The sequence below is a fragment of the Erithacus rubecula genome (assembly GCF_903797595.1).
Source record: "Erithacus rubecula genome assembly, chromosome: 3".
Taxonomy (NCBI): domain Eukaryota; kingdom Metazoa; phylum Chordata; class Aves; order Passeriformes; family Muscicapidae; genus Erithacus; species Erithacus rubecula.
Window position 1 is genome coordinate 119,643,562 of NC_136689.1, and position 72,089 is coordinate 119,715,650.

General features: G+C 38.1%; 2 protein-coding genes across 2 annotated transcripts; one reads left to right on the forward strand and one right to left on the reverse strand.

The window, feature by feature from the left end:
* Nucleotides 1-5,639: 5,639 nt before the first annotated feature.
* Nucleotides 5,640-40,633, forward strand: ZC2HC1A (zinc finger C2HC-type containing 1A). Its single transcript, XM_079302455.1, has 9 exons — nucleotides 5,640-5,854; nucleotides 17,212-17,285; nucleotides 18,004-18,120; nucleotides 18,330-18,465; nucleotides 21,439-21,587; nucleotides 22,457-22,556; nucleotides 23,255-23,363; nucleotides 34,130-34,237; nucleotides 34,876-40,633. The coding sequence occupies exons 1-9, from the start codon at nucleotides 5,839-5,841 to the stop codon at nucleotides 35,060-35,062; spliced, it is 996 nt and encodes a 331-aa protein (XP_079158581.1). The 5' UTR covers nucleotides 5,640-5,838; the 3' UTR covers nucleotides 35,063-40,633.
* A 2,103-nt stretch (nucleotides 40,634-42,736) lies between these two features.
* IL7 (interleukin 7) lies at nucleotides 42,737-52,490 on the reverse strand. The gene is made up of 5 exons (XM_079302456.1): nucleotides 52,032-52,490; nucleotides 48,437-48,579; nucleotides 46,019-46,102; nucleotides 45,097-45,246; nucleotides 42,737-43,864 (listed from the first exon to the last, which is right to left on the reverse strand). Exons 1-5 carry the CDS (start codon nucleotides 52,039-52,041, stop codon nucleotides 43,718-43,720), a joined length of 534 nt encoding a protein of 177 aa, XP_079158582.1. The 5' UTR covers nucleotides 52,042-52,490; the 3' UTR covers nucleotides 42,737-43,717.
* Nucleotides 52,491-72,089: the final 19,599 nt, after the last annotated feature.

Below are 72,089 nucleotides of genomic sequence, written 5' to 3' on the forward strand. Positions count from 1 at the left end.
ATGAAACTTTAGTGTTTTCTTTCTTTGCATAACTATTAGGTAAAAATTATTTAAGAAAGACTTTTACTGGCACATTCATAGCTGTGTGTGCTCAAAGAATTGCAAATGTGCAAATTTAGTCTCATCTCACAATGTGATAATGGGTGATATGCACTGCATAATCTGTCCAGGTTTGTGTTGAAGAATTGATGGTTCACAAGATCATATTCTGGGAAAGAAGCTGCATATCTTAGGTGATAAATAAAAAAGGAAACTTCTCCATCTATTGCTTCAGAACATTTTATTCTGAAACAAAATCTAAGTTGAGCCAGAATTTCTAGTCTTACCATGGTCTAATATACCTATTTCTCTGCATAGTGAAGAAATACACTACCATATTACAATATAAATAAAGATTAATTTATAATGCAATTTTATTTTATTAATTTAAAAATTTGCCTTAAAGGGTGAAATCATCTCATCTCATTGATTGAATCATGGTGCATATGTATAAATAGAATTTAATTTACCATGCAAGGTGTTTGGAGGGTTCCACAAAAGCAGAATATTTCACTAGCTGTCTGGTCAATTTGTTTATACAATACATAGATGCACATGTCTACCTAGCCAAGTCTATCTTCTAAGAGAGCATTTAGGAAAGACAAACACATAAAGTGCTTTGTGAAACTCTCTGGCTTTGCAAAATCAACTTTGCAGCATTGTTTTATTTCTCAGTAATCTCTTACTTTTGGCTTGTGCTGTGCCTTATAAAGTGGATTGTGTCCTAAACCAGCAAACTGAAGCACGGAAGTGTGTTGGAAATTAAGTGCAAACGGTGCAGGGATTTACCAAAAGTCAATTTGTTTGGCTTACATATTCTGCACTCTGAATTGCCCTCATTTTTTTAAGAACTAGCCTGCTAGTAGAACTGTAAAAAATAGCAGTATAAACATATAAAGACTGTCATGCAAATTGCAAAAGCCAATATATGGAAATAAGGAAACAGCAGAGGTATTATGTTCAGTGATGAAGTCACAGTCCCTGGTCTCCTTCTATTGCTGGCTACTCAGCTTGAGAAAATCTACCAAACAGCTGGCAACTCAGAATTTAAACTCATATACTCATATTTTCTTTGTCTTTTGGGTGTTATTATAACTCCTTTATTCTTTATTTTTTTATCAATTTAGACTCAACTTTAAATATTAAGCAATTCATGTTCTGAGGTAGCAAAAACTGTTTACTTCAGTACTGCTTACTAAGTTATATTGTGGTCTCTGGTCTCATTCTTTCTAATCTGGAACAATCACAGCAAACAAAACCATAAAACTGTATGGAAGAAAGAAATGGGTTGCTAAAAAGATTGATAGCAAAATCACAATACTCCATTCCAGAATATAAATTGTGACTATAACCCACAAAAGAACAAAAGGCATTCTTGCAGAAATTCAGCTGAGGAATTATTTTAGTAGGAGAGTAATCATTCTTGTCTGTAGTCCTCAATTAAAGTTAACTGTAAGAAAAAGATTATTAGGAATATTTAAATTTTAAAGTCCCCTGTGCAAGCATATCTGAATTCCCAGAAGCTGGTTATAGTGCAAAGTGTATTAATTAAAATACCGCTTTGGGAGATCCTTCTTTATCCAGTGTTCATTATTAACATGAAAGATAGTGGAAAGGTTTTGATTTTTTATAAAGATTTTAGTCATTGTGACAGGGATTCAAATGGTGCAAAAGAGCATTTGAAATGTTAATGAAATTCTGATCATTTTACAGGACTTGGTAGTTTTTTGACACTTCTGCCCCAAACAAATGATTTGCACTGCTTCACAAAAACCAAGGGCAAGGTATTGTCAAAACTCTGGATCCTGGAGTTTTTTTCTAAAGTGACTAAATATTTGGAATAGTAGAGTGTAGGGATTTTTCTATATTGACATATACAGGAAGCCACATTTATTCCACAGCTCCTCTTGTCCTATCTAAACTGCTTACAAAATTCATAGCCCATTTCCCAGAGCAACCCCTCTTTATCTGGAGTGATGGTTGGACCTATGATTATTTACAAATGTCAGAACTTTTCTGCATTGCATTTTACCAAATACATCTTTTACCTTTCCAGGTATCCCTCAAATGTGTGGCTACATGGCAAACAGGGCTTACACACAGGAAATGAGCTGAGTTTACTGTTGCCAGTCAGGCTGTATCAGCCATAAATATCTGCTGGTCACAAGCAAGAAAAGAGACAACTTTATATAAACCTGGGAGCTGTGAGGACAGTCTTCCAGTTCTTCTGCAAGAGGCCTGAGCAGATTCTGGCAGAAAGATCTGGTGCAATTGTTTCCCTAAGTTTTGAAAGGACACTTTCAAATCTTAGACCACAATTCCATGTCTCTAAGCACTTTTGAAAAGGCTGACTTATGCAACCAACAATCTTGACTAACCTGTAACTTTTATCTATGCCCACAAACCATCGGGAAAATGAGTTTGTATAATTTATCACAAACTCATAATTTATCTCTTTCAACTTATCCCTGTGGGCCAACTCTTTTTTATTTTTTCACCAACAAAAAGTTAAAAGCTGTCCCTTTACTAGCCAGCAGAAGGAGATCTGAGTCTTTCTGGAAACTATGCCAATGTTAGTTGGTCTCTCTACACACCTGCTTAATGTCTGAGCATACATCAGATTGACTTTTACTTATCTTCTTTGGAATTCCTTCTGGAATTTGGGCATGAGTAGGCAGGGCTGTGTTTGTATTTCAATTCTTTGAAACAAGTTTGAGTAAGGAAGACACAGCTTTTGCATTTAGGGTTGTGTTTTCCTGGTTGTTCTCAAAGACACTCAAGGACTCTGAACACTCAGGACAGTAGGTGTTCAGACTGCATTACTTTTTAGAGGTAAAAATTTCTATCATCATTGCTGACTCTGCAAAACAACTGGTGTGGAAGAGGAGCTAAATATATACTGGTGCCTAGAGGCTTAGCATAGCATAGCAAATGTTTACCTAAGATGTATTGGTTGAAATATTCCCAGCAGAGGCAAAGAATCTCAGTGGTGGTGTAAGATCACCTCTCTGGGACAGTTTAAGATTCTGGTCACACATGAAATATGAACTGACATGGAAAAGGCCCAATAAAGGGTACCATGGTGGCTATGGAAATGGAAAGCACAGCTTCTGAAGACAGTTCAGAAGAGCTCTGCTTTGTTTAGGCTAACAAGCCAAATACTGAAATAGAATGGATGCTAATTCCCTATAAATGCATCAAGGGATCAAACAATAAAATACATAAGCCAGAAATAAATGTTGGCACAAGCATGCATGATGCTAACTAGCAATGAATAAATTTAGCATATGGTTTGGAAAAAAAAAAAATCCTGAATGTTATAGGAATTTCATTGCATCAAAGACTTGAGTTTGGCACAGTAGGTCTACAGAAGGGAAACACAGGCTTGGGTTTTTTTTCAGTATGAAGGTAAATTTGTGAAGGCATCCCTGTAGCAGAGTGGCTATGATCACAGAGTAGTCCCCTGTTCCCCACACAGACACCACAGCTAAAAGAAAGCTGCTTTTCAGCATCACTGGTCTTTTAGAATACACTGTCCACAGTTATAATTGCACAACCCATGTTCACACACCAGCCACAAGAGGCAAAAGGACCTTTCAGTTTTGCAGCAGAATCCTACTCTGAGCAGGTACTGACTATTCACTTGTCTCTTACCCTGGAACAGATGATAAATTTGGCCAAGAAGATCCCATAGACCACATCAACCACAGAGACAAATCTCTATAGACTGTGCTGGGAAGTGGACAGTTACCTCAGATGTGAACACCACACTGTAGACATTTAAAGGTGGGTGACGTGGAGTCATTATTTCTGGTAATATTTTTAACAAAAATAACTTAAAATTTCAATGAGAAACAATAAATTAAACTAAACAAAATGTACCTCTAATATGAAACACTTCACAAAACTGAGAACATCTCCTCTGGTTTTGAATGTGCAATCCACACATGGAAATATCATGAAAGGAAGTGCACTTCTGGTACACTATCTTAATGGTTAGTTTATCAGAAAATGCTTGCTATCTATAGGTTTATTTAAGTCTTGTGTCAAAGATTTAAAAGATCATTTGTAAAGTTTAGAACTTTGCAGTTTCGTGGCAAATTAGTTACTTCTGGCATGGCCTGTAATTTTATAAGCATAAACTCTAGAGACCAAAGGCAACTCTAAAATATACTTTTACTAAATTTAATAGAAAAAAAAAATGTAGCTGGAATCACTATATATACCCAAGCCTTTGGTCTCAAATGATGATTTTAACCATATATTAGTCATGATTTACATGCTGGCTGTTTGGCATGAAGCATCTGGATCCATTTATTCTGTGCTAAGGAGATGCAGAGATGACAACATGACCATAATCTCCAATTTAATGTAGTTTTTATGTATGTTCCTGTTGCATTCACAGATGTGCTGTGATAAGGACAGTAACTGTGATTCTATGGACAAGTGAATCTGTGTCAACCAGCTTGTCTAGCATAGGAAGAGAAATTATTTGCATGTGTCTGTAAAGACAGCAAAGGATGCTTGTAAAGATTGTATGTAAATTGTTAAGGTAAAGATTTGCAAGGAATGCAAATTTCTATAAGATTTATTGTGCTTAAGAAAAACTTTATTAGTTGCTCATGGCATAATGCCACAAGAAAGACATATCTTAAGAAGTAATTCTAAAATAATGGCTTGAAGAAAGAAATATTGAAATACTTTGGTTGCTAAAAATGTGGAGACCTTTTGTAAAAAGGAAGAGAAGAATTTCCATATGTATCAAGCATTATTTCCATTCATTAGCCAACGGCAACTTAGTAGCACTATTTTTCAAAAACATCCATACTTAAAAGTTATTCTGCAGCAGCAGATTCCATCAAGATGCTAATCTTATATTAGCATCTCTTTCAATTACAAAAATAACAGCGGGGGGGGGATAGGGTGGGAGAATCCATTGTCTTTCAGGACATGAACCTGCAAACATTTTTTTTTTTTTTTTTTTTCGTTTTTCCTGTGGTTGTTTTAGTTTTCCCACAAGCAAGGGGACACGCTATAAGGCCACACATCAGCACCCGTCCGTTCAGCTACTGGGCGCTGAGGGTGCAGGGTCCCGGCACCATCCCAGCTGCTGCCGGAACCCATCCAGAGATGCTGGATGCTCTGTCCACTGCACGGTCATTTCTCCTTATGTGCTTCGGTCTTCATCTCCAGTGGAGTCTCCCTCTCTGGAAATATTCAAAATCCACCTGGACTCGCTCCTGTCACCTGCTCTAGGGGATCCTTCCTGCCTTGGCAGCGGTTTGGACTGGATGGTCCCCAGAGATCGCTTCCAACCCTCACAATTCTGTGATCCCGCGTTTCATGTACAAGCGCTGCTCTTGGAAGGAGACTCTGATCACAGCACAACCTCCATGTATGGGCTTCAGGACCCGCCAGATCGCACCTGGGGCAGAACACGCTTGGATTTTGCAGGGAGATGCCCAGCCCAGGTGCCTGCGGGGTGTCACCGCCCGGGCCCGGCGAGGCGGAGCGCGGTGCGGTGACGGCCGCGGGGGCGGGAGCGGGAGCCGGGGCGGGGGACAGGGCAGAGGCGGGGGCCGGGGCGGGGGCCGGGGCGGGGGCCGGTGCAGGGGCCGCTGACGGGCGGAGCGCGGGCCGGGGCAGAGGCCGCTCGCCGCTCGCCGCCCGCCCGGGGCTGTGGCCGCCCCGCCCGGCCAATGGGAGCGGCGCTTGTTGGCGGGCCGGGAGGTGGCGGCGTTGCCACGGCAGCGGCGGTCGGAAACCGAGCCCAGCCCGAGCCGGCGGTCGGGGCGCGCCATGGAGGGGCTGGAAGGTGAGCGGCGGCGCCGGGGCCGGGGAAGCCGGCGGGAGCCCGGGCGAGGCGGGTCCTTTGTGTCGCGGCTGGGGCGCGCTCGGGCGGTGGGAGCGGGGCCCGGACACCGCCTTCCCCTGGCGGAGCCCCGCGGCCGGGAGTGCCGGGGGCGGCGGGGCTGAGGCAGCGGAGCCCGCGGCCCGGGCGGCGGCACCGGGCTCCCCTCGCTTTGTGCCGGGCGCTGCTCGGCCCCGCCGCCCCTCCCTGCGGCTCCAGCCCGCTGGCCGGGCCCCTGCGGGCGGGGTGCGCCGCGGCGTGCGGCCTCTCGCCAGCAGCCCTTTCATTTTTGCTAACAGATGGCTAAGGTGGGTGTTCAGATCCGCTTATCGTGCTAGGGAAATGTTCAGTGCTGTGAAGAAAACTAGGTATGAATTTGCTGACAGGGTATTTTCAACTTTATCCTGTGCCGGTTGAACTGATGAAAACGTTCTTGCTCTCCGATATGATAGCATCGTTATCATCGATTATGTTATCCGTCATAACATAGATGCCAGCTTGGAATTCGTGAAGTTACAGCTTGCAATCTGAGCATTTTTGTAGGCCTGTCATTATTGCGTTTTGCAGCTGCTTTAACCATACTACTTTAAAAAATACAGACCTGTTCTGAGAAACTCTAGAACACAGTCATTAAGTCTTCCATGCTCTACTTCTCTAGAGGTAACTGAGTGCTGAAACTGGAGTAAGCACAAACTAGCCTTTGTTCTTTATCCCTTCTACAACAGCTGGAGAACTCAAGTAATTTTCAATGTTCTGTTTCTAGTAGATTTTACAGTGATCAGACCCTGTTCTTGAGCCTGGTGACTTCATCAAGACTAAATTTGGACACAACTTGGCATTAAAATCCCAAGAGAATTCTTTGATGCACTCAGCATTCTTTGCTATTAATGCCTTTGATATTTGAAGGATGGTGTCCAGTGTTTATCAAATAATGCCTTATCAGGCATTCCAGCTCTCAGGGCAATGGTATGTTACCTCTCCAGAGGGGAAGAGCTTGCCTTCATTTTGAATAAGCTGTGCATTTGACTGCATTTGAGACTGCACGTCATCTGCAGCATCTATCAATTTATTTGGCTGTTGGCTTATTTACCAAGGACATCTGTGCTTGGTGTGTTGTATAAACTCTAGCACCTTAATTTCAGGGAGTAGGAGAAAAGTACATATGCAGATAACAACAGAGTACTGAAAAAAACTTGTGATTTTCTTCGTAAAATTTGTCCAGTTTCTGACTTTGTTGGAAATTGTTTATATTTTGTTTGTATTTCAGAAGGTATTGGGAGTGGAGGGGACTGCTGAATCATAGGTGAAATCTCGTGTTCTACTGAATATTTTCATGAAAGTACTTTCAAAAGCTAGAGCATTTTTTCCATCATGTGGAATGATACTTCTGAATGCTCAAGATAAATTTCAGAATAGCACAGGGAATAAGTAACGTCTAAAACTCCAGTTTCCCTTGCCTTGTGAACACTCATATCTCCAGCACCCTTGAATGCAGAAGTTTTTAAAACTGAAGAACAATTTGCTGCATTTTTATGGGTCATTTTGTGCCATGCTTTTCTTTTTTTATTTTTTTTTTTTAAGCTGCCACAAAATGAAATACTTCCCTTTCTGCTTCAAAAGATTTGAAGCAAGTGGGTTTGCTTTTTTTACAGTTTTTCAGTTTAGGTTGTCTCTCTTCATGCATATTAGTTTAGGCTTAGATTAAGGTTTTGTAGGATGGTTGCCCTACGACAGAAAAAAATGTAGGCAAAGCCAATAATATTAATAATAATAAATTATTTCATTGGGTATTATGCTTTTATTCAGTCATTGCTCTATTGGCAATTCAGAAGAGCATTGCTGGTTGCCATCTTTGATTAAATTTATGTTTGGATGTGCAATTGCACAGTCATACCCATCTGACTTAGAAGTATGGGCAGTTCTGAAATGTGGCTCAGCCTGCTGCCTCATTGTATTAATGCTCAGTAAAATCATTTCCCAGAGCTGGCTGGTGCAGTAGGTGCTTGGCAGCTGTGTGTGCGAGGGTCGTGGGTATGGGCAAGGGCAGGACTTTATCTGTTGACAGCAAACTCTTGGCATGTCTGTGACAGTGGAAGTCCCCCTCAGGCTCAGAATGCTTGTCCTGGACTTGCCAGCCTCAGAAGCTGCTGCTTTTGCTTTGCTGAAAATCAGCATTATAGATGAAAAAATCTATTTTACTTCAGTTTATATAAGCATGCTATTAATAAGGAAGAACTCTGCCCAGTTTTTAATGATCTTTTCCAAAAAGTTGAGAGATGAATGTGTAATAGTTGGCATGTGGAACTGCATTAATGACATTTAAAAACCTAAATAATATTTTCAGTGTCGCAACTGCGTTTTCTTACTATGTGCAAGTTTAAATGTTCTGTGAAATGGCAAAGGAGGTTTCTATGTCACTTAAAAGTTTCTTCTAAAATTTACTAATGTTGCTCCTTCAAGGCTGTTGCTCTTTTATTTTTACCAGTATTGTTATATTACTACATTGTGTCAAATTTGTACCTTTAAAGTTTTGTAAAAGTAATGAGTGCATACTTGTGCACTTAGAGGTGACAAATCTGATAGTAAGTGTAAAGTTGCTAGCTCAGCATTTGTGACTTTGCAGCTTGTGTGCTGTTTAGCTCTTTTTCAATTTTCATTTAATTTACTGATGAAAACAGAGCAATAGACTGGCTCTGTCTGACAATGTAGTGATCCCTAAGGCAAGCTTAAAAATCCATTCATGAGTAGTTCTCCATGTGCTGAATCTCGGGACTGTTTTTGATGGATAAACATGTTCTTGTTGCTTTCACTGCTGGATGTCAAGAAAAAAGCTGTCACACTGGCATGTTTGTTGTGCTCTGTTTTGCCTGAGCAAGATGGAGCCAAGCACTGAATTCCTGACTTCATTTAAGCCAGAGCAGCCCAATGGTGGTGTTTGACCGGCTTCTCTCCAGCCTGTTGTTTTTTCTGGGAGGATGCCGACAACAGCTGCTTGATCCAACTGAATGCTGCCTCCCACACTTGTTCACAGCCCATCCCAGCCTGAGGAAAAAGGGCAGAGGGGCAGCTGTGTCCAAGGGCAAAAGTCCAGCTCTCTGTGCTGGTGATGGCAGCACTGGCCCAGCCCCACGCTCGAGCAGCCAGGGAAGGCTGGTTCTGGTTGGAAGGGATGGGTGGCTGCTGGCTCAGGAAATTGCCTGCAGAGTCAAACCCAGAGCTTTGCCTTGCAGATCTGTAGGGTCTGGGCTCTGAGCAGTGTGGGTGTGTCCTCGAGGTCTCTGTACAGCATCTTCTGCCGAGAGCTGGGGTCTGTGCTGGTGTAGTGTTTGTCCCTGGACCCTTTCCTGGCGTGGGGAATGTCTGAGATGCCCTGCTCCACCTCTAACAGCACAAGATCTCTCCTTTGGGTTTATGTTTGTAATGTGATGCTTGGGAACAAGTGCTTATTCTTATTTTGACAGAATTTCAGAATCCTACTTTTTTCCTCTAGTAGTGATTTGGTTATAGAACAAAAATGATATTAATGTGAGTGTTCTTTTCCTTTTAGAGTTGATCTTTGTCTTGCCTCATTGGATCCATTCAGCAGCTTCCTTACTTTGGCAGCCATTTTCTTTAGCTTCTTTTGACTTCAGCTTTTATTTTTTTTAATAGGTGTATCTTTTGTCCAACAGAAGAAAGATTTCATTTTATTGTACACTGTTCTTAAGTCAACTACTTGGAAACTATTAAAGATTGAAATGTAAAACTAATATTAATGTATATAATTTTTAATAAATTGTCTCTGGTAGCCGTTAAAACACAATGATAAATGTCTTTGCTCTGAACTGATGCTTCACTGGGCATACTTGCACCTCTGTTAAGTGATCTGAATTTAACATTTAAGACTCTATAATTGGTCAATGTATTTACATTATTACAATGTATTTTAAGCCATCTTTTTTTTTTTTTTTTTTTTTTTTAAATTAATGGCTATTTTATTTATGGAAAAATGGTGAAAGCTGAGTTTAGGCTGATATGATATGGGGAAGTGCACTACCAGAATATGCTTCACCTTTAAAGGAGAGGAAGTAGACAGGAATGTGTGTAGACAGGAATTTGAATGTTTCAGATTAGTTTCTTCAGTTTCTTCTAATAGATTTTATACCCTTTTCTCTAGTCTTTTTAGATTTATTGCATTTTTAACTTAAATTGCAGAAGCTAGATTAATCTACTAATTGACTTCACTTGTTGAATGTAGAGGAAAGATGAACATGTTTTACCTGCACACAACACGGTGTAGTTGTCATCAAAAGCAGGTGTTGCATTTCAGTGAAACCTGATCTCAGGAACATGGTAAGTACTTGACTGGAACAGCTGAGGAGTGGGCTTACTTTCTGAAGAAATCCTGAGGGAGGGGCAAACTAGGAATCAATACATTATAAATTAAGTTCATTATCAAGTTTTTTTAACACATTATTTTTTTGCCAATTAAGATTGTGATAAGCAAGCAGACTTAGGTAAGGATTGTTCTGTCCAATTAGACTTGTGTTGCAGAGTGCATAAGCCCAGGTTTGGGCTTTGGGGATACTATTATAAAACAGTCTTGGTTTAAGGCTGATGTGAGAAGGGAAGGCTTTGCCTGACTGCCCTCACAACCATCATGGTGCCTGTAGCCTAATAAAGGAGAACAGTGTACGTGTGATGCCAAAGCAGAGCTGTGTAACCTTTACATCATTTTGCAGGTCACATGGTTTCTAGTGCTTCTTGTTGATCTTAAAGCTTGTTAATAGAAGGCCAGATGATGGATCTGGAATTCAGATCAATCAAATAGTGCTGCTTGTTTGCCTTTGGTTTAGTTGCATTTCCATAAGCTTTGCAGGGGAAAGTTTCATAGATTTTTCTGGATGACCGTCATGACTGAGTGACTCTCTAGGATGCCTGTACATTAACACTCAGTAGGGGAGCAAATAGGAGGAATTGGAGGTCTGCACTCTGTTGCAGGGCTAGGATCTAGTTGGGATAATGTGTGGGTGGTAGGACAGCTCACAGGACTGCAGTGCTGTGGTGGATGAGTACAGGCTCTTCAGGAAGAACCAGCTGCACGGCAAGGGGGGAAGTTGCCCTTCATGTGGGAGAGCAGTGAGAATGCAACGGAGCTTTGCTGTAGAACCACCTGAGGGTGTATGAATCAGGGTTAGCAGGCAGACCAGTATGGGAAAAGCTCATAATGGTTCTATGTATTCATATGCCTTGGTCCTCATGAGAGGCTAACATCTGAAGAGACTTTAATCTGCTGGAGGGAGAAATCAGCAAGGTGAAATCAGCTAGGAGGCTTCTGGTATGCACTGATGACAAATTCCTGATCCAGGTGATCAAGGAGACGACAAGGGGAGGCAGTCCTGCAGTACTTCACATGGACAGATGTTAGATGTAAAGGCTAGGGGCAGCCTTTCCACCAGTGACTGTAGCATGGTTGAATTCAGGATCCTGAGAGGAAGGAGCTGAGTAAATGGCAGAACCCCAGCCCCAGAGTTCAGGAGAGCAGGCTATCTGACTTAAGGGATCTGCTTGCAAAAGTCCCATCACATATAGCCATAGAGAGAGCTGGTTATTTTTAAGGCTGTGTAATGCGACTGGCACATTTTCACATTAAAAGTTATGCCTCCTATGAGGAAGGAAGCAAAGAAGGACAGACAGACAGTAGTAAAGGGGAGTACACCATATTGTGTGCTGCTTTTACAATCACTCTTGACTGCATGGAATTCATTTCTCAGTCACCAAAAAACCTATATAGAATCCTCCTCCAGGCTGTCGCTTTGGGGCAATGGGTCTCGCCTTGATGTGTTATTTTCAAGGAATCCAAATGAAATTCTCCACCATCAGACTCATTCAAGTTCAGTGCAATAACAGGGTTTTTAACAAATATAATGCATTTTTATTGTCAGACTGAAAAGCTGGTATACAAACGTACAGAGGTACTATGAGTGTCTTTTCAGCTTGATGGAATGGATGCTACAATGCTTTGTGTTATCTTTTGGAAGCAGAAGTGACAGGTTTACACAAGATTGTCAATACAGGAGAATTCGCTAGGCTTTCCTATAAAATTGGAAATAGATAAAAATAGATTAATCTGCTGTTTGTTAGACAGTTGTGAAAACTTAGCTGATTAAAAATTCCAAAGTATGTGAATGGTTGAATACTAAGAGGCAGAGCTTACTATGATTTCCTCTTCCTTTGTCTCTTTCCTGCAAGCTGCAGAATAGCACAGGTGAGAAGTGTTGTGCTAGGTGGGATAAAATGTGCACGTCATCATTTTTCAAGTAGACTTGACTGAAGTATGGCAAGTATGGCCTGTTGAGAATTACAGTCAGTGTATTCACCTTACTTGCATTTTCATTTCAGAATTCCTTTTGGCAAAATAGTGCAAATTTGCAAAACTTCAATCGTTATTGGAATACTTTTTTCCTACTTTGGTACATTCATATTTTCATAGTGTTATTTAATTATCTTCAAAACTGCTTTTAAAAATTAGTGCTCTAAATTAGAAAGTTAATGTTCTAAAGAAATGTTCAAAGGCTCTGCAGTCTGGTCTAGTTGAAGGTGTTCCTACCCACAGGAGGGCAGGTTGGAACCTGCCTGATGATCTTCAAGGTCCCCTTCCAACCCAAACCATTCTATGATTCTGTGAAATGTCCCCTACCTGTGTTGCTGCATTGGTATAATTTTTAGGTGGCTCTTGTAGTATTGGCTGTTGGCTAGGGTATGGTTAGTTAGTGTGTTGGGTAGTTAGTTAATTAGTGTATAGTGTCAAAAAAGGTAATCCGGTTATTATTGATTATTGGATATATGTTAGGACTGGGTAGTCCTAACAGAACCAGATGCTGTGGCTTTAATGATACAGATTCTAACTAATGTGGGGAACAAACAGCATTTTTATATTGTTCCATAAATATGTGGAACTCTTAAGTGACAAATGCCTTGCTTTTGGAGATGACAATGAAGTTATGCTAAAAGCAATAAATACAGTTTTGTGGAAGAATTTGGCTAGTGCTCTTCAAGTCTTAACTTTCAACACTTGCAGATTACTTGCTGGCTTCAAATAGGTACCTAAGGCAGGGAATTGTACCAGGTGTTTCTGCATGTTTAAATTCAGAGAGGCTTGATGATTCTGATTATCGCAGTTGTCTGGCCTAAACAGTTTAGTACTATATATAGTACTATAGTTTAGTCACTGCTGTAGATAAATAAAAGGTTTTGAAGTCAGTCAGATTTTACAACATGATGAAATACTGTTACAACATGCAGTCTTGTTTCTGCAATTTGTATCTAAATGCACCCGCATAATTGGGCATAGAGAGCCCTCCAAAAGAGAAAAGTCAAACAAGACTTCAGTTATTCAGCAGTACTGGAGGCTTCTGCTCCTTCTAGGTGTAAAAGTTTATTTACACAACTGCTTTATCTGTAAACATGACAGCAAGAATAAATCCTATGGCTGTGACTCTGTCAGATCAAGCTTATCTGTATTGATGGGTTCACACATTGTACTGAGAAAGATGAACAGAGAACTGGCAGTATTCCCTTTCTGCTGTAAATCAGTTGTGGTATCTAAACATGAGGGGAAAGAAAGAAAGAAGTTGTTTCCTTGAAATCTAGGTTTCAAGGAAGTCTAAACTTATGTATAATATTGAAAGCACCATGATACGTCTGGAGCCTGTACAGCTGTACTGTATTTAGTGGTCCACCCAGACTCTACAGCTAACTCTTAACTTTGACATCAGGAAATGTAGGCAACTAGTCTCTAACCATACTCAGAAGGAATGTGTGCAATAACTTGAGCAGATACAGACCCAGTGATTTGTAAGTAGCAAGAGGAGGAGGAGCCCTGAAGGGGGCCATTTACAGATATGAATGATGAGATTATTGTAGTACTGCTAATAAGCTTCCAGTCTGGTTAAGTCAGATACCCAGCATCATACTAGGTTGTGCATTGTGTTTTTAATCTGAGACTTGGTCTCAGGGAGGCAGTAGAATAAAGGATATAAATCTCTGTATCATAGTTTTGGCATCACTTGTACCAAAATACCACTTCTGTGGTATTCACATAACAATTTTGATCGTATTTATCTTTTCTCCAGATGTGTTTTGATTAGACAAGCTGTAATAATTATTTCATTCCAATTTAACTATATTCATTCATGTTTAATACAAACATCTAAACTGCTGGTGATTAGTGATATTAAAGTTGGTAAAAAGGAAAAGAAGTGTAGCTGCTGGATCTTGGGTTTTCTGTGGCTATATACCAAAAATGATTTTAAAAAGAAATCATGCATTGTGCTAAATTTACAGACTGAAGAAAATTGCCATAACACTATTTTACTACCAATTTCTATTCTCAGACCATTTTGTCAAGTATATCCTCATTCTGTTTCCTGATTTGAGTGTTCCTTTTTTTTTTTTTAACCTCCTCCCCACAGTGCATCCCAAATTAAAAACCATTTTTGTTAACCTTTTTTACAGGAAAATATTGCAATAGATATCACACATGAATGTCTTATTAAAAAATAAACACAACAAAGCCAAAATGAACTCAGTTGCAGCTTTCATGATTTTATTTCTGTGTCTTATGTTACCAGATTTCATGTGGATAACATTGCTAACCCTTCTGTAAGGGAAAACTCCTGAACTCCTAGAAAGAATTGTTACAGTTTTGTGGTTTTGGTTTGTTTGATTTTGGTTTTTTGTTTTCTTTTTTAACTTCAAAAGTAAGGAACATCACAGAGGAATTAAGAAGCTGAAAGGGCAAGTGTGCAAATATAAAGGTCACTTGGCTTCCCATTTGCAACAAAACTTCAGGAACTTTCATTTTTTTTTAAATAACTTCCTTATGTGCTTTGGGTCAGTGATTTCAGTCACCCAGGAGCTGTTGGCAGTAGAAATAGCTCTAGGCAGATGTGATTCCCTGCCAGCACCAGGGGAGGGTGGGAATTCTGTAAGGAAGTGCAGCTCTGTAACTGTAGCTGCACTAAGTGAAAATTGGCATTCCTTGTGCTTTGGTACGACCTATGTAAATACTGCTCATTCAGGTGAGCAGCTGTTGAGTCTGCTTCTTTTAATGTGGAATTTAAACATCAGCTCAAATTCTAGAGTTCAGGCAACACAGAAGAAAACTGTGGGACATGTGGCTTCTTTTACTATGGCAGGTATTTGAAAGAATTCTCAGCCAAATTCCTCATCATATATTGTATACCTTATTCCAAGATCATTAATTCTGATTTATTTCAGCTAATTTATTGGAGACACAAACAGTGTCGCTTCATGTTTTTGGGAAATGCCTCTCTCACTTGTTCCTGCAAAGCTGAGGGTTATATCAGAATGACATCATAAAAAGAAGTTGAACTCTTTTGCAGAAGTGATTTTGCAGAGATGTAGGTTATCATTGTTAAGAGTGCTGGGGACTCTGAAGAATGAAGTCATGAAGTAATCAAACAAATCTGTGCATGTCTTGTATTTTTGAGTGGAGTAATTGAGAAAGGGTTACAACCATTGCTGCTTACCCTTCAGATCAGTGCTGAGGGCAGGTTCCCAGCCATGTCATCTTTATGCCAGTGTTCATGTGCTCAGGCTTGTGGACTTAATAAAACAGTCTGATGGAAAATTTTTTGGTCATGATTTTTAAAAAAAGTTTGAAAAAAATTAAAAACAATTAAAAAACAAATTCCTAGTTAATATTTGTAGCATACAAGTATAATTCAAATGCAAGAATGGAAGAAAACCAAGATTCATGTGAATGTTTTGCATTTTTCCTACTTCTCCTATGTGTATTCATCTAAATGCACAGATATTTAGATGTCACAAAAGGAAGTTTGAATATGACTTTTATTTGTAAAATTTGGTTGCTGTCAGTGCAGTCCTGCTGTGCTGTGGTAAGGACAGGCTTATTCATATATACTTAGAAAAGGTATATAAATTAATTAAAGGTATGAACTCAGTGTTTTAAACTGCATTTTTTTGTGGGATTTATTAGTCTTAAAATGCACTGTGTTCCATAGTATGTTCATACAACTCATACATTGTATGCAGTTACATACTGGGGGTGAATTTGCTTTAAGTAATTGAAAAAATCAGAAATAGGCAATAACTGCTTTTATTGATAATTGATAATAGAGATCTTGCTCAGTTTTAATCTCTACCTTTGGGAAAAAAATGTTTTCAGTGGGAACCATGGCTCCCTGAATCTATGTTTGTTCACTGTGAAGTATTTAAATAAATTATTCATTTTTTTAGGTCTGGTCATACACAATTAGCAAGTGCATATGTTTAGACAGAAAAAACAATTTTCCATTGGGAGACTGGAAACAAAAGCTGATCAAATCATTGACCATCACTATGTTGATAACTTTGTTAGTTTAAGGTGCTGCTTCGCCTAAAATACAATTCAGTTTGAAGTGGTTTTATTTTAATGTGGTGTAAATAGAGGCATTGTATTGTCTACAACAGTCAAGATTGAGTACAGAGAAAGCTACTAGTAAGTCTCAAACATAATCCAAATTTACTGCCTCTTACTTGATGTATATGTGATATAAAAATATCCATGTATTCCTCTGGTATAGCACTAGATATAATTAGATGCCTTTTATTGGGAAACCCTGGAGTTCTTCATCTCTGCCATGACTCTGTTGCATAATGCATGCTATATAAATACATTTGCTTGCATAGGCCTTGATACTTCAGCTTGTTGGTCTTTTGTCTGGTTCTGTGGATCTGCTCTATTGCACATATGCTATTTACATTTTTGTTACCAATGCTTGAATAGCAATATTAGAAATAGTTCTGTAAACCATAAGTAATAATCTGAATACAATATATTCAAGGCTGTTTTCTTTACAAGAGAAAGTGGAGTAGTTTAACTTTGTAGAGCAAAATAAATTATGGAATTTGTCTTTTGTGTATTTGGTACTAAATTTGATCTCTTCCAAAGACACAGAAATACTCACTAAATAGCTTTATTTTTGGGGTATATTTCAGCTGTCATTGAGACTTATAGGGGTTTTTTATTTGCATATTCATATGCATCCTTTTAAGGGAGTGGAGTTATGTATTGTAAATAAACAGCATTGCTGGTGCCATGTTGCTGGGCCTGTCAGCTTCCAAAAGTACCTAGGGACTTGGGTATATTTTTTGCCTTTCTCATCTGCTTAGTCTCTGCACAAGTCAAAGGATGTATACTTTTACAGTAATAACTGTTATTATGGCTAAATGTACATGAGGTTAGCATTTTGGAAATAATGCTTTGCCAGTAATTTAATCAAATTTTCTTAAAGAAGTGTTTTGATTTTTTTAAGGTGAGGTTACAGTGCAAACTGGAGATCTGTTGCCATGTAAGATTTGTGGAAGAACTTTCTTTCCAGCAGCTCTGGTAAGTGGTGTGAGCACAGCTGACTTTTAGATTTGATGAGTTGGTATGAAATTTAAGCAGTGCTCACTGTAGCTAAATAAAATATATCTAAGTGCTTTGTTTTGGTAGGGGTTTTGGTGTTGGCGTTTTTTGCTCCCTGAGTAATTACTGATTCCAGTTGTCTTAGGTTTGATACTCCTTAGAAGGGGTTTAATTTTATTTATTATCCCATCATTTTCGAAATACATGCCTGTAAAAGCATCTTTTCTAGGGTTACAGAATTGACCCTTCTTCAGTTTTAGGTATCAGCTAGTAAGTGAAGTGTTTTATTAGCCATCTCCAAAACTCTCTTCTCCATTGTTAATAGAAATTGGTCTGTCCTTAAATGTGAATATGAATTTCAGACACCTTTGATTTATTTTGCCACTCAATGCAGAAGTTGCCTACCTATTACCAATTTTTTATGTTCAAGGAACAAATATAGATACCTTCTACATTTCTTCTTCGTTGTCACCAGTGTTTTTGTAAGTCTGTACACATACCTGTGAATTCCTGTAGTTCTGTTTTAAAGGTAGTGCTGGCACTACCTTTAGATGTTTGAGTGAATACAGTCTGAGCTTATTCATCAAGAGCTTTTTTTGCTAGTTTTTATATCAAGAAAGAGAGAAATAATGTGTTAATAAGTTCTGTTTACAAAATTAAGTTCTGTATTCTAATTTTATTTTGCTTCTGCTTATAGAAAAAGCATGGACCCATTTGCCAAAAAACTTCTTCCAAGAAAAGGAAGACATTTGATTCCAGCCGACAGAGAGCAGAAGGAACTGACATTCCCACAGTAAAACCCCTTAAGCCACGGGTATAATTTATTATAATTTACTCAGAATATGAACATTTTAGGCATAAATATGCATTTTTGTGAGACTTACTTATGCTGGCAGTTTGTGTTAATTAGATCAACTAAGATTTGGGAGAAATCTGACTATGTTGTTATGTACTAAAATAGGGTGCATACTTAGCTTCAAGTAAAAACTTCAAATATTCAAAGCTTTCTTTTTTGCCTCTTAGCCAGAACCACCCAAAAAACCTTCTAACTGGAGACGAAAGCATGAGGAATTCATAGCAACTATACGAGCAGCCAAAGGACTTAATCTTAAAGATGGTGGAAAACTCCCTCCACCACCTCCACCATCATATGACCCTGGTATGTTAAACAGTCAAGTTCCTTTAGAGAATTTTTCTTTTAGTTAATGTGTAGAAATTTGAATTGAAAAGGATTTGTTGGAATATGGCATTCACTAGTTCTTGAAGATGTCTTGTTATCCCTGTGCAGATGCTGTCTGGGTTGTGACTTAAGGTCTGGCTGGCTCACATCCTGTGGAACTTTCAAAGCCTGTAACTTTTAATGTGTGTTTTTAATGTGTGGAAAGATAGCTGAGGCCAATTTGCTGCTTGCTACTGTCCTGTAAATCATAGGCTGGACAAATTGTTTCAATACCTTGTTTGTGCTCACAGTAGTGGAACTGCTCAGAAATAGCAGACTGCCTTTTTGATTAGCTGACACCCACAACATATTTACGTTGTGGGAATGCACTTTTGTGTTCTTCAAATGTAATCTCTCCCATTTCTTGCTGAATTTACTTTTAGTTTCATGTATGCTATGCAGTGTATGCCTTGATGCTTCATGTTGTGGGGGTTCTTGTGTTTTGTGTATGTGAGATGTGTGGAGTTCATGTCAGCAAGGGCATGACAGTCTTTGGATACCTTCAAACTGAGACTAGGTAAGGTGCTCAATCAGTCTGATGTGAATAGAAGGAAACACACTTTTCATTTAACTTCTGGTATATGATAATAGTGTGAAGAATATATCTCTTCCTCTTGTCCTAAGAACTAAACCATTTGATTAGCTGAATGACTATTTTCAGAAAGATTGGGAAAAAAGCATGTGTTTCCTTCTGCCTGTCTGTGGTCTAGTGAGGATGTGAAGTGTTCCCTACCTTGGTTCTTGACAGGAGATGTGTTAGTCCAGTGTTAGGATTGTAATTATGTATTCACTCTCAGAGGCTGTATTATTCAGCATTCTGTACTCACAATCTTGAAAAGCCATCTTAAAGCCAATAGCAGATGCTGTGGATAAGAATCATAAGGCTTGATCATGGAAAGAATAATTAATAATCTGTATGGTATATCTATAATCCATCCAGTTATAGTGGTTTGAGTCTCCTGGCTTCATCCTGCTGCAGCAATGCACAAAATGATCAGTGTATATTATTCTTACAAATAGAACAGGAGCAGCTACTGTTGCTCCTTTCCCACTTCTCACGTAGGAGTGGGAAGATTGTGAACATACCACGAGTGTATCCATCCTCTTCTACTCAGCTCTGTCTTGAGCATACAAGTCTTTTAACTTTTAATGGAAAGAACATTCATATTCATATTTCCTACGTAACTGCTCTGAGCTGGCAATTAACCAGTATTGCTGCTTCTTCCATCTCCTCTTCCACCTTTTCTGAGGAAGTGCAGAATAGCCTCAGGTTAAGAGGGACCTTAAGGCACCCTGAGCATGACTGCATATGTGTACTGCCTCTTGTTTTTGTTTTATAAACGTTACATTGAATCCTAGAAGTTCTTCTGGACAGTATGAGCAGTACTTTCAGATAGCCAAATGTCTGACTTGTATGTGTTTTACAAAAGGGTGAAGATACAATTCCTGATTCTTAAGAGTATACATTCATCCTCTCTAGTCTGACACATCTGTGGCTTTGAAAGTTTTCTGTGGGAACTGAGCTCTGCACCAGCCAGAAATGGCATATTATCTAAGAGTTTTCGCAGCTGCTTTATTTTTTTTTTATTTTTTACTTTATTTGGAATAATTTTGGTTTGACTACATAGCTATTACAATTCTGCTTCTGATTATTTTCTCTTAAGATGTAGTTGATGTTTGAGTGTTCTAACAGTAGCAGAGCATATATAAAATAAATAAATAAATAATTGTTGTTACCCTGTGAGATTCCCATGCTGTCAGTTCTCTGTGTTCTTCTTCTGTCCTTATCTCACTCTTCTTGGGTCACAGTTCTTGGTTTTGTGGCCATTACATCATTTAACTTACTCAAAAATGTTTATAAATATTTAAAGGGACAAGTATTTAAACCAGATTGCATTTGGACTACTAACATGTAATCCAAAACTTATTTTGCATTTTATAATATCTAATTGTAATATTGGAGGCAGTGACTGTTGAATTTAGTCTCATTTTCTTCAATAGATATCTAAAATGACCTAGAAATACACTAATTTAACCTGCTTTGCTGATGTCAAGCGTTTTTTGAGTTGATGCTTGCATGGTTTTGAATGCTGTGATCTGGGTCATACAGCATTAATATCTCTGGACACCCAGTTATCTGAAACTGCAATCCAAACATATCATTTTCCAAGGGCACTGTATTTTAAGGTGTGTATTTCCAGCATAGAGATGATGTCTCTATTAATATTTTAAGCATTTATGTAGCCCTTTCTGTTTATTTTTTTTTACCCAGTAAGAGTAATATTTCCCATATGTAATACTGTTTGCAATGTGACTAAATTAATCTTGCAGCAGTAATATGGCCACCAGTTATTTTCTTTTGCATGTCTTTAGAGAAGGCTCCCAATTTTGACTGATATTCTTCTGATCATTTTTATTTCTTAAATTTCACTTCTTTTTTTTTTTTTTAACGATGATCACTTCCAGTATTGCAGTTAGTATTTATCAGTTCTCTCAAAATTTCCAGAGAAAATAGATTTGTTGTCTTTTGCTACTTGTGGGGGAAAGGCTTTAATGTATTCCCATATCTTGAACAAACTGAACTGTTGGTGATTTTTTTAGAAATTGATTGTTTGTTTGTTTGCTTCTTCTCCACTTACTTCCAGCTGATCTCTCTGCCACGTCCTTGTACTTCTTTGGCTACTTTCTCTGCAGAAGAACATCTCTTAAAGTCTTTCTGATTTTTCTTCTGATTATTTCTAATCCTCAGCTACTCTTATTCATCAAATGAGAATGTACTTTTACCTAGCAATCTGTATTTCATTTTCAGATTCAAGAACCCTTAATTTCCTCTGGAGAAAAGGCCAGTCTTTAAAAGACTAAAACATGCATTTTTAAAACAGATTAATAATATTAGATTTTTATGTTTTTAAGATTACATTCAGTGTCCATACTGTCAGAGAAGATTTAATGAAAATGCAGCTGACAGGCACATCAATTTCTGTAAGGAGCAAGCTGCACGTATTACTAATAAGGGGAAATTGGCAGCTGATACCAAAGGGAAGCTTCCTACTCGAACACAGGTGAGCTGTAGCACTTTTCTTGATTTGTAACTTTCATTCAGCATCAAATCAAGCTTGTTAGATAGTGTGTTGCTTTTAAAAAGAATTAACTTTTATTCTGTAATTTTATTATTTGCACTGACTGAAATATTGACACTAAGCATGGACGAGGCTTTTGCTTTCTTAAACTGCAAAGATCCATACGTCAGATGGCTGTAGTTGCAAAGCCAAAACTAGTCATAAATGTAATTGAGCAATCTGCAAATGACAGGTAAAAATAGCAGATGGAAGTAGAGATGCAGTTTTTGTAAAGGAGGTTGAATTTCTTGTGCTACTTTCTAAATGCACTTAAAGACTTGCTTAAGGAGCAAACAATGGTACCTGACTACAGGACAACTGACAGTAGTATTGTGGCTAATTAGAGGCTTTAGAGGGATTCAGGTGTATTACACAGCATTTTGAATCAGTGCTGGGGTGGTCCAGACCACACAGGTGAAAGTAAGATTTGGATTAGAAAGACAAAAATAATAGTACCTTTGAATAATCTCTTTTAAATTAATTGATAATGAGATGATACTTTTATTCTTAACTTTAGTTTTATTCCAGCTATGGAAAAAGTTGATAAAAGCTGTAGAAAAGGAAAAAAAAAATGCAGAAAGACATGCAATTGAACAACAAAGCCACTAAGTTAGAGAATGTTTCCTGCTAGTATAATCTGTAAGTTATTAGAAAACTGACTATCAGAAACCATTTGCATGTTCCCATACCAGAAACAGGTTACCTAGTAGGAAATCATCATGTTCTCCCACAGTACCTGAAAGAGCTACCTCTTGTGTTATATAGATAGCTTGATTTAATTGCTTAAATTTCTAGGTTGTATTTTGTTACAGTACAAACCTGCTCCAGTTAAGAAGATGCCTTCTGTAGGATCAACACCATCGCCATCATCACGCTTACCACAGCCAAGTGGTGTTAGCAAAGCTGTTGCAGGTATGAAATGAATGTTATTAATTGTTCCATGCCCTTTTAAATAGTAGTTCTCAAACTATGCAGTAAAAATTGATTTTTTTTTTTTTTTTTTTTTTTTTTATTATTTGTAAAATCTCACTGAAAATAAATTTGGAAGGGGCATTGATTGCCATCTATCTAAACAGACTCTTGAGCACTTAGGATTCTGGTTTATATATCAGGTCAGGTTTTTTTGTCTGAATTGAATATGAAAAATCATTTGGTGTAGTGATGCATGATTGCATTGAATACTGATCTCGCACCTGAAATTTATCTAATGCTTAATTCTGTAACTAATTTGTCTGCTGAAAATTTTCTGGTGAAAATACATAGTCAAGGTATATTTATTGTAATTATGCAAATTATGGTCTCATTTGGGTTTCAGATATACCAGATATCAAACATGTTCTGTTTGTACATTGACCTTCCCTTTTTTTCTGAGCAAAGTAATTGAGATATAGTATGTTTTCTTAGAATAACATACTATATCTAGATTACATATTTTGTATACATTTTTAAAACATATTTTCTTTTTCTTTATCTTGATACTGGCTCTTATCTCTGTATTTCTAAAACTCTTGTTTTGAATTTTGCAGTTAATTTTTTAAAATAAATTGTATCATTTCAGCAGCAAAATCTTACCTTTTCTTATATTTCCATGCTTGCTTTTCAACTACAAGGTGCCTCTTCAAGTAAAGCACCGTCTTCTTCTGGATCCAGTGGGAACAAAATTCAGACATTATCACCAGCTCATAAAAACTCGCTGGGAATGGGGAGCCCACAAGCAGGGTGAGTTCCATCTAATGTTGTCAATGTTTTGCTTTATTTAATATTTATGTTGTTCTAGTTCTAGAAGTCTCTGTGGTTTGTTTCACTTTTTATTTTTTTCCTATGAGCTTCGGAAGTACAGTGATTTGCATTTATGCTTTATCTGTAAATACAGCAATGGTTTAAGGAACATTGGAGAAGACAAAGGTTTTATCAAAGGTTGATTTAACAACAAAGGAGGTCAAGAGATAAAAATAAATTATATTAAAAACTGCAGAATAGGCAGAAGTGGTTGGAGTAATGAATTCTTTCTTGGTAAAAGTGAAGGGTCTTAAAAAAGCAGAAAAATGTAGGCATAATTTCCTACACTTCATGGAAATAGAAGAGAGAGGCTTCTGCCTTAGATTACAAGGCAATTGTGACAGGATTTCACTCAGCAGAAAAGGAGGGAGGTTTTCTCTCCTCCCTTTCCTGTCTTAAGAGGCATCAATGAATGAGCACAAATAAGACAAAACCAGTGCACTTACAACAGCAAGGAATGCTACATGAAGATTATTAGAGTTCAGTGGAAGTGCTGGTGTGATCACATCTGTGACTCATGCTTTGGAGGGGTTGTGGAGACATTTCACAGAATCTCATAGAGAAATCTGTGGAAGGGATTGAAGTTGTACAATTCTACAGAAGTTTGAGGAGCACAAAGGAGCACTGAGAACACAAGACAATATAGGAAGTGATTGCAATTATAACATTGGTGATTGAAAAACATTTATTCCTATAAAAATTAGTTTCCTATTGGTGAAGACTGTATAATATGAAAAAACCCAATGTCTTAAGTTCATGAGGCCCAAAAAGGACATTTTGAAAACTCATGGGGTTGGATAGCAGTTGCACAGAAATAGGGATTTTTAGTTTATCACTCTTAAATTTTCAGGTTATGCATGAATTGCAACTTTGTCATGCTTCCCTCCTAATGCCATGTAGCATCACGATTCAATTCTGTCCCTCCTTGCTCTATCTGCTCATGATAACTGTTTCATACACAGATCACATCCAGAGTCCATGAGGCTGACAGATTTTTTTGTTTCCCCACTCTCCTGGTGTCTCACCAGTCTTTGGTAAGCCTCACTACCATTTGTAGGCATCTATACTGTGACTGTCAAAAAATCCCAGTCCCTCATTCACTGATTTTTTTTTATTTCTCAATTTTTAGAAGAAATTAACATCTACTGATGAGTTGCAAACAAACAGGTCTGCAAACCACAGTAAAAAAAAGTCAGCTGAGATAATTTCAAAGCATGTTTCTGAGTCCAGTAGTGTAACCCAGCTGTCTGGGAAAGGTTTTTTCCTGTTGAAAGTTCCTAATTGAACTCTGTATTTGTTTGTGAGGATACAGCAATTTTCCTTGGCAACAAGGAAGTTCTATTTAATTTTACCAGTCAGTTGCCATTGCAATAAGCATATGAAATTTGGTAGAAAATAAACCCCCTTGTGTTCCAGCTATTCCTCAGAGATCAGAGGGGCTGGGTGCAGCTTGGTTTAATTTCTGATTTTAACCAATTAGGCAGTATGGCTGGTTATGTTCAATGAGAACTTTTGCAGTTTCAGATTCACAAATAATGCAGTTTATTGAAGCAGCAGATTGTTGACTCGTGTTAGATTGCTAGTGATAAATGCAGTAGATCTACAGTGCTATGTATAACTGTTCCCAGCTATACTCTTGATGCAGCCAGAGGTGCAAATCTTATTAAAGAGTCATCCCTGCTGTGGGGAGGAGAGAGAGGAACAAGCCCATTTTCTATGAAGTAGGGTCGTTCTCATACTCTAAAAATGGAGAATTTCAAATACCAATTTTAGACTTTTTGGAAAAGTGGAGGTATGACTATAGTCAGATATAATTGATTACCAGTTGCTGTAATCCTAGTTGGTGGAGAAGCAGCTTTTTTCTTATTTTCTTACTGGTGGGTGCATTTTTCAATATATTAATTATCTTTGGATACCTTTAGCTGAATTGGTTGCAACAAAGGCACACAGATCCCTAATAATGTAATATCATCATCCACCCAGGTGAGGGAGCAGTGAAGGCCACCTGACATTACTCCTGTCAGCACGTTACAACCTCACCTCATTATCTTCCCAGAGGAACAGATTTGTAACAGAGGCTGGTTGTGCATGGGTAAGAGGAAATGGGGCTGGTACCAAGGTCTGAGTGCACTCCTGTGCTTCACTGAGACGCCACTGGGCTGTGAGACCCCTGCCCCACCCAGGCATTATTCAGTTGTTAAGCCTTGCTCCAGCCTGGTGCACATAAGCAAGTGGCTTAGGTGCGTTTTTGCTGAAACAGCTTCATGAGTTCTTCACAAACTCACAGCATCTCTGTGTCTTGACATAAGTCTGGCTATTTTCCACGGTTGCTTACTGGACTTTGTATTCAGTAGTATTCCATTTCTCATCTGTTGCTTGTTGAAAGAACTGTGACATGATGTAGCCAAATAGCAGTTGAGGGGGGTGTTTGCCCAGGTTCTCTCTGTTTATGCATTCTTCTAAGCACAACTAGATGGCTTCTAGTTAGCACAGCTCTCAGATAATGATCTCTGCTGAAAGGCAGTAAATGTCAGCTTGGCTTATAACCTCAAATGCCTACACAGTTTCCAGTTTTTAAGAGTATGGGTGTGATGAGTGTGTTTCTGCCTGCAGTCCTTCTCATTGCTCTAAAAAACTTGTTCTCTTCTGTTTTCCAGCTAGCCCTTATGGTATTTACTGCTGATACTAACCAATCTTCCATAGGTGGTTGTTAAATGTTTCTCCTTCCTAAGTGTTGTATCTGTGACCTGGCATTTCTATTTTTAGTTTAATTGCATTGACTTCGGGTGACAAATTTGTCTGAAGTTATACTGAAGCAACAAGGTGTAGGAGCCAGTTGCATAATGGAAAAGTTAGGTTCCTCAGATTGGTCACTGGTGACAATTCTGGCCTTAATCACCTCAACTTCTGCCTTAGTATTAGGGCATGGGAGGAAAATAAGAGTGGGTTCTGTTGAAATATCTGCAAAATGATACCAGAGCAGGGACTGAGACACGAAGAGTCTATGTTCTACATGAGAGTGAAAATAATGCTGTGGTGTCAGGTTTTAATCTTAAAATTTATGCTGTAGATAAATGCAGCTGTAATTACTTTCTAAAACAGAAGAACTTTTGAACATTGCCCTTCAGTAGAATTGAACAATATTTATTTCTTTTACTACACTTAAAATTTAACCAGTAGAATGACAAGCCTCAGTGTGAGATCTGGGATTGTGTTATACTGAAGTCAGACAGAGTTTATGCTGGAAGATAAGATGTTATGCTCTTCTGAGTTGTTAGTGAAACAAATTGCTGAGCAGTGTTGTGTGGAGGTAGTTTTAAGGGCAATCTTTTAAATGGAATGTTGAGCAATCACTTTTTCTTTTCTTCTTGACAAATATTAAAGAGCCTACACACATTATTTTGACCAGGTTAAATTCCAAGTTTTGCTGTAAGGAACAAGTTCCTGCTGTTTGCAGTAAGGGAATCTGTAACTTCAATGTGTAACCTTCCATCATTGCCTAGGTTGTTGTGATTGTAGATTTTGCAGGGATGTAAGAGCCGAGAGGCTCGGTAGTGGCATTGTGCAGTGCAGTATCAAGGGTGGATCCTGTGTTCGGAGCGGTGGGGCTCGAGCGCGCTGCCGCCCGCGCCCGGCAGGTGGCGCTGGCGCAGCGCGGCGCGGCCCCGGGGCGGTCCCGGGGGGAAGGAGCTGGGAATCGCCTCCTCCAAAGCCCGTGTGTGCTCCGAGTGGGCACCCGTGGAGCCCTCCTTCATGAGCTCACTTGCTGAAAGTCATTGCTACTGTGCGCGGTCCTTTTCTTTAAAATGAAATTCCCCTGTTCTGCTCCCCGTAAAGGGCTGCTGAGAGAGCACAGCACAGTATCATCAACATAAGCTACGTTAGTGCCAGTGAGGCTTACTCTGTACCTGCAGACCAGGATGTGTCAGCTGAGTCCTGCTCTGAGATTGCTTTTTCTGCCTGGACAGAGTAAGGACACAGACAGTCCTTCCAGTATGAGTGAAAGTGTTGCATAAGGGCATCATTTCTGGGTCATACACAGCAAGTCAGAAGCAGCATGTGCCTATTGTAGTCAGCAGGAAAATCTTCATTTATTTGGGTGAAAATAGAGGGGTTTTTTTTCTTTTTGATATTGAAGAACTGAGAAAAGGAAAAATAATTCTATATGAGTTGTCACTAGGGTTATAATTTGATATCAGGTTATCAACCAAAGTTTGATACGTATTTTTTAACAGCATACATGTTAGCAGTGTCTTAGATTTCTTGAGGTGTATGGCAATTACAGTAAACTGTCAGAAGTTCAGCAGCTGTTCAGGAGAAAAAATTGAGTAGGTTCTTCCTAACCTAAGGGTAAGCAAATAGTAACTCCACACCAACATAAAAACAGTTTTGTCCAGCAGAACCTGACACCACTGTTTGTGGCCTGACAAGGTTTTGAGTGTACAGATTAATTGTCTGTACATGTTTTATTTGTGAACAGTTATGTTTGTTTGCTTTTTTTCATGGGACTTGGAAATTATATTTTTAATATGGAAAATTAACCTTAGAAATTAATTTTTAATTTATATTTTATTTTGGGGATGAAAAATGCACTTTAATCTTTCCCTCCTGGAAATTATGTCTGCTAGTCACACATCCACTGCTGTCTTACAGCTGAAATACAATATGAACAGCACATCAAATCATTAAATTTTCAATTCCACTTACATATTTCCCATAAAGTATATGCAACCTTTAAAAACACTTATCTTTTTAAAACAGTTTGTTCCTTTTCTGAAGACTGTAACTTACAGGGCTTTATTTAATGAAGTCTGGATATGTAAGTAGCTGTCTTCAAGATCTTTGCATTTCAAAATATTCTCATGATCATGGGGTTTTTTTCCATTAGAATGTGGAAAAAAAGTGTCAGCTTTGGGTTTTTTGTTTTGGTAAGGTGTGAAAGAATACTGTAGTGGTCTATTTTAACAGTGTTATGAGGGTTTCTAGAGTATTTCTTTGGTGTTCTACTCTATATGTACCTGGAATTCACAGATTACACTGAAAATTTGTTAAAGTTTAAAAATAACTAAGAAAATGATGTTAGGTTGGAGTATGTGTCAAAGTGTCAAAGATCTCAGTCTTGCTTCTCAGTTTCTTGGGAGTATGTAAAGAATATTTTGTATTGGGTATTTGTATTGTATTCTATTGGGTCAAACAGGAGTTAATTAGTTTGAACTAGATCTTTGGGAGGCTATTTGTAGGTTTTACTTTATGATGATAAAATGATAAAAATGCAGAACTTGAAGATCAGATTTTTTAATCTAAGTTGTGATTTCAGAAAAGCTACAGTTTTCCTTATGAAGATGTGAGAGAGGGATTTTTTTGTTAATTATTTTGTTCTTGCCTTTTTAAAAATTCTTTTTAAAATTTTGTTTTTGATTTATTATTTTTGGTTTGGAAATGCTACTCATAATACTAAAAACATAAAGTATTAAAGTATTGACTGTGTATTTAGTACTGTCTGTTGTAAATGGGGTTTTTGTTGTTAAAAGAAAGCTGGGTTTCTTTCAGGCTGTCCTCTATTTTGCCTTTACAAATTAAAATTAAAAAAAGAAAAAGGAAAATTTTTTTTTCTTGACAGTTCTAGAGTTGTACATATATATCTATTATTTTCTAATGTTTAAACTTACTCTAACTTGTAATTATGAGCCCCCTTTTCTAGACATGTTGTATGACATCATGAAAGCTGTTCTTAAAAGAGACCAAATGTGAATACATTGTGCAGAGTGTGAGGATAACTGACATTAGTGTTTTGTTTGAAAAAGAATTTAAAAATGTATTGGAAACCTATTCCAGTGTCTATGAAATCCATTCCTCATCAAAGCAAGAAGAAACCCTTTTGTTTGCTGGATAATTAAAGTCTGACTTGTACTTTTTTTTTTTAAATTAATGGGGTTTCTTTGGTAATGTAATTACTGAATTGTGAGTATATTTAATTTCTTTTTTTGCAATACTTGAATAGCAATATAACACTGTCCTTATGAGCATCCCTTTATATATCTTAATAGTAAGATGGACAAGTTAGGCCCAGCACTGCGAACTGGAAGAGATGTGCAAAGGTTTTATGACACTGATACAAAAACAGACAGTACCCTCAAAAGGCCAAATGAGCCTGTACAGAAGTAAGTATAACAAATCAGCGTGGTTTATCTACTTTGCAAAAGTGTTTCCCCTAAGCAGGAAACTGTGCCTTTGATGAACACCAGCTGCCAGTATTGTCTTCCATATAAGTGCTGTGGGAAAAGAGTGGATGATATAATTAGTATCAGAGTGGGGTAAACAGCTTCACAGGACAGGGAAGATGAAGGTTTCCCTCAGATTTGATTTATTGTGTCACTGCTTGATTACAGATAAAAAGTAATGAATTTGCATCTTGATTACAGATTGAAAGTAATGAACTTGTGCCTTTCTAAATGCAAGATAAAACTGATTTGTGTGATGCAAATCAGAATAAGCATTTAAGCCTGATAATTATTCTAGTTTTTGATAAAGTAATTTTATTATCTTAAGGTCAAATATTTCTCTTAACTCCTACATCTGTAAGGTAGCCATGATGGTCCAAAAAACATGAGGAAAGCAGACTTTGTAATGAAAGGTAGTGTCTTTGGTTAAGTCCAACTTACCTCATATAAAGATTTCTGGATATTCAGAAGTCTTTATAATATCTAAGTTCAGAAGGAAGCTTATGCCAATTATTCTAATCTTTAAAAAAGGAAATAGATACTGTATTGTAGTTAAGCCTTTGTTATCTTTTGGAAGATACTAAATTCAAATAGACTTCTTTTTCATATTTTAAAAGATAAATAAGTAATGAATTATGTGGCACGTACATGGAATGTCTTGCTTTACATAGTAGAAATGTGTCTGAATCTCCTAATGCTGTAACCAAAGCTGTAGTATCTTTGAGACAGGAACAGAATATTTGACTTTGGATTTGAAGAAGCAAAAGCAGTGAAAGGCATGGGAGCTTTTTTTAGACAAAGAGAGTTTCTTTGTTTTTATTTGCTCCTTTGCATGTTTGGTTAGAGTTACAAATCCTGTGAACAATCAAAAATCAGCTCAGTTTTTCATATTGTAATATGTTAAGATGTTGAAATTTTAGCTTAGTTACTACAATTGCTTAAAATAGGCCCTATCCATAGAGCAGTAATTTGATTTTTCTTTTAGAGAAAAATTCTTTAAGAGTATAGACACTTCTTCTGTTCTTTGTATAATCCCTGTTGTTCTTACTCAAGTATCTACTGAGTTCAAGAATTAAATCTGCCTTACTTTGCAGTAGGTTGTTCAGTATATTGCATGCCAACAGCATTCAGCAAGTGTGAATAGTTCCTAACAGTTCTTAAATTCAGCACAGCCATGTGGATGGTTGCAGTTTATGGCAAAGGTTTCTGGACTTTGGGACGTATGCCATTAGTCAGCACAAAGTTATTTATGACTTTGCTCAGAGCTATGAGCTGTTGTGGGTAACAGTGACAGCTGTCAAGAATATCTGAAAATACTCTGTCTAAGAAGCAAGATTTATGTATCAGCATTTTAAGATAGAATTTGACCAAATCATGAATGCATGCATAGAAAAATAGAAGCTTTTTATACAAATTACCTTCAGATTTTTATATTGCAAGCAGTGGTAATTCAGCTAGATGTACATGAACTGCTTTAGGAAGGGAAGTCACTTTCCATCTTTTTTTTTTTTTTTTTTAAATAGAGAGTGGATAAAAATTTCTTTAGAGTGTGTCTAGATTTTAAGACTTCCAGCTGGTATTTGTACACAGACTCATCTGCCGTCAGGCTCTATTCATACTTCATGTGATACAACGTAGAGCAGGGATTTATACAGCTTTTCAAAAACAAAACACAAAATCCAACCAAACAGGGAAAAAAATCAGAAGTGGACAAGAATATAAAAAAGGCAGAGATGGGGCAGATCAGAAGAAATCAAGCTGTGATGGCACAAGTTGAAATAACCAAAAATATCTCACTGTTGGAAGGCATCTGTCTCTAGAGATCAGATTGCTACTTAATGGTGCAGTTTTAAGATTTGTCACCAAACCTGATGTTAATTGTGTGACTAGATTTGGTCTGAATAAAGTTGTAGAGACAGTGGCAGCATAGTCCTTGTGTTGATTTACTCATCAAAAATGTAAAAAATCACAGAATGGGAAGGCTGTAAGGGAGATTACTGGTCTGAAAATATATTTGACATTTCTTATATATTTTTAGAAAACTAGGTGTGGAAAGAGAGTGAAGAAATTATGCAGAAAGCTGTGTTTAAACATCTTGTAATGAAGGTGTCCTGTTAATTCTTTAATGAGTGATATTTTATCTGTTCATGAGACTTTGACTTCTTTGATATATGGGGTGGACTGTGCACTTTGAATGTGGCTTTTCAGTATTTCAGTTTCCTCCCTTCCCTAGCTCAAGATTTCTCTGAAATTTCTTTTTGGTTTTTTTTTTTTTTCTTCCTGAAAAAGCACCATGTGAATTTTCAGAGTACTTGGCGAGATGAGAGTGTATGATACTGTTGAAGTGCAGGGAAGAATAGTGGACTGGTTTTCATGTCAATTTATCTCAAATATCCAGGACTCCTGACATGATGGAACATCTTCAAAACTGATTCAAAGTGCACTCTGGAGAGACTTCAATTTAAGAAATTAATGCTGTTAGTTTTGAAAAAGTAGTATGTTGGTCCCAAGGTGAAAATCCAGAGAGAACGAAATTAGTAATAGTTTTGAATTTTTTTTTAATTACCTGGAGTTGTCCAAACAGGAATTGATACACAGTTTTATTCTTAGCTTTATTGCCTGATCATCTCTGATCCATGATGATCCCATAATGTTTCTGTGTGTACAGCTGAATTTTCTTTATATGCTTTTCTGTCTTCCATAACAGGTGAAGTAACAGTTCACTATGTTCTTTCTATTATAGAGCTCTAATGAGTTTTACTCAATGATAAGCAGAGGTCTCAGATGGGGAAAATAGCACAAGATGGGTATTTAGCATCTGTACATCACAGCAGTGTAATTTAGGTTACATTTAGAACTTTTATTCTAGAATTCTGTAACTTCTGAAAGACTGATATAACTTCCAGTAAGTTTTAATTCTGATACAACTGATGTAGTGCTTTTTGGTCTGCATAGTATGTTTTTTTCAATTAAGTCCATCTTTAGAATCTCCTTGCAAAGTAAGGGGGCAGACAGGAAAACTAATGGAGAAGGTTAGTGTTCTGCCTAGTGAATCATAACCTTTGATCATTCCTCTCTACCTGTTGCAAGTAGAAGGCATTCTTGTTGAACTTAAATACTTTAGTTAGATATAATTTTAATTTATTTAGTCCTAATTTTAGTTGCTGATTTCCACCATTGTGCTTAATGATTTGATTACTTTTCCACTGGTTGAAGTGACAGAAGGATCTGAAAAACTGTCTTTATTCTATGTGCATGACATGAAAGGAGAAATGTTTATGCAGCATGTCTATAATTTGAGAGTTACTACATATTCCTCAGTTGTGTCAGTGTTACATTTGTAGTTACTGGAGTTGAATGTATTTCCTTATATGTGGTTTGACAACCAAATCAAGACCAGATAGTTTTTAATTTTTAAGGGTGCTGTTAGGTTTATCTGAAGGGGCCAAATGGTCTCTTGGTGACTATTTTTTTAATGTCCTTGTGCGAGTCCAAACTTAACTTTCATTTATGCATTGGTGTTCAAAAATGAGAACAGAAAAACCTGATTATGCATTAATGTCATAGTCTGAAGATTCCCCAAAGAAGAAGAAATCCCAGTAAATGGTAATTCTTTTGAGCAATGATGAAAACTTCTGTCCTTGATCACTGATGATAAAACGATACCCCTTCCAATTTATTTTTTTCATTGCTACTCAGCTTTTTCAGGGGATTCTGAAGTTTCTCTATTCATCAAAGCCAGAAGCAAGATGTTCTCAATGTTTGGGATGTTTGGATCATTGTACACTGGCTTCTCATAATACTCATGAGTTCTGAGGGAAGCATTTTGCATAATGTGTATGGTCATACTGTTGACCCCATCTTCAGGAACACTGATAGTTTAGAAAAAATTGAACCGCTAAACCCCAGCTGGATGCACTTTCTTTTTTCTTCTTCTGTTTATATTCATGAGAATAATTGTGCTTTGAAGAAAAAGGATTTACAGCATTATCTAGGAAGAAGAAAGTCTTGTTCACTCACTTCGTATTGGTCACAAAGTATTGAAAATATGGTGTCCTTTCTACAGATCTTAAACTATTGAAACCTGGAGTCATCTGCTCTCTATTCTCCTAAAAGACCTGCCAGTCCTTAAAAGTGACTTATGAATTGTCAAAGTAGACATTAGAATATACTGAACAACCAATAATGCAGGATCTACCTGTTAGGAAGAGGCACATGTACAGGAATGGACTTGCTATTTCATTTAACTTGTCATTGTAAGGTTCAAGTCATAACAGTTCAAACCATGTAAGTTCATGCCAAAGCTCCTCTGTCTGCTGTTGGTAGGAAATTAGTTATTTTTCATACAGTTAACTAATGTGTAGATTGATGCACTTTTATATATGTATGTGTGTGTGTGTATATGTACATATAATTTGAAAATACATATTCTTGTATGTATTTCTCTGTGTGTATATAAACCATCAGGTATTTCTTCTATTTTAGAGGTGCAACAAAAACCCGGACAACAACCCCTCCTAGTGTGGCAAGAGCTATGAGCACAGGTGCTTTAACAAACAGAAGAAAAACTAGCAATTCAGACAACAACTTAAGGTAGCTTTTAACTTTGTGGATTTTGTCATTACTAGAGCCTTCATTAAAGGGGATTACTTACTACTAAATAGGTTGGGGAATGTATTCTTCTCTAGTTAATAGATGATCAGTATTATCTATGCTTAATATTTTGCATGTTTATCATCTAACAGCACACCTTTGTTGTCAGCTGTCTGAGATGTGCATAGAAAACTGTTGGAAATGTCAAATACTGCTTGGGAGCTGTTGAAAAAAATAACCAAATATTATTTCAGTAGAAACTGAATGAAATCTGCATGTTAAGCACACAAATTGTCTTGCCCTTTTAAAGGGTAAAGGGTGAGAATTGTATTGCTTGTTTAGCCTTACTGTTTTTGACAAACTAAGTTTTAAGTTCTCAAACACTCTAGTTAATCTAAGAAGTCAATGAAATATTTGATCCTGCTCCTCGAACTCTGGTGTTTTTTTCTTGCAGGGATGGTGGGTATGGAGATATGGGACCCTGGGAGGCATTGTGTATAAGATATACCACTGTAAATAGAAAGTGCAGGCATGAAAAGGACAGTAATAATTATATTCATTGACAGGATTAGACTAATTTTACATTAAATTATACTGAACTAACTTACAGAGAATATTCTTCATCTGGGAATTTTCAGATCTGATGGGAAAACTGGATGTGACATTGGAGACTGCCCATCCTCAGTCAATGGAGGAAGTGCAAGAAGCAGCGAAGGAGTTTCACCTGTGCAGTTATCCAAGTTCTGCCATGAATGTGGAACAAAGTATCCAGTGGAATGGGCAAAGTTCTGCTGTGAGTGTGGAATCCGAAGAATGGTTGTGTGAACACGTTCTTTAAAGCAGAAAGAAAACAAGAAATTGGAATATCTGCTATGTACTATTGCATGGAAAGCTTAAGTACTCCATCCAGTTAGACTCTATGCTGCAAACGCTGAAACATCATTTTATAATTTTCTGAGTGCAATCTTCTGGTTACACAATTATTTATAAACAGTGATATATACTGTATTTAAAAATAGCAGCTACCTAAAACTGTGCCATTCAAGGAAATACTCTTTACTCTTTGTTGAAAATATTTAAAATTAAGGTAAAAATGTGTTAAGTAACTTAAGTAGCAGAAGAGGTTCAATGCTTTTTTTTTTTTTTTTTTGTAAATCCTACTAGGCAGAGGATTTTTAAAATCTCTTATTTAGCGTAATACTTACCTATGGGGAACTCCCCATGAACAACGTGGGCTTCAAAAGTTTCTCTGTAGTGGCATTTGCTTAATCTGTGACAGTAACTTAGATGCTGTATTCTAAGTGAAAACAATATGAGCTCCTTATATATTCCTTATAAATTCCCAGATAAAAGTGTAAAAGATTTGGATCTTTAAATTCTTCAACAGTAATATGCTAATTGGACTTTTCAGTTGCTGCCTAGGAATTTTTTAAAGAATTGAAGTGGAAAGACTACCTGAGAATTCTCTTTGTATCTAAGAAGAAAGGCAAGATTTTCTTTTTGTGGCTTTCCATGTTCTGTTTTTCAGTAAAAACATGTTAATATTTTTATGTATTTATAAGGACAAATATGGTATTAATTTTATTATTATTCATTTTATTAAGTTCCTTTTGTTTGGAAATACTTGTCTTCCTCCTCCTGTGCTCCACAATGACTAGCACATGTAAAGGTGTTGTGTTTTGTCTTTGTCCTCTTTCCAAAGGCCCTGCTCATTTTTTTTTCTTTTCCCTCATTTCCTTGGACTTTTCCAAGGAAAGTTGAAGTCTATGCTTATCCTACTTAAATGTTGAACTCTTATTTTGAAAACAGATGTATTCAATACCAAAAAATATAGTTCTATAAAAATGAATGCTATTAGAGCAGTAGATCTTGATGTAAGTAGAGAGCATTTTTTATTCTTATTCTTATGAAAATAGCACAGCTTACACATACGAATACATAAGGGAGTAACTGTGCTTCACTGGCATATGTGTCTATTCCTGATTTTTTTTCTATTTTGTGTATTCCCTATCTCAAAACAGCAGTCTCTTCAGGTTAGTAATAGACTTCACATTCATCCATTGGGAAGAAAAGATAGACTTAAAAGTTGTTGGGCTTTTTACTAATTACTCAGCAAATTAGTAAATCACACATTTTCTAATAAAACCTTTCACAAGCCAAATCACTGAATTTGTATCTTAATTTAGTAGTTTATTTTGTGAAGTTTTTCTTTGAAGTACTCGCACCATTTTCATGATGCGTGACAGAACAATCTGAAACAACTGTGCCTTTCTCACAGTAAATACATTTTTTTTGTCAGAAACTGGTACTTTCAGCTCACAAACACCATTAGTTTCAATTTATTTAATTTTGTTACAACTTACACAGAATAGAATGTAGTGTTCCATGATAGCATTATAGTCGTTGCTTTCATTCTCAAAAATTGTGATTTTCAATGGGGCCAATTTGGAAGAAAGTGTGATTGAAGAAAAGCATCTTCAAAGCACATACCAAGAGAATGAGTGATTTAAAAGACTTGATGTAGTTATGTTGCAGGCCACAAGCTATTGATGCTTTAAAATTAGTTCATTGAATGTCTGGCACTTTTTGTACAAATTTTTTTTTTTTAAATTATCCTTCCTTCAGTGCAGGCTTTTCATAATTGGTATAAACTGGCTTCTGAGCATGATATGATGGATGAGTGGTAATGATAGTTAGAGCTGATAAATCCTAGCCAGTTTATTTTCTTGGAGTTTAGATTCTAGGATCCATATTGGGGCACATTTCATGTCTGTATTTGGAAAAACCGGAATTCTGCGTTCTTTCCATAGATAAGCCTGCTTTGGAAAACTTGCTCTGGACTTGGGCTATGGAGGTCTGCAGGCTGAAGTATTGTGAGCTGAGAGTCCATCAGCAAAGATACCAGTCCAGAATAGGCTTTATCAGATAGTGAATCTACAGTTACCTGATGAATTTGCAGTTATTTCTGCTGGAAAATGCATTTTTCCATGTATTAAAAAAGCTTTTTATAAAGGGAACTAAATACCTTTCAGATTTTCCAGGATTATTAACTGTAGGAAAAACCATATGGACTCTCCTTTGAATTGTAGGTGACAGATTTCCTAATTTCAAATCAATACTCATACAGTTATTGTGTTTTCTGTTTTGTAAGCTGTTTGTGAGATTCTTTGCTTTCAATGCAGCATTTAGTAAATTACTTGAGTACCACCTCATTTGCTTCATTTACACTTACATGATTTATATGAGGATTTGATAGGTAATCAACCTGAATGGAAAGAAAGGTTTTTAAAACTCATCTTTTAATTTTGCCCTACAAAGAAAGTATATGAAATATAATTGACTATTGATAGTAACACTGGCTAATGCATGTGTGTTGTAATCCACAGTAAATATAGGCAGACAATTAAATTCTTTTTTACTGTAGTTTGGTGCTGTATGGTAAGACTTCTGAGAGACCCAATATGTTTTGTGCTTATCAGCTGGTTTTGTAACTGAATGACATAGGTTTCTATAGTCTGTGATGTTACAAATCCTAGCCTGTATTACTCAAGGCATCACAAGCACAGATCATTGTAATTATTTCTCAGTGGGTGTTTGTACAAAATAGTGGATTGGTTTTCATAATGTCCCTGAAGAACTGAATGTGGGAAACAATTTTTTTTTATATTTAAAGAAAAAAAATGTATTGGTTGGACTGAATTTTCAGTCTTTCAGTGCATTACATGTGTCAAGAAGTTCCCAATTTTAATTTATTAGCGGTCTACATCCAAACACTCTTGCCCTAGTCTTCTCCACACACTTATGCCTTGGTTTTCATGAGAGGAAAAAACATGAACTATGCACTGTCTTTTTTTAGTGACATTTAATGATGCAATTGTTGTGATGATTTCTATACCAATGTATGACATATTTACTGTCTGCCATTTTATCTTCCTGATGTTCTTACTAAGGTTCTTTGGTTCATTAAAGAAAGGTGGTGGGGGAGAGAAGGTCAAAGGTAAAATTCCATTTAAAGAAACAAGGAAGAGGCTGTTTTTGATGTTTGGCCTGAGTTTGCATTCCCATTCTACTTTTATGATCTTCTCTTATACAAAGGACCTCTCTGTGTCAGGAAGTAGTGCAGTATCATCAGAACTATGCTGGTAGAAGTGCAATGGAGTGATGAAAAATGCTAGCTTCAGTAATAAAAACAGCATAGCATAAAGCTTAATCTCTATATGATGTACTTTACACAGATTTATATTTATGCATGATGCCCACCTAGGTAGTTTCAGAACTGGAATCTCTAAATATAGCAATTAGAATATGTGTTTGTATCAATAATTAGTCTTGCACAGCAAGGAGGTGGGCACAGGGAGGTGCTTCACCCCCATTTTGGGTTGTAAGTATGAAAGGAACATATAGGCAGAATTTTTCAGATTTGCCAAAGAGACTGGAAGAGCCCTTGAGCTCCCTGTAGGGAGAGGGAAAGCTCCCCCTGAGAGTTCCCTGTCTGGGAGGGCATCAGGCAGGAGGAGCTCTCCATGGTGCTCCAGCACTGAGCCTCTCCTGCAGTGCCAGAGCAGAGGCTGCTCCAGTGCAGCCACACATCCTGTGCCTTCTCAGCATGGGAACTCCAGTTTGTGTGCTAACACCTGACCCAGTCTTTATGCACCATGGAACTTCTCTGTCATGTGCAAGGAGCCAGCTCCTAATTCACCATCACAGCTGGGAGCTGGTGCCTGAAATGCAGGGAGAGCATTTCTGTGATGCCTGCTTACCGAGTCAGTGGAAGGAGGTATGACTGCAGAACTTTAAATAAGCAAGATATGTGCACTCTGATGCAGACTATGTAAATAGTCTGCATACAAAATTAGGTAGTATTGTCTATATATTACAAAAGTCACAAGAAGTGCTAGTTTCCATCACATAGACTTTGTATATCTGCAAAGAGCAAGCCTGTTATGAGTGTTTTTAATCTTGGCTGAAAAAATTGTGTTTAGTAAGAGCACTTTTTTCAATTTCATTTCTATCCAGTTTGACTAAGCTATGAATAGTTATATGGGTTGTATGAGAAGGTAGAATTTTCATCTTTGGTAAAATTTGTTTTAGTGACTGGTGAAAATAGTTTTATTGCCTTTCCAAGTACAGCTTATTCCAACTTGTGATTGTTTTGTTGCTGGTTGGTTTGGTTTTTTTCCAACTTGCTAAAGTAAGGTTTGAGTGACCTAATTGTGTTGTTGAAAGAAGTGTTAGATAAAAGACTCCATTAGCTGAATTCAGTAGTTACTTGGTTGATATTTTTGTTCCAGTATTCAGAGTATAAGAGATTACTTTTGCATACTAGTTCATTTTTTGTTTTGTTTTGGGTTTGGGTTTTGGTGTTACGTCAGTCCAGAATAATACACGTTTCTGGACAATCTTATTTAGTCCCATTCCACTTCATTTTGCCAGGAAACAATTTCTTCATATTTTGTCTTAATAAGTGTTCCTTCTTTACAAAAATAATTGGTAGGGAAATTATATTTCCCCAATTTGAACATTTGAGTCAGCAAATCAAATACTCAGTTAAATATAGCTGAATATTGAACCTGCATTTTAAACAGAAGTGCATGGTTTACCATAGTTCTATATTTCAATTTGGTTTTCTGGCAGAACCATTAATGGATTTGGGTGGGATCAGTAAAGTGCTGAGTACGCTTCAACTGTTACAAAACCTTTATATGATTGATCTGACTCGTGGTGTTCATCCTTCATATAGCATTTAATATGTTTCTCTTCTTTATTTATTAATGTTCAGTGTTTCTAAATGGCGTGTTCATTCATTTGTTGGAGGTGAATAATCTTTTCAGCATTGCATTTATTATGTTTGCCTTGCCCCTCAGTACATAAGTTATTTGTGACCATCCAGTGAAGTTCTTTTGACAGAATTCCTCCGTTTGTTTGCCTCTTATTTCATATGTTATGTTTAAAGTGTCAGTTCTATTTTAATTAATAAATGTAAATCACCACCTAATGCTGACTTGCCACATGTTAACAATAAAGCAAATATGCCAATAAAACTTCTTGTGATGTGCAAATTTTTGTAGTCAAATGTAAAATTATCTTACATAATGTAGCATACAGGTAGGTAATGTAATTTTATCCTTATGAATATTGTGATGTCTGATCTCAGGTGCACAAAGAATAGGATTTTTAAATTGAATAATCTGGATTCCTAAGTCACCTTGAAAAATATACCAGGTATTTAAATCAGTGTGATCTGTTTATATAAAGTTAACTCTGTATCTCCTCTATTTCCCCAACTACACTGAGAATTTAGTTTATGTAGAGCTCATCACTGTGACATCTGTAGTATTTAATTATTTTTTTCTTTTTTTTTCTTAATAATAAAACTGAAAGGGATAGTAAACTTAAGCTTGATCTGGGTTTGTTCTCCTTCATGACATTACAGCACTGTTTTGCTGATGAAATTATTAAGAAAAAAAAGCAGAAGTTTATATTTTTCTTCAGAAGTTCATTTATGTGAGCAGAAGTTAGAATTAGGGTTTCAATTTTTGATTTTTTCCTAAATATGGATGAAGAGATGTCAATTCCTCTTCTCATTCCTTTTTTTTTTTTTTTTTTTTTTTTAGGGGAAACATCCTTTTATTGAGCTCTTTAATTGATTTGGAGGGTAGACTATATAGGACTCTTTCCTGTGGGAAAGAAAGGAACTGACTGGATGGATACAGCTGGAAAGTTGTGGTCCGTGCCTGTGTCCAGGTGGAGGCTGGTTACAACTGCTGTCCCTCAGAACTCTTGTTTTGGGACGTTTGTTTTGGTGCTCTTTTAGGATCCTCATCAATGACAATGAGATCGAGTGCACCCTGAGCAAGTTTGCAGATGACACAAAGCTGAGCAGTGCAGCTGACACACCAGAATGACAGGATCCATCCACAGGGACTGGACTGCCATAACTTCTCAAATATCATGGATAGTGACTTAGACATTCCAATGCCAGTTCCCTCCAAACCCACAGATGTATCACATCCAGTCCCATGGACTTGTGCAGCTTCAGGTTCCTTAAATGGTCTCAAACCTGAACCTCTTGCAACAACATTGTGAAAATCCTTTTGATTGAAATATCTAATTTTTTGTCCTTGACATCTTCTCATAAATTCCATGTACTTCTAAATCATGGTTTTGATCTACTAATTTCTTTTCCATGGCTAAATAAATAAATGTGTAAGTGAAAGTGTCAGGAAGGTAGGCATGGTCATAATACCATGCACAATTTTTGTCCCTTTGCTAATTCCTGAAAAGTCCTTAAGTGCCACATTTGTAAGTTCAAGAGACCAGAGGAAGTTCTCAAAGGGAAGGAACAAACCAAAGAGCACAAGTCACTGCATTTGGCCATTAATGTCTGCATGTAAGTGGTGACTCAGGAAATTTGGCAACAAGAATCAGACAGGATATTTATTAAGAGAAATAATAAGAAGAAATCCACAAATTCATAATCACTCTATTTAAATTTCTGCTCTGGATCTACCTTTGGTCCTTACCCCAGGGTAGTCCTGGAATCACTTTATTTCTCTCAAGACTTAAGTTGTGGACTGCTGCTTAAGTAACTTTAACTGCCTGACCTTTCAATTTTGTAGTAGCTAATACTGCATCTGTGTATTTTTTCTTTAATTCACACTGCTCTTTCCTTGCCAAGTGGTTATTAGGAAATAAATACTGGATTTCAGCTGTTCCTGAATTTCCAAAATATATCTAAACAACTATTCTTTGGTCTCAGAGACCAACTAAATCCACAGTCTCCTGGGTCATCTTTCAGAAGAAGGGGTTTCCCATTCTTAAAATTGTGGTTATGTTCTCTTTATCTGCAGTATGATACTGGAATATGTTTCTTTTCCCTGTTCCATAAAAGATTTCTGGGTTGGGGTTGGCTTCAGTTTTTTAAAGTGTTTGGAGTTGAAGTTGTGATCTCTTACAAGAAGAGCTAAAGAGAGTATGTGAATGTCTCAGCCACAGTATACAAAGCTACCACTCCTGCCTCGTCATCACCATAAATACATGGGGGATTGGAGAGGGTGTATTTCAGGAAAGCACGGCATGCTTGCTTTGCTCTTAATCTCTTCCCTCTCAGATTCAATACAGCAATCTTATTCCAGTCAAATACATAAAGCCAGTGCTGTTTACAGTCAACTGAGCAAACAGTTCTTTGAAGCATCCTACACTTTTTCAGGTGTTTGTTCTGAATACCAGAATTTTTTCAGAGTAGTTTTATGGAAAAATTCTTTTAGCACAGAAAAAACAGTTTATATAAGTTTACTTCAAACCAGGAAACAACAGGCTGGCTTAACTAAAGCTTTCCTGAAATATTTAGTCCAAGGTAGATGACTGGTATTGAAATGTTTACCTAAACTGGGCAGCTAAGAAATGGGTATTTTAAAACAGGAAGTGCTGTGAATAACTGACTATCTCTGGAAAAAACCTAAAAAAGGAGTCGTGGCAGTCAAAAATTGAACAGCCCAATTTCATAGAAGACAAATATTTTATTACCAAAGGAGTTATATCAAAGTAAACTGCAAAAGAGTAATAAACAACTATAAAAATACTTATATTTATTCAAAATTAAATATGAGCACTTTATTAGTTAAATGCCAATATATTATTCTCTGACAATATTCACACATTTTAAGTCATGTTTGCCTAACATCTTAAAACATGTTATATAAAAGAATTGCATATGAGAAATCACAATCTGAAGCTAAGGAATTCTAGCTCCTTCTGCAGCTAACTCTGGGTTGATCAAATGCATGAGTGTAGTGCTGTTTCCAGTCAACTAAACAACTCATTCAGGCATTTCCTTTTTCTTCTTCCACAGGATTCAGTCTTGCCTCTGCTTCAGCCAGCAGAAGCATGCTGCATCTCTCAAAAATCAGTACCCTTCAAGAAGCTTTTCCATGTTTTTTCCAAATTGGTTGGCACACCCATCAGATGCACACCCAAAACACTTCTGTGTCAGGAGAACATATCCAAGATAAGCTGCTGCTTTGGTAAATTGTTACTTTTGGTCCTTGATGCATTTTGCATAGATACAAAGAAACCAGCTATTTTTTCATACTCTTTTTTTTTTTTTTTTACCTGCAGATTCCAAGATGTTTTTATAAATTCCAGCAGACATAAGTGGCTGCTTTTATATGACATTATTATAAAGTTGCTTGAAAAATCAGAAAATTCAGAGTAGTTTCCATTGCACAAAGGTTGGACACAGACTTCTGCAGAGTTCTTTGTTTCAAATGCTGGTCTTCTATTTCCACTTCTTGGACTTCAGCAGCTTGGTTCAGCCATTTCTGTTTCTGTCATCTCCAGGAACAAAGTACAGTAGCCTTCCATCAGAATTCTGGCATAAAATGTTCATATAAGCGAGCAAGGTTACTTGAAGAATGCATATAAAATGCAAAGATACCAAGTAATGCCACTTTGAAAGAAAAGAGTAGGATTCACCTGAATTCACCTGGAAATTAATTTTTCAAATTTATTCCAGCAGGATCGAAGGCTAGATATATTTTCTTTTAGTTCACAAACTTCTTGGTTACATTTCTTTTTGGACTTTTCACCTGTCTCTGTATCTTCCATACGAAATACTTCTGGGCAAATCTGAAACAGAACAGATTGTATTGTTATCTGAGAACTGCATCTGGATACTGGAGAGGCCCTGCCCATGGGAGTGAGAACATGACTTTAACTCAGTTCAAGCAAGGACACCTGAAACCAGTGTGTCCAACTGAGAACATGTACATCCTCCATTACAGATTAAAATTTATCCTCCATTGTCTGGAGGACTGAAAAAATAAAGCCAATTAAATTGTGGGCCAAATGCTGAGACTAGTGGAACAAGACAGACCAGTTCCAGAGCCTGGTGCTGTGCACCAGCCTTCAGGATCTCAGACAAAATTAATGTGGTTTGTGTTCATAATCAATGACCGCTCACAATTTTTTGCTAAATTACTTTAATTGGTCTTTAAATTAAAACAGGGATCCACAAGGTTAGGCAGGAGGGGCAAGGGTGTTACTGACTTCTATGACTTGACTGGGATTCCTTTAAAGTAGGGCAAATGTTGGGTTCACCAGAGGTGACAAAGCAAAATATGGACACCAACATTACTTTGAAGATCTTGTCCCAGATTATAAGTCTCTACACTTCCAGGAGAACAATAAAGAGTTAAATGAAGCCTTCAGTACACCTGTTTAAGCATTATATCCTTTGGTGCCTATGTGGAGACTTTTTGATGTTGGTTAATACTTTTGTGTTTAATAGGTAACACTGAGCCACACTTAAAAGAATGCTCTTCCTTCACTACAGCAGTCTGTAGATCACTGTCCTACATTTGAACGGCACCTCAAAAAAAAGATTCTGCCAAAGACTGAAAAACCAAATATTATCATACCTAATTGTTCTTGTTGATTTTGAGACATTGTGGTTAAAATTAAAGACCAAAGAGATTACATAAACGAGAGGGTCACACCCTAATTGTTTGTTGAAACAAACCAAAATAAAGATTATTCAGAGTTGGTGAGAAGTTACACCTCTAACTCTATACTCTAGAGAAGTTTAAATGCCTTCTTTGCACAAGTCTGGTTGCTGTCTCTCACTGGAGAATTAACTCGGTTATTTCACTTCTGAACCATAGCAGATATCTTCAGCATAGACTTCCAGATAATTGTCTTTGCAAGGCAAATGCTAAATAGAAAAGCAAACTTCCTCTGGCATAGAACACATGATAGATAGCTGTATCTTCTGGAGGTGGATGGGATAGCCTGTATTAAAGAGCTCTAGAAAATAAGGCAAATGGTTAAGCTATTACTCACTGAAGGTGAGTACAACTCACCTTTTCTTTTTTAGTTCTACATTTACACTGTAGAACTTGTAATGTCCCACATGAGACGAATGCTGCTTTGTCTCTAAAGGCTTTGCTGATTCTCAGCTTCTTATAGAATCTGAGCATGTTGCACGCCATGCTCTGTAGTGATTCTATTTCCTGTCAAGAGAGCAAGGAAAATATGTCCTGAAAAGTTTGTGCACCATTATTTCTTTGCAGTGTTGGTTTATGTTTAAAAAACCCCAAACCCTCCATCAATTACTATTGGTTTCTTTTGCTTTCATAATCATAATATTTTTCAACAAAACACATCTGACTTACCTGACACCTTTTTGAGATATTTAAAGCAGCAATTTTTAGTAGTAGTAATAATAGTAGCATAAGGATATTAGGGAGAAATCACAGCTGTAATCAGATCAATTGATGCAGTTAGAAAAACAAATTATTTTTGCAGCCAATCCTTTTATCCAGTAATGATAAAGTCTGCAGCAAAATCTGTGCTATCTGCCATTTGAGATCTGCCCAAACTACTATTTTAAAGCTCTCAGGTCTGAAGTGAAAAGCTTATCTAATATAATTTTCTGTGAAAAAATAAAAATAGAGATTGGGAAATTTTAATGTTTACTTCCATTGGCAAAAAGAGAAGTGTTGTGTCTGTTTTGGATTAAAAATATAGGAGAATCTTCATAGTAGGAAAAAGCCCCCACATTTCTTGGATATGGAATTACTTAATATTTAAACGTTTAAAATATCAATTTACTTGGCACATCATATAATTTCAGATTAAAAAAACAAAACAAAACAAAACATCCTGAATATTGTGATTTGGCTTTTTAAACTAAATACCACTCTATCACACTATTTTATCCTGGACTGTACAAAGAACTCATTTGGGTTTGTATTCCCTAAATTCTAAAAAGTTAAATTTTACCTCAGTATCATTGCAGAAAAACACTTTGATATTTCCATTTTTTCTCTTGCAGCACTTGTCACGATCCTCTGCGGACATATTTACCTGTAAAATATCACATATGTTTAGACATGGAAGTACTGTGTCAGTGCTCAGTCACCCTCACAGTAAAAAGCTCTTTCCTGAAGCTCAGAAGGAACCTCTTGTGTGTTGGTGTGTGCCCACTGCCCCTGGTCCCATCACTGGGCATTGCTGATAGGAGCCTGGCTCTGCACTCTGTGCCCTCTCACTTGAGGTATTTCTACACATTGATGAAATCCCTCTGACCCTTCTCTTCCCCAGGCTGAACAGCCCCAGCTCCCTCAGCCTCTCCTCATTAGAGATGCTCCAGTCCCTCCAGCATCTTCAGCCCTTTGTGGGACTCTCTCCTGTTGCTCAGTATTTCTCTCATAATGGGGAGTCCAGAAATGGACGCAAATCTGTTGAATTTAAATCTTCAAGTTCCATCAAATCACTTCATTCTTTGGAAATTTTGAACCATACAGCAGTATTCAAGTCTTACATTTGAATTGTGACATTGAGTGCATTGAATACAGTGCTTGTCAATGTTTGTCTCAATGAATACTCAGCTCTAAACAGATGGTAGCACTCTGCATTTGTAGTAACTGAAGATGGCCTAACACCACATGGCCTTCTGCCTGATCACAATATTTTATCGTTTATCCTCTCTTGTAGTTTTTTCTTTCACTTTCACACTTGCCAGCAAGATGACAATGGAAGGCAACTCAACAGAAGCTTTGTCTTCTTCAGCCTGTATCCAGACATTCCAGTTAAGCCAAAGGGCTTTGAAAAAGGCAGCTCAGACAGTACTGTTTTAGATCTCTTCACTTAGTCATGTGTATGAGCACATTAGATAGTTAATTCTTAAATTTTTTTTCTGCAGAAATTGCCTGTATTTCAGAAGTTCACCCAAGATAAACCCAACTTTATCCAGAAAGTACTTTCAAAACCAAGAGTTTAGGGAGTCAAATATTCACTGCCAAAGAAAAAACACACAAAATAACAAAATCAAATAAAAAAACCCAAACCACCAACACTGGGGCACCAACATCTTTTCTTGTACCACAACAGATATTGCTCCAGTAATAGCACCAAAATTTATAAATGTATATGTATACATATATGTATATGCATATGTATAATACCCTAAAAACTATATATCTCTCACTTAATTTGCTAACCACTCTGAGATTTTCCCATCCTCTCCAGTTTCCTCAGTTCACCTTCAATATAATATTCAATAACCACATCTGAAGGCGGTTTATTGGCTGTGTCTAAGCCAACCTAAGAGAAATCCTGACCTCAGAAAAGGCATTAGTGAAAATTTAATTGCCTTTTACAGAGATCTAGTATATACTTCACTATCCTGCTCTGCAGCAAACCCAGAGCTGCTCCAAAAAACTGGCTGTGGAACTGAAAGCTACTGACTTTGGCTCTGCAGTTGCAGGAAAGTGCCTGCAGAGCAGTTGCCCACATAATAGTTGCTGTTAACTTAAAGTGACAATACACTGATTATACAGAGAAGAAAAATTTCTCTTAAACAGGGAAAAGTAACGACAGAAAAAATGAAGAAAATTGCACAGTAGTTATCTGCAGAGAAATACCTTTCTCTCTTCATAATCTAAACTAATATAACATGATCAAAATGTTGAAAGATCATTCCCTGACCCTAAAGATATTTTGTTTCCAGATGAGGGTTGATGCATCTTGGTAGAGAAAGGTTGGAAACCACTGCCATAATAGTCTGAAGGATGGTGGTAGTTGATAAGTGTGAAGAAATGCAATGACTCCTGATTTTGCCCTTGGAAAAAGGTTGTATATTATTTGTATTTCATGCAAATAGATTTATTTAAGCTTGCAACAGAATGGTGAACTCTCATATAGTGGCAACCTGTCAGAAAAATCACATTAAGATACAAAGAAGCTTTTACTGCCCTATGAATTTTGTGCCTTTGTGCATTTGTATTCAATCGACAACAAAACTTCAGTCAAGAACTCTAATTAGTAGAACAAATTACAGGTGTAATGCTTTCTTCTCTTGATAAAAACATACAAACAGAAGTAGTCATGAAATTACTTAAGAGAAGAGTACCTTTTAATGAAATATGTGATGTATGGCCGAATGGTAGGTGTCTAACTACATGATGGACAGGCACAAAAAGCTGCATCACAGTATTTGTACATGGAAATAGGCACTATCCAGAGATTTCAGAGATTTTGAAGAGACTGAATTGTTGCACCCCCTCAAATAAAAACATCCATTCCAGCAAAACGTGTGACTTTGAATTGGTCTTTTATCGTGTTTTAACACTAGAACTTTTATTATTAATTATTAGCATCTAAAAATTATCTTTTGGAAGCCCAAGAGCTACTACCTACCAGCTCATTGATGTCGTGACTTAGTATATTCTCATACTTCACACGGATTTCAGTTGTTCTATTTCCTGTTGCACAACTAGATGCATTCACTGGAGGCAGAACAAGGAGCAGTGGCAGAACTGGTAAGGTAGATCTAAAAAAGGCTGGATTACAAGAAGAATGGTTAGGTACATATTAATGTCACAGACTGTGTGCTGTATTAACATGTATGTTCTGTAAGTTGTTAAAATGGTTTAAAAAGGATCTTTCTACAACCAAATGACTCGTGCCTTGCTAGAGGGAAGGATTCATCTCCAAATTAAGACACTTTTGGGTGTCTAAACTCCCTCATACCCAAAGATGATTCAGCCAGAGTGGATAAAAGCCAACAACTACTGACCAGCTGCTTGGTGCCTGCTTGGGCTGAATTCATCTTCAGGGTTCACTGCAAACATTGAATTTTATGGGACCATAACCATATAGGACATATGTAGAGAAGTGTTTTAATCATATATGTTTAGACATTCTAGTATCTTAACCTGCAGCTGAAACTCATCTTGACTGTCCATTTTTTCTTTGATAACTTTTACAAATCCCCATGAACACATCTCTATAACAAAAGTGTGTTTAAACAGATTTGCAGGCTGACCAAATGTACAAATCCATGTAACTGGCCATAACATGAGATGAAGCAGCAAGACAACCTTCTCTCCAAGATTTTTACAATCTTTTGGAGCAAACTTCACTGCCCCTCACTTTGTTTATCCCTTTAGTGGACGGCCTTCCTTTGCTCTGACCACTGGTCTTCTGTCCTTGCATGACATGCAGGAAAATACGAGTTCTGTGAGGATGGGCAGAGAGAAAAGACCAAAACATCAAAAGAGCCTGAGGGGACTGATAGAAGGCTGCAGATGATTCACCTGTATTGGGAATGAAGGAGATGGAGTACATGATAATGCATGATTAGGAATAATTGGACTCTGGCCTATCGCTAGTCTGGAAAGGATAAACTGAAGGTTTTGGAAAAAAAGAAACAGAAGTAGAAATTTACGTTGGAGGATTAGCAAAGATCACAGCAAGTTCCTGGAGAAGTGTGCAGTGTTTCTTCCCATCTCAACTAGTGTCTTAGAACAACAACTGCATAGGCAGTAGCTGTGGGATAGCAGCCAGGAAAGGAAGAGGGGATGCCCTGGCCCAGCTGCTACTTTCCTTCCTCTCTGGCAGGGATGGGTTGCTGGGTACAGCCAGTCCAGCTGTACTGGAGATGTACTCAGGAGATGGGCACTTCTGGACTTGGGCATCACTACTAAATCACAGTCTCAGAGAGGAACTGTGAACAACTAAGAAACCAGCAATAAAACTTGGCCATAATTTTTATTGACCCACCTAACATCTGCAATGCAAGAACCACAGTCACATCACATGCTCACTGATATTCAAAGAAACACAGTCCTTTACAGTCCATCCCAGCCAACTCCCACCACACACAGCAGACTGAATCCTCAAAAGAGAATACATGCCTTTCCTGACAAAGGAACCCTTCCCTTTCTGACAGATTGCAGGTGAATGTGCTGTGATGTACACCTCTGTCCTAGAAACAGGACTGGAAAAATATTACCTGTACAAGCTAAATCACAAAATTCTTGTGGCAAGCTGTCTGACAAATTTTAAAGGGATATTTGATGGGTTGAAAACCCAATTTTCTGACATTTTCATATCCTGATCAACTGAGATCTATTAATGTCTCAAAGAATCTAGCCTGATGAGCTAAGTGAATCTTAAATGAATCCTACATGTAGTAAATTTAAAAACTCCCTAAAGTGACTCCACTATGATATTCCAGCTCCAAGTAGACACATCTGAATCCCACTGAGCTTTATATTTGTAAATCTCTATGCTAACTATATCTCTGTTGAATGACTTATCAGTTTGAAGGACTAAAATTTAGTATTTTAAAAGACATTAACAAAAAACATTCAATAACTCAATTATAGGTAAACATTTTTCAAATCTCCCATTGCACCTCTTGATTCCAGTGCAAAGGATTAACTGCAAAGCTTGTCTGCAAATAGAGTAATACAAACAACTTGGATATGCTGCTTCACAACCATTCTTCAAGGGACGAAAATAGCAATTCTCTAAATTAAAACAATCTGACCCCATCACTTTAAGCTTGGTTTGTCTGACAACAAGTGGAGATAAGAGGTGAAACAAGCAAAGTCACTTTTATTTTGTCATTTTTAACTTTCTCTGTATTGTACAGACTGCCAATCTTTTTTAAATGAGGAAATTATTACAGAATAAAAGCAGGTCACGTGTTGCACACTCATGAAGTCCCTTGAGCCACTGCAGGATGGTGATCAAACCTTTTCAGACATTCCTAAATGAGTCCTCTGGGAAAAAGCATTAGACAAGTGTCATAAAAAATTCTAGAAGATGTAGACTGAAAATTGGAAGGGGTTTTCTTAAAGTTATGCAACTTCAAAAGCCTGGGAGTTTATGGCACTCCATATGGCCAGCAATTCAAAAGAGAGAGCATGTATTACTGGTAATAACCCATCTTTCCAGTAAACTCCCAGAAACTCCTAAGTGATATCTGGAAAGCCCCAGAAATTCTCCTAGAAAAGTCGGGAAGAGCTAGTATTCCAGTATTTCCACATATTAACACCAAACCAAACCAAAACCTCTAGGCATTTTAACGCTAAACCCCCTCCTGCGCACACAGCCCGTCCTCGGCGGCACCCAGCGGGGTCCTTGCAGCAGTCCCGGTGCCCCACAACCCACCCCAATGTCGGCGGGCCGCTCCCCCTGTCCCCTTCCCCGCTCCGCAGCCCGCAGTCCCCGCGGGGAATGGGTCACTGTCCCTTCTTTTCCCTCCGTCCCGCTGGCCCCGTGCGGAGGGGCGGGCGGGCGAGCGCTCCCGCCGGGGGCGAGGCACCCCCGGGACTGCGCCGCACCTGCTCCGGGAGCCGGGCAGCGGGAGCCCCGGGAAAGGGAGGTGCCCACGGGAGCCAGGAGCCCACGGGGAGGCAGCTACCACGGGTAGGGAGATGCCCACGGGAGGCAGGTACCACGGGAAGGGAGATGCCCACGGGGAGATGCCCACGGGAAGGGAGATGCCCGCGGGAGGCAGGTACCCACGGGGGGTAGACGGCCACGGGAAGGGAGGTGCCCACGAGAAGCAGGTACCACGGGAAGGGAGATGCATACGGAGAGATGCCCACGGGAGGCAGATGCCCACGGGCGGCGGGAGCAGCGCGGAGCGGCGCGCAGCAATGCCTCCCACAGCTCCCCCGCCCCGCGCTGTCCCGCTGCCTCTGCCATTCCCGAGCTGCCCTTCCCGGCAGCAGGCGTGATGGGAACCGAACTCTTTTACTTTCATTCTGCTGGGAAAGGAGAGGGGGAAAAAGCAAAACTGGGAATTTCCCCGGCCGTCACCAAGGGTTTAAAAGGCACCGGGAAGCACCGCGGCGGCAGAGCAGGCGAGGCGGCGGGGCCGAGGCTGGGAGCCAGCGGAGCAGGTGAGGAGCCGGGGCGCGGAGCAGCGCGGAGGAGCGCGGCCCGGGGCAGGTGAAGCCGGGCTTCTTGTGCGGGGCGGTGCGGGGCGCCTCCTTACCATGGAACATGGTCCGTGCGGAGGCTGTCGGGGAGCTGCGCCGACGGGTCCGCGGTCATGGTGGCGTTGCCGGCTGGCCCATGCCGGCCGCAGCCCGCGGAGCGCCGCGCAGGGCCGAGAGCGGCCGGCCGGGCTCAGCAGCCCCCCGGAGCCCGCCCGCCCGGGGGGGCCGCGGCGCTGAGCGAGGCGGCGGGACGGCAGCGCTTTGCCTTTCCCATGGGGCTCCGGCGGGCGCTACTTTCACTTTCTGCTCCGCCGCGGCGGGGCTGCCCGCGGGCGGGCGGCGGGCGCGGCCCCCGGGGCGGGCGGCATCCCCGGAGCGCGGCGGCGGCGGCGGCGGCGGGGCCGGGCAGTGGCGGGGCCGGGCCGCCCGCGGGGGTTACATACAGCCCCGGCTACACGCCCAGTGCCGTGAGCGTGTGCGGCCGGGGAGGGAAGGATGGATCTTGGCACTACGCGTGGAAAGAGCCGCTCATCCGCGGGGAGGATATCCTAAAAAAAAAAAAAAAAAAAAAAAAAAAAAGTCACTGCGTGCTGGCATGTTGCAGAGTTGCAGAGTCGCGTTTTCAGAGGAGAGCGGCTTAGCTTGAAAGCTGATGCGCTGCCCTTTCGCTCCCTCAGATGCCCTTGGATGGGTTGTGGAAGGCGGGACTGCCAAGAGGGCTCTGTCTCCGGTCAAGGGTTACCCCAGACTGTTGGCCTGGGCTCAGAAGCGAGAAGTGGATGGTTGCTGCAGAGTTAGTTGTCTACACCCTTCCCCCCCACCCTCCTCTTCCTCCCCCACCCTCTTCTTCCCCCGCAAAATAACTTCGTGGAATCTGAAAAAATTAATAAAGGATGGTGAATGGCTCAGGAAGGTGTTTCAGCCTGAAGACACTCAAATTCTAAAAGCCAGACCTGTGTTTTTCTGGGTAAATTCAGAATGCAAAGATTTTCACGTGCAGTTCAAAAGGCTTGGGGTAAAACAGGCTATGAAATATCTTGGTAGTGTCCCCTTCACATCTTCTGCCCAGAAACTTTCTGAGTTTTGAGTTCTACATCACTTTTCCTGCTCTGCACGACCACAGAGAGCTGGTTCCATAACCCCTCTTTCTCCTCACTAGACTGTTTTTCTAAGGGAAGATAGATAATGAGGTGTGAATATTAAGGAGTAAATATGTGGAATGCTCAGGATAGTTTCCTCCCATTCTCTTGAGCTGATACTGAGCTGCTTCCTTCCTGTGTGAGGAGATCCTTTGTCCCATTTGTTGTTGGTGAATTACACTCTGCTTTAGATTCGCTATACATTTCTCATTTCTTTTTCTTTGGAAAAGAATTTAATCAATTCTTCAGAAGTATTCTGTCGAGATTCAAGAGGGATGTGGTTTTCCACCCGTTCGGCTTTGAGCTGCTTGATTTTACTAATGATTGCCCATGACTACAGCTTGGACAAAGAATGGGGATCAATATCAGCACAGTTCCCCACAAGGAGCTTGCTTGTTCCTTAAATGAGTGCCACGTTGGATGTGATGTATTGAATTTGAACAAGGATTTTGCCTCATTAATGGCTAAATTATCTAGTTCTTATTTTGTCTTAAGTTGTCGCTTTTTTGCTTGTTTTCATTTACTGTTCTCTTTTTTGTCTTCTGTCAAATATTGTCTGAAAGCACCTCTGTGCATTTCAATTGCTGGACTGTGCAACTCAGAGAATGTCACGGGACTCTTCTTTACGGGGAGATTAATACCTGGTGTAATGGAAACAAATTTGAGATTATCTGTTCTACGGTCTGGTACTTAGAGACTTGCACTTTCAGTAGTCATGTGTTTTGAAAAAGCTGCACTATGAAGCTCCAGTCACACAAAATTATGAATGAGATCAACTTTCCTTCTAGGCAAGTAGTTCTTCCAATTTCTTGCAATAGTGCATGTGTGTTCACAAAGTGAGATAGTTTATGCAGATTGTCAGCGTGCAAAATATCAAGGAAAAACTTCTTTAGCTGCTTTGTTTATATTAGTTTTGTGGCTGAAACACAGGAAGACTGATATTAGCCTGTTTTGGTTTTTTTTGTTCTTTAAATAATGTAATTGATGGAAGAAGTCAGCACAATAGCTTAGTGAATTAATGGAAACTTGGCTGAAAGGTGATGCTGGAGTCTTTGCGAGGAGTTTTGCTCTTTTCTTCAGTAGAGGCAGTTTTTTTGGTGGTGTTTTTTGTTTGTTTTGTTTTGGGTTTTTTTTTTGGATTTTTTTGTTTGGGTTTTTTTAATGAAAAGTCTGGTAAATGTATGGGACAGTCAGTGACAAATAGTTGGTGTGATCTGTACTTTGCCCCATATCGTGTGTTTAGATCCCAATCTTTCTTATGTGACCTAACCCAGGACTGTGACACAAACTTGTGATAAAGATGTTATTTGATGTATTTGTATGTAAAGGGTGCATAAATATTCACACTTCGTAACTTTCATGTGCTTTTAAAAACGTCTTGAATCACTATATGCATTTTATTTTCAAAGTGTTTCTTTTAGTGATTTAGCAATATTTTGGAGTTTTTTTTCTGAAAAGATTACCTGCCAAAAGATCCTATTCAAATGTTCAGGAGAATACTGTATTTTTAAAAGGAAAAATAAACATCAAACACTTGAAAAGTTTAAAAGATGGAATTTAAGATCGATAATGCGAATACTGTCTTAACAACTCATTTTAATCAAGAAATCATAGAGTCCTGAACACATAAAAGTCTATCCCAGTTTTACCTTGTTTGAATGACTGGTATCACTTTGCCTGTTTTGCAAAACACAGTTGATGCTGAGCTGTAATAGAGACCTCTTCCCCAGGAGGGGAATTAAGCTTCAGCTTGTCTGGGGCTGTGGGTAAAACCTTTGGAGGTAGAAAAAACCTAAAATATGACTGAAATATTTCTGTAGAATTTCTGAGACATTATGTGTCCCACTTCACTTTCATATCTTGAGATTTTATGTAGCTAACTGTTTTAATAGGAGACATATTAGCTTTATTATGTAGGTAATTTGACTAAGTAAGATTCCAAATAAGCAATCTCTGGAAAGATGTAGTCTAATGCAGGGCATTGCTGCAAATGTGTGTAGTTTTCTCTTTCACACTAAAAGAACATTTTAAACCATAAAAAATGGATATTGTAAATTGCATATTTAACAAATGATAGGCACCAGTAATTTTAGCTGCTTATGTATGAACATATTTCACATTTGATACATTTCTTGAGGACAGTTTCTCTAAACCAGTTTAAATTTAGAGATCCAACTGTCTCCTGACATGGTCAAATTTATTCTTAGAAAAGCAGGCATTACATATTAACCTCCACCTAAGTACTAATACTGTTAAATTACATGATAATAATAAATAACTACATGATTGCAAAGCACATAATTTATTGTTAAGATTCAGTTCTCCAAAGACTAAGTACTTCTGGGATTGTTGCTGTCTTTCTCCAGCTGTTGCTTGTCAGCTTGAAAAGTTCTTTAGAGCACGACTTCAGATTTGACTTTAGGCTACTTGAAAACTGAAAGTACTATTAGTGAATTATTATGTTAATTAATAATATTAGTTAAAATTTATAAATATTTTCATGTCATTTTGGAATAAAATATATGTGCTCCAGTTGTCACAAACTGGTGGAACTCAGGAAAGTGTGACCATTGCTATGCTCTTACTTTTAAGAATAAATATGTCTGATAATTAAATTTTTCTTAATTAACCATGGGGGCTGGGGAGAAAAAAAGGCATATTCCTCCCTACTCCTTCCACTAAATAAATCTGAACCCACAAGAGAATCCCTGCTTAACTGGAATTCAGAGTTATGTTTATTGAGCACCCAAAACTCTCCGTGATACTCAGATCTGGGAAGTTCTAATCTTCTGCTGTATTTAGGCAAGATCAAGGGACCTAATATTACACTAGAATACCCACTTTTTATTAATTATTGTTCCTACTTTTTATGTACAAATCGTTTGTCCTGTCACTGAGGTGAGCACTGAAAAAACCACACGAACTGACTGATAAACTGTTTTTAATGTGGAATTATATCTTCCATTCATTCAAATGTAACCTATGGATCTCTTTTTCTTTGATGAAAATTAAAGAAAAAAAAAGAAAAATTTATTTCTAGAAAAATTATTAAGATAAGATAAATTATTGAAATCTTATTAAGATAAGATTTGTGGGGGTGTGGGAAACTCACAGGAATGTTTTATTATCAAGCTACAGAATAGAAGTGGTAATTACTTTCTCTTCCTGTCTTGCTGTGCAGGAAGATGCCAATAAAGATTTTATCAAGAGCAATATGCCAAAGAAGATTATTTTGAGAAACCACCACTAGGAAGGGGAAGAGCAGAAGTGCCAGTGAGGAGGAGATGGGGCAATCAGGCTCCTCGCTGCCCAGAGCCCGGTGCACGATTCAGGCTTTGCCCAAGCTTTGTCAGGCACCAAATTGTTCCTGGTCTGTCTGCTGGAGCCTGGGGTGTGCCCAAAACCCAGCTGGGACTGAGCCCAGGGACATTCCTGCTCGCCTCATGGGGTTTGCAAATGATCCTTGTTTGTTTCAGAGCCTCCAATGAGGTGAATGTGGGAGAAATTAATATTTCAGCCAGGAAAAATTATCAAAATCCTGTTCCTTCTTTAGTGAGGCACAGAAGAAAGAAGGGAATAGGTGTTGGTTTCTGTCAATGCGTATTCTTTTACTTTTCCTACTTTAACAAGTGTCTTTTTAGGGAGGAGGGGAGGTCAAGTAACAGCAATAATCATTGCAGATATTAACCCACATTGACATGATGACAATTTCATTGTAATTCAGGGTAGTGAAATTTCCCTTGGCTTTGCTGTCATGCTTTGAAGAGTTTATTTTCCAAAATCATAATAAAATATTTTTTATTATTTGAGTGAACATGTGTCTTAATGGTCATTCTTTTTACAGTGTTGTATATACAAAAACATCTATTGAACTTTTACATTTTCTCCTCTCCTTCATTGCTTGTTATTTGTTTTGAGAAAATGTGGTTAATGAGTTGATTTCAGGCAAACTTTCCCTGAAATAGTACTCAATTTCTTCCATTTTTTTATTTCCTTTTTTTTTTCTTTTAATATGCTTTTAATTTTTTTTTTTTTTTCAAGAGAACAGGAAGTCTTCCGCCTGGTTTTAAAGGCAGACAGAAAATCACCCTGAAAATCGACAGCAACTTAATTGGAACCACTGTGGCAGGGGGTAAAATTTAATATCTGCAATTTTTTAGAGCCAGAGTGACTACCTGAGGAATGAATGTCAGGTCTTAAATCTCAGAAATATAATATGGGGTGCTAAAGGTTATTTTATCCTTGATTAGTTTAATAAATGTCTGTGTTCGATTAAGGGTTTAGGTCTGTTCCTAAATTAATTAAAAGTTATTTTTTCTCCATCTGAAAGAGGTATGGAGGGATTTTGTTACTTTTTCTTTGATTTTTCTTATAAAATCCCTTCTCTGATTAAATGTTTATTTTAGGAAGAGATATTCTGTGTCCTTCATACATAACATAAACCTCCTTTCTTACAGTGTGAAAACTTATTTAAGTAGGATGAATTCTATAAACTTCAGGGCTTTTTGATTTTGCTAATCACACCTTTCCAGCCTTGGTATAGTTTTACTTGATCAACTTTTACTTTTAATCCATCCACTTAAAAACCTTGCAAGATGTACTCTTTACTATCAAGAAGTCGGATTTATTGCATGATGATAAACTATCCTGAAGAGGAAGCCTGTTCTTAAAACTAATTTAACTTTAAAAAAAATCAATACAAATGGTTTGAATGCAATACAGTGGTTTCAAATAGAAAACTCTTATTGTAAGTGCTGATTTTGTGGGCCTAATTCTACAAGCCTGTGCCTGCTTAGCCCCAATTTAACATACCTAAGTTATATGCTTATTTGTAAGCAAAAGATTAATTTGCCAATTTGAAACTTGAACTTTGAAATCTCCCCTTTGAAAGCTTGATTTATTTCTGACATTTATTTTGTTGCTGCCTGGAATTGCCCTAAAATAATTCCAAACACATCTCTATCTTTGAGGATTACAAATTATAATTGTAAGAGTAGTGGAAACCTTTACAAATGTTCCCTTTTTCCTTGATCTGTGCGTGGTTAGAGTGGGAGGGGGTGGTTAACAAAGAACAACTGCAATTAAAATATGATGTATTGATGCAATTTGCCCAATAAGTATCACTTGACAAATCAAAACAGTCAGTGCATGCTGAGACTTGATTTATTTTTTTTAACAATGTATGCTTACATATTGGCAAAGATCTAGCCACAGTATTTCATAAGAACAGTGTGCAGGTACTGCGTTTTTTGTTTTATGTATCCATTTAAAAGGGCTGAATTTGAAACAGTGAATTGATATGTGTGTGCTTGTCCTATTATGTTTGAGCCTTTTATTGCCTTTGGTTTGTGTTCTCTCCCTCAGTAGAGATAATACCACCAGCTCTAAAAAATGGTCTGAAATTATTCTAACCTGCAGAAAATGGATCAAATAATGATGTGAGCTATAAAATTAAAGGGAAGAAATGAGTGAGTGCCAGTAGTGGATTTTTTTTTTTTTATCGTTTTAAATTCAATTCACAAGTTGTTTCCAAAATATTCAGCAGTGACATTTTACAAAATGATGGTGAAGACTCAAGCTAAACATGACTGTTGAGACTCTCCATGTCTTGTATCCACAACTATTACTGTCTAATTAATCAGTCTCTATTAGGCTGTTGTGATTTCAGAAACATATTCTTGAATATCTCAACATGCATCGAAGATTTGGGTCTCTTTCAAGATATTAAAAAGGCACATAATTATGAAGAAACAACACCAATAGGAGATGCAGCTAATAAAGGTTGGTATATTAATAATAAAGTCTTCCTGACTCTGCAGTTTTTAACCCCTTCCTCTCTAGAAGTATTAAAGGAATATGCTACACCCCTTAGCTCTTATTCCTGGTTTATTTGTTGGAATTCTGGGCCATACCATTTTGGAAGGAAAAATAACTGCCCAGTAGTTCACAAGTTATTTCACAGACAGAGTTCCCTTATGCCACATGTTTTATTTGATATGTTTTTATACAGGCACTGAGAAGCTGTGGCATTTTCTCTGTGTGTCACACCCAGTGTTATCAGTTATCTTTCCTGACCCAGATGATACAACTTAGTGCCTTTTGTCTGTGTATGGCTAAGATTAGGGCAAGGCTGTGAACAAGGCAGCTCAAGATGTGTTTAGGTAGGACTGGTGCCCATTTAAGGAGGTGGCATTTAAGGGGATTTCTGCAGGGGGTTGTGGGTCTCTTTGGGAATGCTAGTCCACCTCTGGCACCCTGGGCTTTGTAAGGGGTAGAATTGCCACATCTTCCACAGCAGCAGAGCCTTGCAGATACTATGGCATCATGCACACTGCCTCGAGTTGCATCCCTTAAGGGACTTGTGGTACAGCAAGTACAGCCTTACTTGGGGCACTCTTGGGAAAAACACCAGTCTCAAATCCATGGGACAATCTTTGTGCACTTATCCTGCCTCAACATAATATTCCTGTGCCCTGCTCTGTTTATAAGGGACATCTTTTGAATGCAAGTACTGTACCCAGTGGTGGTCATAACAGCTTGTGAATCTGGATGAGAGTCCTCTCCATTGCCAGTTGGTGGATATAATAACATTTTTGCTTCCATGGGTTTGGATTGAGGTGTTAAGGAGATGCAAGGACTGCTTCCACTAACTGCATATCCTGGGACACAAGCTGAAATTGCTGTCCCCTCCATTTTCCTGGCATGTAAACTTCTCCTCAGTGGAAACCAGAGCTCACTGTTACTGTTTGGCAGGTAGAAGAATGGGAATTTCCTTGGTTTGTGTGCATTCAGGAATGCACACAATGAGTCTAGGAGACAGATGCAAAGAAAGTAGTGAATTTTCTGACTGTTGTAAAAGAATAAGAGAAATCTTTACTATTGCATAAACCAAGACACATTGGCTTGTTAGTTCTTGGAGATGGTAAATAGAGAATGGACACAGAAGAAGTTGCACTAAGGGTCTCAGTATGGAGATAGCAAGGCCAGGTCCTACCAACCTACTCTAGTAGAAGGCTGGAAAAAGATGATTTTTAAGGCCCCTTCCCAACCCAAACTATTGTATAAACTCCACTGGTCCCACAGCAGCCAGTGACCCTGAAGCTCTGCTCCTGCTGCCTCACATAACTGAGTGAAATAGCAGAAACAAACCAGTGGTGTCCAAATGGGTCACAAACTCATTAAAAAGCCAAGTTTGTCTCACAAGAAGTGTTTAAGCTGATACAATGGAGCATATGAAACTGTGAAGACAACATTCATTATATGAGAGTTTGGATTGGAATATCAGAAGTACATTCCCTCAAGGCTGGATTACATAAGGAACAATATGGGATGTAATGGTGCAAAGGCACCACTGTCATCACTCCCAATAAGGCTCCATCTCCCAAGGAATGACTTCTTTTGGGTTGTGCTCTCAGTGCACTAATGGCTATTAGTATGTATACAGCTTTCCAAGAGTTGCTTAGTGCATGGGAAATGCTAGGAATTACCAGCTTCTCCATTTTTCTCCTTCAAAGATTGTCAGTCTTTTCCTAGTCTGTCCTTCCTGTTCACACTTTTTGGAGTCAATGTGAGGCATTAAGTCTGCAACAAGCCAAGTCACAAGTGTCCTCTGGTCATCTAGAAGCCACCTGAGGAAGGATTCTGGAATAACTTTTAACCAGGCACTGGAAGCTTAAGCTCCTGGAAAACTGCCTCTCCCAACTCTGTAAAATGATCTGTTTGGTGAATGACCTGTAAGGAGGTCCTTCACTGTCTGTAACTTCTGGCTTGGCAAATTACCTAAGAGCCTGTCAAGAAAACTTAGATCCTACAGTGACCTTTCAAGCTTGTCTGCATCCCAGATGGAGACCTACCCAGGCATTGACCAGAAACTGCTGTGATCAGAACAAGACAGGGCAGCCCCATTAGGGTGGGGGAACAGAAGGACATCCTTCTGCTCATTGCCTGGGGGGGTGTTCCCAATGTAGGCTTCAGAAAATGATCAAGTCATTTTTCACAAGGCACATCTATAGAAAATCCAGTGGGATGCCAGCTTCCCTCCCTTGTATGTCTGGATTCAGTGGGTTACCTGCCTCCCAGATCCTTCTGGTGACAATTTAGTCTATTCTTTGCCATTTTCTAGAAGTATTGGAAAAAGATGCGAGGTCCAGGAATTTAAGAAGTGCTCAGGATTGTTGTGATTGGAGTTGTCACTGCTAAGCCCTGGAGCACAGCTTGGGTGAGTGACTTAGGCAGAACCAGGAGGAGTATCCACAGGCAAGACAGTGCCAGACCAGCTGGTAAGAAAGTTATCAAATGCTCAGGGATTCCTTTTCCTTTGCCTCCCTTTTCATTCCTGTGCCCAGGGTGTGCACCTGGGATGGATGGCCTGGTGTGCCAGCCTGAGAGGGCTGAAAGGGAACTGGCTCCATGGGAATGATCAAGTGTCCCATATTTGAAGGGAGCTGGGGTGTGACACTCTCCTCTTCCCAGATTTTCTGCAGAATTTGTGGGCACAGGGCAGTAAAGGCTGCATCATTTTGCTTTCTCACTCCAAAAACACTTTGTGAGAATACAGACACAAATTGAAAATTATAAATAAGGCAGACTCATGTTTCTTTTAAAATAAGGTTTAAAAGAATAGCAGTAAGGTAAAGTACATGATTTTTCTGGTGCAGCACTAATTATTAAAATGTTGGAGGTCCCCTTTGGAAAAGCTTAAGGGCTAGTCTTTTCTTTTTCTTTTATCAGTTATCCTCAATCCATAGGGAGCCTGCCAGAATGAAACGAGTCTGGTGATAAACTCCTTCTTCAGAGGTAACCTGAAACACAGATATGAGTCTGGTTATCACAGCAGGAGATGGGCTGATGGCTGAGTGGGATGGATTTGGGGTTGGCTCATGACTTCCCTGTGCTGACTATCCAAGGGGTAAGGGATGAAGCTCTGTTGATCTGGGCCATATGTGCCTGGAAAGGACTGAGGCACTGCTCAGCACCTTGCCCTCCTACAGTGTGTTGGCATCACTGATGCTCTCAGAGGAAACAAGGAAAGGAGCTTTTCAGGAATAAAATGACAAAACCATTTATACATGTGCAGTGTCAGCCACAGCCAGCTCCCACGTAGGCTTTTCCTTGTTAAATTACATCTCCACAGTTGTCTGTCTCTGTCTGAACAGGGGCACCAAATAAATGGGAGGAGGAGAAGGGGAAGAGGTGGATAGTGTGGAAATGTCTCTGATCTTTCAGCCAGGCTCTCTACTGATGCTCTGGGTGTGAGACAGGCTGTGGTTGTGCTATGTGTGAAACACTGCCATGTGCAGCTAAACAGGACTCAAAGTGACCCAGGTGAGAGATGAGCCCAAAAAAGGGGAGGCTGGAAGGGGCTTGTTGCTGTTATGTTGCCCTGCTTTCTAGGAGAGATCAGCCTGCTGGTGCTCTCTGCAGCCCTTGTGCTTTTAAAAATTAAATTGTCCATTTCTTATGATTTGAAAACACATTTGGAACTGATGACTGGGCTTGACATATAGGTATTGGTTTTCAATATCACTGTAATAAGCACTGAAGAATTAGGAGATTAAAAAAAATGCACTGTACAGGTGCAGTAAAAGTGATTAAAATGTTTCTCTAAGTAAGATGTCTTTACCTTCTATTATTATCAGGATATCTCAATGTCATCCTTTACTATTATCTTCACCAAAAAAAAATTGAATGCCTTTTTTTCCAAGGCTACTTTGAGGGGAGGAAGTAGACTAGAACAGAGTTTTTAAGCTGGAACACACCCCCACACCACCCTCCCTGATGATAATTTTTAGCATTAGTTATATGTAAAATTGTTGATCTAAGATCTTCTTGGCTGCTGCTTTTTCTCGTGTCTGTTTACCTTTAAGATGAGTAAAGATGTCTGTTCCCAACCTGACAATACTATTGACAGATTATTTTAGAAAAACTTAAGTTAAAACAGGCTGGTTGACTTCTGAAAGGAGAAGCACTGAAGATAAATACTTGCTAGGATGGAACTTGTTCACTCTAGCTGCCCACAAGTGGGAGAAAATTGGCATAGCTCACACAAAACATTTTTAATGTTCCAGTTAAAACTTGAAACGATCTGCCAGCTGTAGCAAATATTTGTTCTGGCTTTTGCAGGTATCTGTCAGTGCTGGCTGGGTCTGCCTGTATGTGCAAGTGTTAGAGGGTGGCCTTCCCTTGCTGTGTGAGGGTGCTTACAGTAGGGTGGGAAAGAAGGAGCTGCTTTGGAGCAGCATGGAAATAAGTGGCAAATCTTTATGGGAAGTGTTACACTGTTCAACAGAGTTAGGGCCAAAATAACAAGTGTTGCATATAGTGGAAACATTTGCACGCTGTTTCTTATGTAATTTATTATTTGTTTTGTCCTTTATCAACAAGTAATTTGATTCCCTATCCTCCTTTTCAATAACCAATGAAGATTTTGTTTGCTTTCCCCTTTCTGTGTCATCTGTGAGACAATCAGGTTTTTTTTGCCCTTGAATACAGATTGCCCATGAATACATATTTGCCCCTGAATACAGATTGATTTCAAGGGTACTTGTTTCTGAACAAGATATGCAAAAAAAGTAATCTGAATAGAGGGGCCAAGGCTGCAGGAAGGTTTATTTGATTTATAAACTGATAAACTGCTAAGTGTATTGCTAACTGAAACCATTGGCTTTTGCCACAGTGATTATTATGCAGTTAACTGCTTCGTCCAAGTGGCACTGTCAGAACTATCATTAAAAATTAACATGGTGGTGACACACTCAGAACTACCACTGCTAAGTGTCCTCCTGATTGTTTCTCTGACATGGAAAAAGATGCATACAGATAAAATTGTCTTTTATCTAATAGGTCATTTGCCTCCTGCCCTGAAGAAAATGACCCATTAGGTAGCAGTAGTGCTCTACATTTTCATGAAGCAGGAGATAATTATGGGATATGAAGGCTAGTTAGAAACCAGAAGAATTATTTCTGTTATATGCTTATTATCTCCAGTGAAGTCAAACACTTCAGAAAGCAAAAAACTTCTGAATTCTGCCATTTAAGTACTGAGTAAAACTGATGGTCATAAAGCACCTGATATTTTTTAATTAAAGTGAATAATTGTGCACCTTAAGATGCCATATTATTTCAGGTTCATGTGTGGAACAAAAATTGGTTGAGTTCAGAATAAAAAAGATGTATTGAATAAAAATGCCTTTTATTTTTTGTCTTATCTGAAATTATATTGCAGAATTCTGAACAGGTCTTTAATAAAGAAAGTTGCCTAAATTCAGCAACTTGCAAAAAAAGAGAATGTATATTCAGTCTCCTCTCCAAAACCACAAAGGCCCAACAGTCCTTCTGAGTCCCTGTTTTCTGATTTAGGTGACTGGAACATAGCTCAGAGGTTGGGAGAAACATGCTCTGCAATCCTTGTGTAGTGTGACAGATTTGGGCCAACATGCAGCTGAAACTTGGCAGTGTGGGCAGCCTCAAAGTTAAATTCTGCATAGACATGTTTACCTTTTTGTTAGCTACAAAACACGTTTGAGGAATTACATCAAATACTGTGCTCTGATAACTGGAGCTGCAGCCTTGCCAATTTGGAAACTTAAATGGCTGATGGTTTACACATCAAATTTGTACTGCTGTGCAAAACTGCACTGGGTATGAAACTTTCCCTGTAGCTTATCTCTGGCTTAGGCCATGTCTTTAATAGATACCAGTTTAACAAGGTCAGATATGCTGTGTACTTCTAGATGTTTTAGTAAGTATTCCTATAGCTGCTGGCTAAATTGAGATTATAACACTCTGACCTTCTATTGTATGTATTTATCTGAAATTGTATGTGCTTCAAAAATGAATAGGTGACTTTTCATAGTAATTTAGCTTCTACTAATTCCTTCCAAATGGGCCATATTTGCACAGGATCCATATTTTCTGGATCCATAGTCTTCATTCTTGAAAAGATGGAGTTGGAAAAAATAAAAAATAACCTGTGCAGAAGTGGATTGGTTTCTGGAATACCTATTGTCTTCCTAATTAATCTAAAAGTTCTGGACTATAAATCTATATAGGCTATACTCTGAGAAGTGGTGGCATAACAATTTGATATATGAGGGTGTAAAGTGCTGAAAGTGAAAGATGCAAAATCTTTTTTTTTTTATATAGACTTCAGTGGTTCAGTTATTAAATAACTTACTTCCTTGTAGCACCAAGTCACACTATAATGCAGTAGTTGTTGGACATAGACCTGTAAAACTTCTTCCATAGTTAGACCATAACCAATACTTACTGTTTGAATATTGCAAAAGCAGTGTCTTTGGAAAAGCACAGGTTTTACTTTCTCATTTGATAGAATCTTTTTATGTGTAATGTATTCCAAGTCATTGTATAGTTGATTTTTAACCAATTACCAGCATGCAAAAACATCCTGTCATAGTACTGGTAACATTTTGTATGTAGTTGCAGGCTGTAAAAAACTTATAATCTCTACTTTTTTCCATTGGATCTTCTTCCTCTTTAGTGAAAGAATTATATAGGAATTGGACTCTCATTTCAACCCTTTTTTGTGCAAAAAAATAAATGAGATTTTTGTAGTCAGGAGAAAAAAATTTCAAAGGCTCAAGAGAATAAATAAGATTGTAAAAACCAAGACTTCCAAACCTTAGAAACAGAATCAACCTAAGTCAATTTTGGAAACGTTTAATTGTTGTCAGTATTTTACTGAAGATAATTTATTTAGAGCCAGTTAATACTTGGCTTATAAGCCAAGATATTGCCTAAGGAGTTCTTCCCTACAAAGTACATCATCACTGCACCCTCCCTGCTCTTAGCCTACTGCTATCTCTTGAGCATTGCTGCCACAGGATTTGTGTCTTGTTATCTCAAAATGCTGTTTCCATGGGTTGATACTTGCAGCAAGCTGGCTATCAAGAAGATACACAGCTCTTCCAAGTTGGGTGAAAGGAGCCAATGCCTTGACAGGAGGAATGGCTTCAGTATAAACTTGTGCTGTGTTGTAAACCAGATAGTCAACATGAGAGAGGAATTATGAAATCTTGCGGTTTGCAGCCAAGTAGATAGGCAAAGCTACAGACAATCAAGTAGGGTTCACTCCCTGTTTTGTTTTTTTTTTCAGCACCTGGTGCTGTATTGCCACCACTCTGTGCAGAAACAGGGCTTAGGGTTATGTCTAAAATGTCCTAAAACAGTTCTGTCATTCTTTATTATGGTTTTTCCTAACAGAGCAGGACCAAAAATTGTTGCCCTTTTCTAAACAGCAAAGGTCAAAGGTAGATTACACTGTAGTGTGCTCTTATTTTTATCCTCATTTTGTATTGCCCTGACAAATTATGGTATATTACATTTATGATCATGTGTGAGTTTGTATGAGTTGTCATGTTTGAGTTTTGCAGGGCTTAAAAATGCACAGATGTTGGAATGGTGTTTTCTGGCAACCTTTCACTGCCTTCACATCTCTGAATGTTGTTCTGTGGGTTTCAAAAATGTAGCAAGAAAACATTTTTGTAGACATGGATGCTCTAAATATTTGTTCATTGAAGGGTTTTGGAATTTCTGATGTGCAGAACACTTGCTGGTGGCCTCAGGACAGCTGGCTGATCATGTTGAGCAGGCACTGCTCCAGACACTTCGTGCTGACAGGATGGTATCTCATCCAGTTCTGCAGGGTAGACAACAATCTTGTGGGACTGCAAATGGAAGTAGAGAGTTTTGTATATTTACTGTGATACAACCACATCATAAAATCACTTGAGAACTTCCATTCTGTTATGAGGGAAAAAAAAAAAAAAAAGTGACCGAACAAACCACTATTTTTATATGAATTTACTTGCTCCTTTGCATATCCATTCACTCTCAGGATTTTTGGAGGGTTTTATGTATTTGTTAGACTTTGTCTTCTTCAATTATATGAGATGGCATTGTGGTGGTCTAATACAAGAGATATATTTTAAATAGTGTTTTTCCTAGCCTAATTATTGAGGATTTTATTATATAAGACAAACTCCATTTGTCTTTACTGTCATGATTTTGCACATATCCACATGTGAATGGTGTGGACTTTCTGAAAACTTTTCAGGCTTGAAAATTGGTGACAGTATAACCTCAGAATCTCTGTAGGCTAGGCCATCATTTCTGAACCCTTCACTGCAGAAAGAACAAGGAACTGGGAACAGCAAAATTGCTCCAGGAGGCTGCCCCTGAGAGCAGGTCAAACTGCTGTTACAAGGAGCTAGAATTGCTTTGCGCCAGTTTTGTAAAACTGGTTCCAGGTAGGGATTGCTCTGAGGGAAAATGTGTCTATGTCCTTCTGACCCTGAGCTGTAATCCTTCAAGTTCTTCTCAAACAAGGGAAGGATCTCTCTGACAATCTGCCTTAAAATAAAGGGTTAAAAATTAGAAAATTGCATTTATAAGAGTTGTTAATGGATTCCAGTACTTCTGTGTAATCTCATGTGCCACAGCTCTTTACAGGTTTTAGCTTATTCAGTGAAAACCAAAAGCAGATTATTTCAGTCTTGACTGTGGCTCAAGATCAGCACCCCTCAGTATGAATTCTTGGGAGAAAGATTACAAGCTGTCAGCACTAGGTAAAAATTATGGGTTTTTTCCCCAAAAGACACATGAGTGGAGGGTATGACTAAGTAGCTGAGACTTCCAGGAAAGAGAGAGTCAAGAAATGAATCAGCAAACATGGAGGAAGAATATCTAAAATGTCAAAGACCAGACATCTGTTATGAGATACAAATTGTTTTCTTGTCTTCCATTTCCACCAATACTCTCCTTTCTCAGGCTACTCTGCATTCTACTTTGGGGAATGTAGTGATTAGAAGTATTTGACTATTCAAGGACTTTGATTCAGAAATGAGGAGAGAAAACAAAGAAATTACATTAAATAAATTACGATGCTTGCTAGTGTAAACATAATAGTGTAATAGATTAATCTTTATCACTCTTTGTTTCCTATCTTCTATTTTTTTTTCTTTCTGTTAATAGCTTATCTGATATCTGATATATCCTTTAGTAAAAGATTAACAGAGGTTTTATAGGTTACTTGAACATACTCCTGTTCATTTTTTAACTTTATGTGAGGAGCAAACTTTTACAAATTATCTTTGTTGGGAGACATGTCTGTAATTTATACTACTGAGAGCTGCTCAATAGTAGTCCTTCTCAAATAAGAGAATTTACAACAGCAATTAAGAGGCAAGATGTTGTATCAGCCAACATTTTATGCAAGCCCAAATTAAAATTGTTTGAAATTGTTTGAAAATTAGAGCTGCTTGCACTCTTTGATGACTTTAAAGAAAGGAAAAGTGCTGAGAAAACAGATGTGGTAGGGAAGAGGAAGAAGGGAAAGAGAACTAGGGATAGGTGGGTGGTTGTAGACCAGTCAACTATGTCCAATTTCTAGATAAATTCTGGAATTAAAATTCTAAATACATATAAGTACTTGAAAGATCAAAATGTGACAATTTACAATCAACAAGTTGTGTTGAGCCAATATAATTTCTTTCTTTGTTAGGATAACATGTCATTTGAACAGAGAGGAAGCCATAAATTTAATTTGCCTTGGTGTTATTAGGACTTTTGAAACTGTGTTTATGACAGGCTTGTACAGGAAGAGAAATATGGCCAAGGCAACATGTAACTAGCTGGGTGTGTGACCTAGAATTCAGATTTCAAACAGACTTGTCACTGAGAACACTATCAAAGGTACAGAAGGTATATATTGGAAGGGTGTGTTTTGTGTCCTCTGCTAACCCCTGTATTGCCTGTGTAATGGAGAGTGTGCCATGAACTGAGGGGTATAGAGCATTCTGGAGGATAAATACTGCAAAAACCTCGATGAGCTAAGGTAGTTCTTGGAGCAGGAGAAGGAAAATAAGCATTTCAATAGGAAGATGTGAAAGATCTGCACCTGGTAGCAGTGAGCCAATACAAAGTTGTGAGTGACTGTAAAGCAGACAATGAATAAACATTGACCTTTTCTGTGCCATCTCTTTTATTGTGCTTTTCCCATTACAATACTGTGTGGACAAAAATTACAATTACTGTGTCGACAGTATATTCTTCTGTCCTTTATCACCTTTGCCTGATGGGTCTGCCTTTGTCCTTTGGACAGTCTCATTCTGTCCTTCATGCTTCAAAAAGATTTCTGCCCTCATTAATTTAATTTCCTGTTATATACTTTCTTATTGACTTCAGATAATTACAAGTGATCTCTTTTTAAGTTTCATCTTTTTTGTTTGTTTGTTTTTTTTAAGATGATTCAATTGCTTAATTTTTTTTTTTTTGGTGGTGTATTTCTTTTCTGACAGTGAAAGATAATCAGTTCCTTTGAAGTGGTATCTTATATGTTGGTGTCTCTTGCTCCTTTTCCTCTTTTTTTTTTTTGGTTTTTTTTTTTGTTTTTTTTATCCCCAGAAATGCTAAGCTAGCATAGAATGGTTCTGCTGCTTGTCCTCTCTATGCATGCACAGCTAGTTGTCCTGGCAGCACGGCTGACCACTGGAAGTCTTCTCTCAGGATGTGCTTTCCTGGCACAAGGTAACAGGATGTTTCTTCTCCCCCAGGTTTGTTCTGCCACACATTCATCCTACATCAATTACCCAATCCCTTCTCAGCTGTGCTAACTGGCCCAGGCAACATTACTTAGAATTTCCTGCACTTAGGGGCTTCCATTCATATTCCTGCATTTCTTTCACTGGTACAGATGACTGAAGTGTTTCATAGAAGGACTGCTTGTTTTGGTTCCCTTGCCAGCTTGTATTTTAAGGAACGTAAAGGACTTATTTTAAAGACTAATTTGGCCAGATCACTTTCTCATTTCTAGGCAGAGGGAATTGGCAGATCATCAGTAAAGACACTTCCTGTGTTAAGGTGCTGTTGAAATACAGATCCAGAAGCATACTCAAAAATAAAAGTTGACAAAAACTGATGCATATAGTTGACATCAAAAGGACAGAGATCCTTTGGTGCAAAAGGAAGTGAAATGGCTGATTATGGCTACCAAAGAGGGAGAGTAGGATGGGTAAGTGTAGAGACCATGGGAAAGAGCTAGATAAACTAATGGGTGATTGATGTGTGCAATTAGTTTGCAAACAGCTTCAGGCTAGATCTTTGAAGATGGCTTCCAACCAAGGGAAAAAAAACACCATATTTCTGTGTTTTAGTGTTTAGTCTATGTCATGGCAAAGATAAATAAATACTTAAAAAAAAAAGGTGTGGTAACAATTTGAAAATAATGTTGCTAGGAGGCTATTGGAGACAAAATAAAATGGCCAACAGTACTTTTCAGTTCTGAGCTATAGCAAAGATTTCCAATACACTAAAGTCTGTCTCTCATACTCACTTTTGTTTTTTGATACAAGCACTTTTGTATCTCCTACATAATTTAAAGCAAGAACAGATTTAGCAAAGCCACACTAATGTATTTGCTGATTCTTTGAAGTTGGGAGTTAAAAAGAATAGTATTCTGGGGGGAAAAAAGATAATTTCTTCGATTTTAATAATTATTTAAAGAATTAGCTAGTCACTCCTGGTTATGTTTTGCTTGTGTTTTGTCCCCAAGAACTGAGAACATCTAAAAATCAATGGTTGCCTAGTGACAAGCAATTATTATGTAATTTGATTATTTACAGGCAAATAAAATATTGTCTTGGCCTGTAATGATTGTCAGAAGCCTAAAGTTGTGATTTTATCAGAGTTTTGGAGGTTTCAGCAAGACATATGCATTGTTTTTGACATTCCTGTAAACCTCTTGCAAATTTCTTGTTATGCATGGAACAATTTCCATTATGGAATTTGTGTTTCTATTCAAGGGTAAAATAAGGGGGCAGACTTGGGTTTTCATTTTGCTTTGGCTTTATTTTTTTAATTCTTTCATATTATATTTTAAAAATATTTTTGTGAGAAAAATGTAATTCTGTGCAAGTCATCTTTGCTAAGAGCTTTGACTGGCTGAGAACCAGCAATTCTGGCAGAATCAGTGTTTGCCACTTAATTGTTCCAGTTCATCTGAGTAAGGGGGTAAGTTCCTTACAGATGTGGATTTGCTGACTGTGAACTGCCTCAAAATATTGAAACAAAATATTGCAAAGATCAGTCACAAGAACCATAATGAAATATAAATTCTTATTGAAACAAAAGAGTTCTTATTGACTGAGCATCATTTGTGCTTTCACAGATTTGAGTTATTGCAAACTAGATACTTTACAAGGGGCTCTTGTTTTTCTGAAAACTAAGAGTGAAAATAAAACTCAGTAAAAATGTAGGAGAGAAAAATATAACTGACATAACAGCCTCAATTTATGAGGAGAAGGAATTTTCCAAAGATGTTTGCTGTCTCTGTCAGCTTTCATTAGTACAGAAGTTTCAAATCAAAATTATTGCATTCTCTCAAGGAAAACTACTTAGCATCATTATTATTATTTACTTTATTGCTGGCATGAGTGCTTACACAGTAAGAAGGATAAGGCTTGTAGCCTGCTGTGGATTGGATTGGATTTGGGTTATATAGGCATTTTCAAGACTAGAATACATGTGGGAGGTGTAGGAGGTGTCCACTCTTTCTCCAGGATCACCTATTTACTTATTTTGGCTGCACTTACCCAGGAAGCAGCTGTTGTATTTGTTCTCTTTGCTGTGGTGGAAGGAAAAGTAACATTTTACTGTGCTGGAAACATTTCACTGGTTCAGTGGAGGCCTGCAGAGGCTGGGAAAAATGCAAGTAACCCTCTTCTAGGCTATGCTTCTGAGTCAAGTACTCTTTTTTTTTAACTTATAAGTTTCAATATCTATTACCACATAAACAAAACACAACATATAAAATTTGCTTTAGTTTATTAATGAAAGTTAAGACTGATGAGTGGCATTTTAAATGCTGTAGAACAGCTCTGGTATGCTTGTAATGCAAAAATTTTCCTTTTGTATCTATAAGGCTGAACTGATTGCTTTTTTTGAAACTGTTTTTGTTCC

Bases quoted from the DNA above. Each gene is read 5' to 3' on its own strand.
- ZC2HC1A (XM_079302455.1), top strand. The intron at 17,286-18,003 runs GTAAGTGGTGTG...TTCTGCTTATAG, and splicing joins CTTTCTTTCCAGCAGCTCTG to AAAAAGCATGGACCCATTTG. The intron at 23,364-34,129 runs GTGAGTTCCATC...CTTCTATTTTAG, and splicing joins ATGGGGAGCCCACAAGCAGG to AGGTGCAACAAAAACCCGGA.
- IL7 (XM_079302456.1), bottom strand. The intron at 46,103-48,436 runs GTAGGTAGTAGC...GATATTTTACAG, and splicing joins GTCACGACATCAATGAGCTG to GTAAATATGTCCGCAGAGGA. The intron at 45,247-46,018 runs GTAAAATTTAAC...CTCTCTTGACAG, and splicing joins TTTTCTGCAATGATACTGAG to GAAATAGAATCACTACAGAG.